At 50.5% G+C, this 70,862-nt stretch overlaps 2 protein-coding genes and 1 pseudogene across 2 annotated transcripts; 1 reads left to right on the top strand and 2 right to left on the bottom strand.

Moving 5' to 3' along the window:
• The first annotated feature begins 22,566 nt into the window (after window positions 1–22,566).
• LOC129124918 (uncharacterized) lies at window positions 22,567–24,709 on the top strand. The gene is given in 6 exon segments (XM_077184803.1): window positions 22,567–22,662; window positions 22,878–22,956; window positions 23,143–23,715; window positions 23,718–23,792; window positions 23,795–24,048; window positions 24,050–24,709. Coding segments are annotated over 5 exon segments (1,284 nt in total). The 5' UTR covers window positions 22,567–22,662; window positions 22,878–22,934; the 3' UTR covers window positions 24,410–24,709.
• A 3,705-nt stretch (window positions 24,710–28,414) lies between these two features.
• Window positions 28,415–51,004, bottom strand: LOC129124907 (synaptonemal complex protein 1-like; annotated as a pseudogene).
• Window positions 51,005–59,257: 8,253 nt separating this feature from the next.
• On the bottom strand, window positions 59,258–61,754 carry LOC129125073 (serine/threonine-protein kinase pim-1-like; the record flags this gene model as incomplete). Its single annotated transcript, XM_054640320.1, has 5 exons — window positions 59,258–59,364; window positions 59,613–59,789; window positions 60,433–60,799; window positions 61,003–61,053; window positions 61,170–61,754. Coding segments are annotated over 5 exons (1,287 nt in total), but the record flags the coding sequence as incomplete, so codon positions are not given.
• Window positions 61,755–70,862: the final 9,108 nt, after the last annotated feature.

Genomic DNA, 70,862 nt, shown 5'->3' with positions numbered 1-70,862 from the left:
GATAAAGGGCCGACTCTTAGCAGGGGTTAATCCAAGGTTTTATTCCAGGTGTCCCAAAGGAGCCCCTACACCTCAGGGGCCTCCTGCCCAGAGCCCGGGAGATGTGCCAAGGTTACATTTAAAGGGAGGTGGAAACCCAAAGTAGAGAACATTTGACTAACCAAGAAGTGACCCTAAGGGATGGGTACTGGGGAATGGACATTTAGGACAGCATATGGGGCAAGGCTTGGGGGGCTGACCCCTGGCCTCTGGCTGATCACTCGACATCCTGGACCGAAGCTTCTAGAGGGAGGGGATGGGATGCTGAGTGATTGACAGAGAGCCAGGGTGGGGATTTGGGGATGATCTCAGCAAGGGCAAAGGATTACACAGGGAAAGGGAGGGGGGTACCATCTGGGATGAACCATTTGGGAAGAATATGGGGATACAAACCAAAAACTATCGCAAAGTATTACAAAGTATAAAAACACACTACAACACACCACCCAGATCTGGTGCCTGCTGCACAAGTGCCCAGATCCGGAAATTTCCCAGTGCTGGCACAGCCCAAGTCCAGCAATTTGCTGGCACAGGAAACCAAAATCCGGCAATTTCCTGATGCCAATACAGGCGCCCAGACCTGGTGTTTGCTTCCACTGCCAGTGCTCACATCTGGATATTTCCCCGTTCTGGCAGAGCCAAGTCCAGCAGTTTTCTGGAAAGAAAGCCAAAATCTGGCAATTCCCTGCTACCGTCATTGGCAATGCCAAGATCCGGTGTTTGCTGGCACCACCAGTGCCCAGATGCAGGAATTTCCCAGTGCCGGCACAGCCCGAGTCGAGTAATTTTCTGGTAAAGAAAGCCAAAACCTTGCAAATACCTGGTGCTGGCCCCACCCAGATCTGGTGTTTGCTGGCACTGCCAGTGCTCAGATCCAGCAGTTTCCCAGTGGCAGCACAGCCCAAGTCCAGCAGTTTGCTGGCACAGAAAGACAAAACCCAGCAATTTTCTGGTGTCAGCACCGGCACCAGCCAGATCTGCGGTGAGCTGGCACCGCCAGTGCCCAGCTCTGGCAATTTCCCTGTGCCAGCACAGCCCAAATGCAGCAATTGTCTGGCAAAGAAAGCCAAAACCCGGCACCTCCCAGGTCTGGTGTGTTGGGGTTGGTTTAAAAGAAGAGGGAGACCTTGGCTTAAGGCCGTGGGAAAACCCTCTTTAGTTGGGGTCAGCAGGAGCTCCCGCCCATAATCCTCTTGTTCAGTTATGCAGATTGTTACTAGAAAGTTCTGAGTTCTCTTTGCTACCATTGGTTACATTTTACTGCAAAAATTGTAATATTCATAATCCTTCCTTCCTCTTGGATCCTTCCCTCAGATCCCACCTTAACCCCTCCCCATATATAAATGTATAAATATCCCTGCTAGACCCTGGGCCCAGGCTTTTTTCTGCTTTGCTCTCTGTACTGTGCACGCCGTCCTGTTTGTTGTGTTTGCCTTCATTAAAGTTCTGTTTCCAGACAAGCAGATGAAAGCAGTCTCTGTCTGTAAAGTGGCCAGAGCTGGTTCTCAGGGAAACCACTGGCCAATGGTCCGGACGAGGACCAGAAGGTTTCACTGGTGTTTGCTGGCACCGCCAGTGCCCAGATCTGGAAATTTCCCTATTCTGACACAGCCCAAGTGCAGCAATTTGCTGGCACAGAAATCCAAAACCCGGCCACTTTCTGCTACTGGCTCTGGCACCGCCCACATTTTGTGTTTGCTGCGCCAGTACCCAGATTTGGAAATTTCCCGGTGCCAGCAGAGCCCAAATCCGGCAGATTTCTGTCGCTGCCAACGACACCACCCAGATCTGGTGTTTGCTGGCAGCGCCAGCGCCCAGATCCGAAAACTTCCTGGTGCCAGCACAGCCCAAGTGCAGTGATTTGCTGGCACAGAAAGCCAAAAGTTGGAAATTTCCAGGTTCTGGCTCCAGCACCATCCAGATCTGGTGTTTGCTGGGACTGACAGTGCCCAGATTTGGAAATTTCCCAGTGCCTTCACAGCCCAGGTCCAGCAATTTGGTTTTAGCTAGCTTAGGCAGAGAAGTTCCTGGGACTGGGACTTTCCTTTTTCTTGGAACTGTTTAAACCTGCTCGGGACTGAAAACCCAGAAAAACACCAGAAGCTCACACCTGTGGCCCACTGAGGTCTGGGACGCTGCACTCCAGCACCAGAGGGACTTAGAAGAGACCGAGTGAGCCAACTACAACCCACAAAAAGGACTTTCTGAATTTGCCATCTCTTCAGCACTTCAGTCAGAGGTTTTATTTAGTATTATTCATTTTTCATGCTTGGGAATACTTTACTTGATAAATAAACTGGGGTTTTATTACTTTTCCCAAGGGAACTCTTTTTCTGAACTAGTAGGGGGAGAGGCCACTGGAACTTGATTTCCAGAGGGACCCCTTTTGGAGGTTTCCTCCCAAAATTTGCCCTAAACCAGCACAAACAGTCACAATGGAAACTTCACCAGTGGCACAACACCCCAGCCCACCAGGAAAAGAAAGGACACGTAAAGTTCTCCAAACATTTGTCCTGCTTTGCTGCAAAAGTCCTGCTGCAGACACTGTGCAGTGTGGAAAGCCAAGAGAAGCTGCAGCTGGTGGCAAATCTTGGGACAGAAGCTTGACCTTGTTCTCCAGGAGAGATTCTTGGCAAGAGCAGACAGGAGAAGATTCCTGGAAAACAGCAACAGCTTTCCAGAAGTGAAATGTAAATGAAAGAAACAATCCAAGATGTTTTCCTCTATTTATTTCTATGCTCCCCTTTTCCATGTTGCACTACTTCTCCATCCCAGTAATTCCAGATGCACTGCACCTCTAAGATCAGTGGCTTAGTGATTTTTAGACACTCTAAAATACCATGAGGCACACAGAGTTTTGCTTCCCCTGGTTTTACTGGAAGGCAACACTGGAGATGTAAGTGCAGTGCTGGGCTCAGGTAGGAATCCTAGCCCAAGGGAAGGTGTCCCGCCAGTGTTTGCCCCTCAGCCAGGCCAATGCAGAGCAGCAAGCGAGGGGATTGCTGTGCCAGTGTGCAGGAGTCAGGGCTCTGCACCTGGGCTCAAGGCTGCAAAGTTCCCGTGTTTGGACAGACTCAGGGGCTGTGCCCGGGGCGCGCGGGGCTCGAACGTGGGGCTCGTGGGGCGAGCGGGGAACGGACACGGGGACGAACGGCCCCGGTGCTTCAGTTGCAGCGGCGGCAGCGGCGGCAGCAGCAGCGGCGGCAACAGCGGCAGAAGCAGCAAAGCAGACACTCGATAAGGATCTTTCTCTCTTTCTTTCTCTGTCTCTCTTTCTTGGTCTTTTTCTCTTTCTGTCTCTGTGTCTCCCTTTCCCGCCGTCGGGCACCCTTCTCCCGGGGTCCCTTGCCCGGCGTCCCTCTCCTCTCCCCGCCTCCCTCTCGTGTCCCCGCCTCCCTCTCCCCCTGCCGGGCCGGGCCATGCCCCCGGCCCGCCCCCGGCCCCGGGCGGGGCTGCCCCGTGCCCGGCCCCGCCCGTCCCGCCGCGGTCTCGCCTCCGCCCGGCTCTGGCCCTACTGGCGGTGGCGCTGCTGGGCGGGCATCAGTGCCGTGTGCGGGGGCGGCATCGCCGCCCTTCGCCTCCGCCTGGCCCGAGCCCGGCCCCGGCCCCGAGGCAGGCTCCAGCCCCGAGCCCGGCCCCGGCCCCGGCTCCTCCCGGGGCCCGCGGAGGACACAGGCGGCGCGGCCGCTGCCGACGCCTCCGCTGCGGCTTCCCCGGCCCGAGCTCCGCCGCTCGGCAGCGCGGCCGCCGGCCCCGAGCCTCCCATGCCGCGTTCCGAGGCGCGAAGGCCTGGGCATGGCCGGCCCGGGGCGGCTGAGGGGCGCTCGGGGGCCCTTGCTGGCCCCGGGCCGAGCGCTGACAGCCGCGTCCCGCCCGCAGGGACGGCGCCCGAGGCCCTGCAGGAGCGCTACCGCCTGGGTTCGCTGCTGGGGCGCGGAGGATTCGGCAGCGTCTTCGCGGCCACGCGGCTCTCGGACGGCGCCCCGGTGAGCGGCGGGGCCGGCGGCGGGCGCAGGACGAGGGGGCGGAGGAGAACGAGGAGGAGGATGGGGCTGGGCAGGGCGGGCGGCGAGCTGAGCCCGCTGCTGTCCTTGGCTTGCAGGTGGCCATCAAGAGGGTGCCACGGAACCGCGTCCGGCACTGGGGCGAGCTGGTGAGTGAGCGGGGCCAGCGGCAGCAGCCGGGGCTGCCGGGCGGGGATGAGCCGAGGCCCGGCACGGTGGAAGCCGCCAGGACGCCTCGAGGGGGAGCGGGCGTGGGCGCAGCGCAGGGCGCAGAGCATCCCGGGCTGGCTCAGGGCTTCCCCAGGCCTGGCACGGCATCGGCCCCACTGAGGGCATCATGCTCCTCCCGCAGCCCGACGGCAGCAGGGCCCCGCTGGAGATCGTGCTGCTTGCCAAGGTGTCCACTGGCTTCCCTGGTGTGGTGCAGCTCCTGGAGTGGTTCGAGCTGCCCAACCACATCGTGATGGTGATGGAGCGGCCAGAGCGGTGTCAGGACCTGCATCGTGTCATTCGGGCACGGCGGTTCGTGCCCGAGGAGGTGGCGCGGGAGCTGTTCCGCCAGGTGCTGGAGGCCGTGTGGCACTGCACCAGCTGCGGGGTCCTGCACCGCGACATCAAGCCAGAGAACATCGTGCTTGACCTGGCCACCGGGCAGGCCAAACTGATTGACTTTGGCTGTGGCACCTACCTGCGAGAGACAGCCTACACCCACTTTGCAGGTGAGCCCACGTAAGGGTGTACTCCTGGTCCCGGGATCTCATGGCCCAACATCTCCCAGCCCAAGCTGGCTGTGGCAGCGGGGATTCTCCCTTTTGCTGCCAGTCAGGGGACTGAGTCTTCAGCTGAGTTGCTTTAGAGCGGGGCTGGGTGGGGAGCCATCTTCCAGCCCTGCTGGCAGCCTTTGCCAGCCACTCTGCCCAGGACTGGGGCTGGGCTGGGGCAGCCAGCCCGACCAAAACCCCCGTGGGTGGGGGTAGCAGAGAGCGGGGAGGAACCTGTGCCCCAGCCAGTTTGGTGTGCAGGGGAGAGGAAGGGCTTGCACTGCTCAACTCGCCCTGTTTGCCTTTGCTTCCTAATATTTTTGGGGCAATGCAGACAGGGAGAATAAGGGCATGTTTTCCCCAGCACAGAGAGGGCTTTTCCTTTGCATGTCATGGTCAGGCTTAGCCAGGGCTTCCTCTGCCCTCTTCTGACACCAGTGGCTTCTTTTCCAAGCCCAAGTTTGTGCACAAGTCCCAGGTGCTGGCGAGAGGGCAGTGGTCACCCTGTGTGCCACTGATGCAGCCCCCGCAGGCCCAGGGATGCTGGGGCCAGGCTCTGGGAGCAGCAGCATCCCCCTGCTGAACTCCATCTGTATTCCATAGGAACACCGTCCTACAGCCCCCCAGAATGGACCCACTTTGGCTGGTACCATGGCGAGGCAGCAACGATCTGGTCCCTGGGCATCCTGCTGCACCAGATGGTCTGCGGGGAGCACCCTTTCAGGAGGGGCCGGAACCTCAGCTGGGGCCAGCTCCCGCTGCCACAAGGGCTCTCTCAAGGTGGATCCTCTTCTCTGGGCACGGGGGGAATCCCAGTGCTGGGAGCCAGCAGCGGGCTCGTGAGCATCCCGCTCTGGCAGCTGCTGAGGAGGTGGCACATGTCCTGCTCTCCTCCAAAACAGGGAATGGATGGGAAAGTTTAGGCCCAGCCCTGAGTGCATCCAGAATGGCCTGGGCATGGCAATAGTGGGGCAAAGCCAACAGGAGCCTTCTCTGGCTGACCGGCAGTTTCTGCTTTCTCTGCCCAGAGTGCAAAGATCTGATCAGGTGGTGTTTATCCGTGAACTCCTTGGAAAGACCCACATTAGAAGACCTGTTCTGTGATCCTTGGGTGCAGGATATTCCTCGGCCCTAGAAGAAGGGAGAGAGCCACAGGCACACTTTGATGCAGGGCCCTGGTAAGTTGCAGCTCCACACATGCCTTGGCAATCAGAAGCAAAGGAACCCAGACCTTTTTGTGCTGCCTGTGTCACTGCACAGGGTCATGGGATGGGCACACGCAGCCCTTGTGCTGCAGCTGAGCTGCTCTGCCCAGCACTGGTGGCCGCCATCCAAGCTGGTTTTGCTTGTGCTGGTTCCCTGACAGCTGGGGCCCTGGGCAGAGCCCTGAGAGCCTGGTCTCCCCCCAGGGAAGGAGAAGGAGCCCTGGAGAAGCTGTACCGGGTGGGGATGCTGCTGCTGCTGCTGCTGCTGCTGCTGCTGCTGCTGCTGGAGACAGCCAGGAAGGCACCAAGGATGAGAAGCTCTTCCTCAGCCTGGCCACTGGAGGCTGAAGGTGATGGACTTTGATTCTGGCACCTTCTTCAAAGCCAGATTCCACAGGGAATTTGCAGGTGAGTCCCCACCCGGGGAAATGCTGCCAGATTTGGGCATGGCCCAGCCTGGCTGGGAAGCAAAGGTTCCCCCTCTGCTGGGGCAGATGCAACTCATTCTTCAGTTGCTGCCCAGCTGCTTTTGGCAGGGCTGGGGCATGGGCTGGGCTGGGTACAAATAGGAGTGGGCTCCTGGCCCTGCCAACAGCCCCCAGCAGCCACCGTGGCCTGGGCTGGGGCTGGGGCTGGGGCAGCCAGCCCGACACAAGCAAAGCCCCATGGTGGGAGCAGAGGTGGGACTCCAGAAGCTGTGCAGGGGCTGCTTTGCTGTGCAGGCAAGGAAGGGCTGGGCTGCTGCACTGCCCTTGTTTGCTTTGGGATCACCGTGATTTTTGGGACAGTGCAGGGGGGAAGTGAGAAAGTGTGGTCTTCCCTCACCCATGGCTGGGTTTTTCCCTACCATGTAGGAGTTGGGCCTTCCTCAAGGCCCTGCCAGAGATAAGATTTTTTCCTGTTTTTCTTGTTTTCCCTTTTTGTCTCTAATCTCTTTTCAAGAATGTGTTGTTTGTTTTTCCAGAGGAAGCGTTCCAGGTGGTCCAGTGTGGATGGGGAAGTGCTTGGGAGCAGCTGTGGCGTGGATGGGTGGTGGCCTTGGAGAAGGCTGAGGACATGGTTTGGGAGCAGCTTTTCTTGCAGCTGTGGCTGGCGTGAGGTGGGTCCCTGTGTGCTTGGCAGGGTGGGATCAGAGCTTTTGGGAGATGGCAGCGAGCACAGGAGCATCCTGCTCTGGGCAGCTGCTGAGGGCTGGATGTGCCGTGGCTGGCTGCAGGCTGGGCACATGTCCTGCCCTCCTGCTCTGCTGCCAAAGGCAGCAGGGATGGGCAGCTCTGGGCACAGCTCTGGGCACAGCCAGCATGGCCTGGGCACCGCAGGCCTTGGCACAAGGGCACAGGAGCCCTCAGCTGACGGGCACTTTCAGCTTTCTCTCCTTGCAGCCGGGCTCTGCGGCTGCTGAGGCTGCTCTGGGCTCTGCCAGGGCTCTGCTGGGCTCAGCCCTGGGCCCAGCTGGGCTGGCTCTGCCCTCACATTGCTCTGACAGCTTTGCATCAGACGAGCCCCTTGCGAGCACAGCGCCTGAGCTTTCTGCTTTGGCAGCTGAGTGAGACTCTGCTGCAGGCCCAGAGATTGCAGCTGGGGACACACATCCAATTGGCAAGAACCCAAACCCTCCACAGTCCCAGCTGAATGCCTGGATCTGCACAGGGTGTTTGTCTGTCCCATTCTTCCTTCTTGATTGCCTGGAATTGTGCAATTGCACTTTCTTTCTCCTCTAGAAGTGCCTGAGTGGGCCAAAGCTGGCGAGTGGGCCGTGTTCCTGAGGCAGTGCAGTCTGGAGCTGATGGATGGAGAATGGCCCTTCTGCACTGCCAAACCAGAACAAAAAGCCCTAAGTGGCACTTTGTGTCTCTAAGAAATCCCTGACAGTTTCAAAGGGAATGTGCAGCTCCTTGCCAGGCTGAGAAGGAAGGGCATCTTCTAAAGGATTTGGGCTTTGACAGAGTTTCCATTCCCAGTCCTGCTTGGAGCGGGAAGGGCACAAAGCAATTTCCTCTTGCTTTGACCACAATTTCAAATGGCAATGTTGGAAACAAAGCCCAGAATCTTTTCAAAGGCTGCTGAGGTCAGTAAGATCCACGCCATCAGCACATTTACAATGTAAATAACTGAGTTCCCCTTTAAAAAAGATCATTTACCTCTTAATGCAAAGTTTCAGAAGTTTTTCACTAACACTTGGGTTTTGTTTTCATCTTTCACATTTTATATAGTTTTTTTTCTTTTGCCTTTTTTTCCTTTATATAGAAAACATGTCCTACAAAAGGAGTGTCCTTTGCTCCTGGTTCCTGTGTGGAGCAGCTCCCTTCCTGCTGGCTGAGCTGCTCAGGCAGAGCCCGGCAGCTCCTGGCCCTGCAGGGCTGAGGCTTTTCCCCGTTGCTGGGCACAGACTGATGGAGCAGCACTGCTGAACACGGGCACACACAGAGGGCCCAGCAGCAGCTGCCTTTGGCCACCTGAGGCTCCAAGGCCCAACCTCTGAGCAGCCAGGGCTGGAAGAGACTGGCAGCATCTGATCCCTGACTCTGGGCCAGGGCTGCACAAATGACCCCGCAGCAGCAGCAGCAGCAGCAGCAGCAGCAGCAGCAGATGGAGCTGACTTTCAGCACAGCCCCTGGCCCTGTTCCCTCCCGTGTGCAGCGGTGTCACAGCAGCCTGAGGCACCTGGGAGCCCCCAGTGCCAGCAGGGACTTGAGATGGCAGCCCTGGGCTCCTGGAGGCTGTGCAAGGAACGGAGCTGGGCACTCCCTGTCCATGGGGAGCTTGCAGATGGAAAAGGCTGCTGTGCCCAGGCAGCTCCAAGGGCACAGAAAGGAGGCTCTGGAGCACTGGATCTGTGCCAGTGCCACAGTCCTGGGCAGCAGCCAGCCAGCCCTGGGGGAACAGAGGGCACAGCAAGAGGGACAGAAGCAGGCAAGGGCAGAGACTGGGAAGAGCCCGGCCCGCGAGCAGGAACAGCTGCTCCTTTGCACTCTTGGAGAAAGCTCTTGGCTGCTTCAAAGCGCTGAAAGGCGTGAAGGGCAGAGAGGAGGCCACAGCAAACAATGCTCCTGTTTGCACAGCCTCCCCTCTGCGTGTCCCAGAAGGAATTGGATGGACTGGATTCGTCTCTCCGAGTGGTCTCGTTCAGCATGAGCAGCTCAGCACCAGGAGCTGAAGGAGCTGAAGCCTCAGGCCACAGGAGCTGGGCAAGAGGGAACTTCTGGAGCAAAGTAATGCTGCTAAAATAGCCCCAGCTGAATGCAGCGGATATCATCATGGAATCACAGAATCCTTTCTGTTGGAAAAGCCCTCTGAGCTCACCCAGTGCAGCCGCTCAGCCAGCAGTGCCAAGCCCAGCACTAAAGCACGTCCCTGAAGTGCCAAGGCCTGGACAGCAGCCCTGAGTGAGGCCTGGACAGCAGGCCCTGAGCCCAAGGTGGCCTCTGGAGGAACCTTCCAAGCAAAGGTTATCTTTGTATCTGCTCCCTGATGAGATATGCATGGTCATTAGCACTGTGATAGATGTAGCCACTCCTTAGTGAAACATGGATGGACCTTTGTGTATTTAGAAGCCAGAGAAGGCCATGAAATCTGACATCTGGCCTTGTGTGGGGCTGAAGGATCAAAGTCAGCTGCCTTGGCTCCTCCTTGAGGCCTGGCCAGGCTTTGGGAGGGAGCCAAGAGGAGGATGAAAGCAGATGTTGGCACACTAGCAGTGCTGTCAGTTTGTTCATGCAGCACTGTCAGAGCTGGGCCCTCTCTCAGCGGGCTTGGAGCCTCAGCTGGGGCTGGAGGCACCTGCAGGAATTGCCAGTGCCCAGGAGTGGCTCTGCAGCCCTTGGCTGTGACAGCTTCCCCAGCTGCTGTGTGCATCTGGGGGATGGCAAAGGCTGAGGGGAAATGCTGCTGCATCTTTCCTAATCACTGCAGGCAATCTTTGGTGGGGATGATTGGGTGCATTGCTGAGCTGCTCCTTTTGTGATTCTTTGCTGCTCTGAACTGCAGGAAATGACACTGATTCCTTCAGCTGGAGTCTGTGTCTTTGGTGCTGACTTTGGCCACTGGTCAAACCAAACTGGCCCAGTCTGGCCAGATCCCAACCAAATGTCACTTGTTCAATGTCAATGTGAGGCATCAGTGCCATCAGAAATTCCCAGATGGGAAGCCCTTCCCTGGAGTTCCCTGGCTCTGCAGTGGGCTGAGGTGGGAGCCCCGTGGGAGCAGTGGGGCAGTCGGGTAAAAGAAGCTGCAGCCCTGGATGTCTTCAAATGCATCCAAAAACTGCACATGGAAAAGGAAAAGGACTTGTGGGTTTGGGCAGACAAAGATGAATTTGTTAAGAGTCCATTGGAAAACAGCACCTTCAGAAGGAACAACTATTGTTGGAATGCTTCCACATGGAGCAAGAGCAGAAGGTTTTAATCTTGAGCTCAGCTGCATTTGTGCCAGTGAAATATCAATATGATAACTAACTATAGGTATTTATTGTATAATAAGACCTCAATATATATATATATTTGTACATTTATATATATATATATATACATTTTATATATATGTCTGTATCTATCTGTCTATATGTATATCAATATGTATATCTACATATGAAATAATAATAATGTGAAATAGTGCTGACAATACTAATTTGGTAGCTTTGGCTGCTCAGGGATGTAACTCTAAATACCCTACAGAACAGGATTGGCCAGGACCCTCATGTCAGTGGTCAACTATGTGAGATTGTATACAATGTAAAAAGGAGGAAGGGAGGAAATTGGCTATTTTCCCAGGGTTTGCTGATACTGTGATGCAGAGGGCTTTGTCTGTTGCTGTGAAAAATACAGGGATGAAGCCTGCAGGGTTTTTCATGTCCCAGACTATGCACAAGCTGCAGGATTGGTTGAACGGGTGAAGGGGTTGTTAAAAGAGCAGTTGAAAAAATGAGGAGATGGGAACCTTTGCCCATGGAGAACCCATCTCCCTGATGTGCTCCATGCCCTGAACAATGGCCCACGGGGGAAATGGAAACCCCCTGGCTGTGCACGGCTGCCCCCAATTTGCAAATCCAACCATGGGCAGTGAGACTTGGACTGCCTGGGAAATTGTTCTGGCTGTGATGGCCCCTGGCAGGGCCAGCCCAGAGGCTGCAGGGCTGGGCCTTCATGCATTGGAATTCATGAGGAGAAATTCAAAGCAAATGAGAGCTCTCAATACTGAAACAGGAATTCAGATTCCTCCAGGACACCTTGCTTTGGTAACTGCTCCCTTGGAGCTTGGCCTTGCAAAGTGTTCATGTCATGGCAGGAGGAATTGATGCAGAATATCCAGGAGAAATTACAGTAATTCTGTTAAACAATAGTGACCAGGATTGGATTATTCAACCCCATGACAGGGTAGCACAATTATTGATATTGCAATTTTGAGAACGATTGTGAAAAAAGGAGCTCCAGCTCCAATCACCACCGTTTGTGGAGATAAAGGGTTTGGATGCAGCAGTCCTAATAATGGAGCCAGAGTGTGGGTCTGGAGGCCAAATGGCCCTCCCGAGGCAGCTGAAGGAGCAGCTCCTGGGAAAGACAACTCTGAGTCCTGAAAGCTGGGCAGGAGCAATGGGAATGTGTCCCTGCAGCCAAGGATTGTGTGTGAGAACAAGTAGATCTGACAGGATATTGTTTTACACATGCTGCCAGACCAAATCTCCCTGTTTGCCCCAAGGGCCCCTTTGGCAAATGCTCTGATCCACGGGGCTCCATGGGAAGGCTGCTGTGACACTGAGGGACTTGCACAGGAATTGCATCCAGGAGCCTGGGTGCCCCTCAAGCACTGGGACCCGGCCCCTTCCAGCCAGAGGGGAAAGGGCCCTCCCAAGCCTTGTTAGCCCCAGACAACATGGTAAAGCTGAACAGTAAAGGGCCTGGGGGCATTATTCTGGAATTCAAAAGGTGCCAGCTCCATGGACAACAGAATTCTTGTTCCTAACTCCAAGGAGATTTAGAAAAAAGAATGAAGAACGGTGTCACTAAAGTACTACTGATGTCTGTAAGGTGTACCTTGATAGTCAGCCAGAATCTTTGTCTGCCACAAACACCTCTAGTGTTTGACCAAGGGGTTAGTCATCAAAATGTAATGATGAGTACTGATGGATTGCTGAGCTTCTTTTGTAATTCTTTGCTAATGATGATGTGCTTTGCTGAGCTTATCCTTTTGTAATGCTTTGCAGCTGTGCATGATATAAATGCCACAATTGCTTCAGTTGGTGTCTGTGTCTTTGGTAGTGACCCTGCCCACTGGTGAAACAGGGCCCCCTCTTGCCTAAGTGTTAGCTGGGAAGGCAAAAAGCCTCCCTCCAAAATTCCCCCCTTGCTCCTTGTTCCCCCCCTTCATAGCCTGAGCATGATGTGCTCTGGTCTGGGCTGTGCCCGGGGTCAGCTGGGGTCACCTGTCCTGGCTGTGTCCCCTGCCAAGCTCCCCCGCAGCCCCAGCCCCTCCCCAGCGTGGCTGGACGAGGGGCAGGACAGGCCTTGGCTGTGCTGCAGCTCAGCAAGAACAAAACCATCTCTGCGTGCTCAGCGCTGTGCTCAGCACCCGGCCCAGCAGTGTCTCAGTGCCAGGGGCTGTGCCCTCAGTGCCTGCCAGGGCTTTCCATGGCAACTGCCAGGCCAGGTGCCCCAGGTGTCCCCCCCAGTGCCGCTTGCCATGGAAACAGTGCCCAGCCCTGCCCCTTTCTGTCTGGCTGACCTGGCCTTTGGCCCTGGCAGTGCCCTTGGCTGCTGGTTCCTGGTGCCCGAGCGGCCAGCGCGGCACAGGGCAGGTGGCCATGGCACAGCCCCCAGCAAGGGATCCCCTCTGGCTCTGGGCACTGACACCAGCCCTGAGCAAGGGGCCCAGGCCAGCTTTCCATGCCCACCAACCATCACAACGGCTCCGGGCATTGCTTGCCATGGCACCAAACCAAGGAACGGGTCCCCGTGGCCGTTGCCATGGCACCTGCTGGCACCAACCAGTGTCACTGCAATTGTACCTGGAACAGCCCTGGCACCGCTTTGTCCTCAGGGTGTCCATGGCAGCCCAGGGCAGCAGCAGCTCTGCAGGCAAGGGGCCATGGAACCTGGCTGCAGAAATGGCTCCTGGGGCTGCTTTCCAAGGAAACCTGAACTGATGGCGGTTGCCATGGCACCCAAACCCAGCACTGGGGTCCCTGCAGTGTCCATGGCAACAGCCCCTTGCAATGGCCCACTGCCTGTTGGGATGATGATCCACCCTCACAGCTGGCCCAGGGCAGCTCTGGAGTGCTCTTGGTGCCACCTTGGGCTTGGCACACACTTGAGGAGGATGTCTGTTTGCAATGGGGAAACTCAGGAGTTTTAGATGGCTTCAAAACTCAGAGAAGGAAAATCCCTCTTTGCCTGAGTGCAGCCACTTCTCCAAGCAAAGCAGCTCCCAGCTGAGTGAGGAGAGACACCATGGGCTTGGGGAATGTGGAGCAAGGTTGTCCACACTGGCTCAGAGCTCAAGGCACAGCTTCTCTGAGCAGGCCAGACCTCCTTAGGACAGTCCCTGCATCAATAGCAGTCACTGAATGCTGCAATCACTTCTTGTGTATTGGGAACAGCAATAAAAGACACCCTTTAAAATAGGAATACATATTTCCTGGAAGCTCTTTGAACTATTTCTCCATAACTGTCAAAGGAAACCCTCCTAATGAACGGCACAGGAGCAGAGGGAAATCAAGGCAGAGCCATGGTTTGTCAGGACTTGCCTGATCCTCATGAGCCTCACTGTGCATTTGGAGCTGAGCCCTTGAACCTCAGGGCCTGGGAGGAGATTGCACAAACCTTGCCTGGAGTCAGAGTCAGAGGAAACACCCAAAGTGTCTCCAGCAATTCATGGCTCCCACTGAGGTCCTGTCCAACACAGGCTCCTCATGGACTCCTTGGAGGAGAGAATTGGTGGCCAGGATGGCACAAAAACCTCTCAGACACTCAGTGTGGAAAGGAAAATCCAAAGTACCTTCAACACCTTGAGTGTCTCAGAGCATGAATGAGCCCCACTGAGTGTCAGTACAAAGCTCTCCAGGGACTCATTAAGGCAGATAATTGGGGCCATGATTGCACAAAGCTCTCCCAGGGTCTGGATCCAAAGGGAAACACCAAGTACCTTAAAAGAACTGAAGTACCTTGAAGCATTCATGAGCCCCACTGAGTGGTGTTACTGACAGAGCCTCTGCAGGGACTAATTACAGCAGGTAATTGGAGGCCATGATTGCACAAAGCTCTCAGAGACTGCAAGGCCAAAGCCAAACCCCAAGTCCTTTGAAAAAGCTGCAGCCCCTGCAGGGAGCATTCAGGAGCCGCCAGGGCCATTGCTGAGCAAGGCTCCCCAGGGACTCCTTGCAGCAGATCCTTGAGGCCCCTGGGATGTGGGCTAGGGGGGGATGCAGAGGGCAGCACAAGGGGCTGGCAGTGCCCAGCCTGGCTGGGGCTGGGCCAGGAGGCCCCAGGGCCTCAGCACAAGGTGTCTCCTCCCAGCCCTTGCTGGCACAGACCCTGCTGTGCCCCAGGGCACCAAGCCTTGGCTTCTCTTTGTCCCCAGCTGCCACCAGTGCCTCCAGTTCTCTGCTCTGCCTGGGGCCTGGGGACACTTTCTCTGTCGTGTCCCTCAGTGGGAGCCACTACAAGTCCCAGAAATTTGGAGTTGGATTGTGACTTGGAGTTCTGCAGAGGCTTCTTCAGCTCCCTCTCAGGGACTGATGTTCAGGGCCTGAGCACAAAGGCCCAGAGGCTCCTAAAGTCCTTGTGCTGTGTCTGTGCTGCTGAGCTGGGCCGGGCTCCTGGCCCAGAGGCAGCTCCTGGCAAGGGCAGCAGAGCTGCAGAGAGACAGCTCTGGGCAGGAGCAGCTCCTGTGCACAGCCCAGCAGGGCTGGGGCACTGCCTGCAGCCAGCCCGGGCACAGCACAGAGGCACAGAGAGCTTCAAGCAGGCAGGGCTGGGAAGGGGCTGGGAAGTGCCTGGGGCACAATCACTGCCAGCCCTTGGCACAGCAACCTCTGGCTGCAGGACAATGCAGCTGCAGCTCCTGCACTGATCTCCTAAAGCTGCAACATCCCAATGCCTGCAGACTCTGCGAGTGCATCTCTGAGCATTTCTGCTGCAGGGGAGCTGAAATGCTCATGAAGCTCTCACATGCTGATCACTCACAGAATATTTCCAAGACAAGGATTTTGATTGAAATTAGGCAATTTCCTAAGACTTTGTCTTCAGATTCCTACTACTGGAGAGTGGCAGGGAGGGGGGATAATTATTAAAGGATGATTATGAATTATTAGTTATGAATTTTGGCAAGTGGTGCCTAAGACCACCAAACTGTTCCTTTTAGTGACCAGCAGGTTCACAGGAGATCCCTAATGTGCCTTCAGCCACTGTGCCCATGGACAGCAGCAGCAGCAGCAGCTTTGCTGGAGCCATCAGGCTCAGTCTGAGCTGTCCTTTCTCCAAGCTGCAAAGAGAAGCTGCCCCCAGGCAGTGCCCTGCAAACAGGCAGGGTTCTGTGGGGCCAAGGAGAGTGCACAGAGCTTTGGGCTCTGTGAGTGCTGGCACAGAGAGATCAGGCACAGGGAAACCCCTGCAGGAGGAAAATCTCCAGGAAGCAGAGAGAGGATCAGGGAAGGAGAGAAAACAGAACCCAGCAATGCTGTGGCAGGGAGAGTTGAGAGATGTGCACAGGATCCCCTGCAGTGCAGCCCCTCCCTCTGAACAAGCCCCCTCCCTCCTGTGCCCCAGCCAAGCCTCTGCCCTCAGGCCCGGGGCTCCAAGGTGTGCAGCCCCTCCTGTGCAGGCAGAGCTGCAGCAGAGCCGTGGGGCAGCTCTGCAGCCCCGGGCCCAGTTCCCTCTGCAGAGCACAGGGCTGGGAGCAGCTGCCCGGCCCTGGGGGCTCTGGAGGGGCACAGCTGGCTCAGGGTGACGCTGTCCCCAGGGCCCGGCTCTGGGCAATGCTGTCAGGGCAGCCAGGGAAGGAGCTGCATCTCCCTTCAGCCAATGCCAGCAGAAGGACACTTGCAAGTCCCTCTGACATTTCAGTCCAGGCTGGGAGCTTCACCCCCGCATGCAAACCTGTCCTAGAGCATCTCTGAGTGATAACACCCATGGGCAAAGGCAGAGGTGTTGTGACCCTGAAAATGCTGCTGGGTTGGTGGAATGAGCAACGTGAGTCCTTGGCTACAAAGGTGGAGCTGGGCTCTGCTGGATCCATCTGCTCTCACAGTACCTGGGGGTTTGTAAGAGAAACGTGGGAGTGTGAACATCCTCCAGCTGAGAAAAGTGAAAGCCCAGAGGAACTGCAAACAGAATGAAGTGACAGATCATCTGCCCCCAGTCTCCACTCATTATCTTGCCTCAGGGAAATCACTCTGTTCTACCAGAGGGCAGCAGAAATGCTCAGGGTTTCTGATATCCAAGAGTACCAGGAAGTCCATGGAAGGAGCTAAAAAAGAAAACATCAGAACTCTGAAACACAAGAGCATGTCCGTGTGTGTTACAAAGGAGGGTGTGTGGGAAGTGGCTTTGATTTTGGTTACAGGTATCTCCTCTAACCCTTCACTGTCCTTTTCTCCATGAACAGGTGCCCATGTGCAGCCCCAGCAAATGTCCAACAGCAGCTGCATCAGCCACTTCCTCCTGCTGGCATTGGCAGAGCCGGGGCAGCTGCAGCTCCTGCACTTCTGCCTCTTGCTGGGCATCTCCCTGGCTGCCCTCCTGGGCAACGGCCTCATCATCAGCGCCGTAGCCTGCGGCCACCACCTGCACACGCCCATGTTCTTCTTGCTGCTCAACCTGGCCCTCACTGACCTGGGCTCCATCTGCACCACTGTGCCCAGAGCCATGCACAATTCCCTCTGGGACACCAGCACCATCTCCTACACTGGATGTGCTGCACAGGTCTTTTTCTTTTTGTTCTTTATCACAGCAGAGCTTTCATTCCTGACCCTCACGTGCTCCAACTGCTACATGTCCATCTGCAAAGCCCTGCACCATGGGACCCTGCTGGGCAGCAGAGCTTGTGCCCACATGGCAGCAGCTGCCTGGGCCAGGGGCTTTCTCACTGCTCTGCTGTACATGGCCAATACATTTTCCCTGCCCCTGTGCCATGGCAATGCCCTGGGCCAGATCCTCAAACTTCCAACCCCAGGGACCTTGGGCTTCTTGCTGTTGGTGCCTGTTTATCATTTGGCTGTTCTGTGTTCATTGTTGTTTTCTCCTATGTGCAGACCTTCAGGCCATGCTGAGCATCCCCTCAGAGCAGGGACTGCACAAAGCCTTTTCCACCTGCCTCCCTCCCCTGGCTGTACCTCTGTTTATCAGTACTGCAGTGTTTGCCTGTTGTTGCAGGCTCCCAGCCAGGTCATAATTAGCATTGTCTCCATGATTGCAGAAGGCTGATCCATGGCTTTATTCTACTATATTATATCATATCCTACTGTACTTATTAAGGAACTCCTCCCCTTACAGACAGTGCGATACAGCTTTGCCCTAATTGCTCAATCCCTGCAAACACCATGCAGTGGCCAGGCAGAGCTGTCAGCAAAGGAAGGGCCCAGCCAGGTGGGGCAGCCGGGGGATGCCCACAGCCTGCAGGGACAGAGGCGCAGGGCAGGGACACCGTGGGACAGCCTGGGCTGCACAGGGCACAGGGATGGGCAGCAGCTGCAAGACAGCCCTGCCAGAGCCAGCTTGGGCAGCACTTTGGCCATGGCTGCTGGGCCTGGGGCCAGGAGGGGACAAGTGACCCTTGCAGGCCTGGGGCCTCATGGCCTCCTTGTCCCTGCTCAGCAGCCTGGCAGGGGCCGCCCCACGCTCCTGCCCCTGGCATTGCACATCCCCACATGCCAGTGCCCATCCCGGGAAGAGCCCTGAGCAAGGAGGGAGGGACAGGATCTGCCTGGCCAGGCCCTGGGGCTCAGGCCTTGGCCCTTTGCATTCCTCAAACACATCCAGGTGTGCTCAGCACCAGAGACACCTTTGCCTTGCTTGTGCCCACCTGGCATCACTGCCTGCAGTGTTCTGCTCTAGCTGGAACCTGGGGACACTTTCTCAGCTGTGTCCCTGACAGGGATCTCTTCAAAGTACAAGAAACTTCAGTTTTTCAATAGAACTGAGTTTGTGAGTGTTTTGTGACATCACTGAGGGGATGGTGACATCACAGAACTGGCTGTGACATCACATAACTGGCTGTGACATCACAGAGCATATTATGAGGCCATAGAGCAGAGTCTGCCATCACAGAGGGTGGCTGTGTGTCATGAGAGGGTGGGTTGTGACATCACCTGGTGGCTGTGTGACATCATAGAGCAGGTTGTGACGTCACAAAACAGATTGTGACATGACAGGGTGACTTTGGGATATCAGTCTTCTGTGATTTCACAGCACTGCTGTATGACATCACAAGGTGACATAGAGTTGGCTCTGTGACATCACAGGGGCAGCGTGACATCACAGGGAAAGTGTGACATCACAGGGGCAATAATAGTGACAATAGCAAAAAGAATTAATAATGGTAATAAAAACCCTGCCATGCTTATACTTGGTTTGCATGGCCAGGTTTTGGTAAGGGGAGCTCGAGGAGCACCTTCTGTGAGAGGCTGCTGGAAGCAGCTGCTCCTCTGTGTCCCACAGAGTCAATTCCAGCCAGCTCCAGGATGCACCGGCCGCTGGCCAAGGCTGGGCCAGTTGGAAATGGTGGTAACACCTTTGGGGCAAGAGATTTAGGAAAATGGGTGATGGTGTAGGTGTAACTGTGAGCAGGGAAGAGCAGGGTGAGAACACGTGAGAGGAACAACTCTGCACACCCCAGGGCAGGGCAGGAGGAGGGGCAGGAGCTGCTCCAGGGGCTGGAGCTGATTGCCCTGAGATTCCCTGGGCAGCCCCTGGGGAGGCAGCTGGGCCCCTGCAGCCCATGGAGGGCCCGGAGAGCAGAGATGCACCTGCAGCGCCTGGAGGAGCCCGTGCTGGAGCAGGGGGTGCCTGAGCAGGGGCTGGGACCCCATGAGAAACCTGTGCTGGAGCAGGGACCCAGCAGGGACCTGCAAAGCCGTGGAGAGAGGAGCCCACGCTGGAGCAGGGTCCTGGCAGGACTTGTGAGCCCATGGGAGAGTGAGGCAGCTGCAGCAGTTTGTGAAGAGCTGCTGTCCGTGAGATGAACTCACCCTGCAGAAGTTCATGGAGAAGTGTCTCAGGAGGGACCCCTGGCACGGCAGGGGAACGACTCCTCTCCCCGAGCAGCAGAGAAACAACGGGTGATGAACGGAGCAGAGCCCCCAGTGCCTGTCTGCCTGCACCACTGGGGGAGGAGCAGAGCTGGGAAGGAGGGAGGAACAGGCAGAAGGTGTTTGTGAAGCTTTATTTTACTTCTCACTATCCTGCCCTGATCTGGATAGAAAGAAATTCAATTAATACCTGTAATTTCAAAAATGTTTTGCCTATGATGGCATTTGCTGAATGATCTGTCCCAGTCCTTAACTCAAGCCATGAAGCCTTCATTCTGTTTTTTCTCCTGTCCATCTCTGGAGGGGAGTGAGAGAGCAGCTTTGGTGGGTGCCTGGCATCCAGGCAGGGCCAAATGGCTACATGTTTCTCGTTTCTTTTTACTCTTTTTCCTTTCCTTTCCTTTCCTTTCCTTTCCTTTCCTTTCCTTTCCTTTCCTTTCCTTTCCTTTCCTTTCCTTTCCTTTCCTTTCCTTTCCTTTCCTTTTTCCTTTCCCTCTCTCATTCTTTCTTTCCTGTTCTTTTGTTCTTTCCAGAGGTCACAGTGCAGAGGTTGAGTGGGGCTTTGATGGAGGGAGTGGGGGTGGCGGGGAGTAGCGGGGACAGGAGGCACAGGGCTGTGGCACAGGCACCCGAGGGGCCCGGGCAGCTGGCAGGGGGCAAGGCCTGTCCCCCTGGGCCAGCAGCAGCCCCGTGCCCTGCCCAAGGCGCTGCCAGCAGGGGCTGGGCCCCAGAGGCAGGGGCAGAGCCCAGCCCCGGGGGCGGCGTTTGTGCCCCGAGCCCCGTCCAGCCCAGCCTGCCCCGAGTGCGCAGTGAGCGCTGGCACGGCTGCCCTGGACAGCGTGGCCTGCTGGGGACACTGAGAGCTGCCCCGCTGTGACCCTGCCCTGGTCACTGCACAGGCACCAACCCAACCCCAGCCAGCAGCACCCCTGGGCATGGCCCAGGCACTGGAGAGCATCACAGCCAGCCCTGCTGCTGCTGGGGATGTCCCAGGCACCAGAGCCCATCCCAGCCCTGCTGCTGGGGATGTCCCAGGCACCAGAGCCCATCCCAGCCCTGCTGCTGCTGGGGATGTCCCAGGCACCAGAGCCCATCCCAGCCCTGCTGCTGCTGGGGATGTCCCAGGCACCAGAGCCCATCCCAGCCCCGCTGCTGCTGGGGATGTCCCAGGCACCAGACCCCATCCCAGCCCTGCTGCTGCTGGGGATGTCCCAGGCACCAGAGCCCATCCCAGCCCCGCTGCTGCTGGGGATGTCCCAGGCACCAGAGCCCATCCCAGCCCCGCTGCTGCTGGGGATGTCCCAGGCACCAGAGCCCATCCCAGCCCTGTTCCTGGGATGTCACAGCCCCTACAAGCGTACCAGGTGTGGGAAGAGCTTCTCCCAGAGGTCAGCCTTGACCCAACACCAACGCAGCCAGCACTGAGGGAAGCCCTGCCAGTGCCCCCAGTGTGGGAAGAGCTCCGTGCGCTGCTCCAGCTCCATCCCCACGGGAGGATCCGCACTGGATGATCCCCAGTGACCCCGGTGGGCAGAGCCCCAGTGATCCGTGGTGCTGGTGATCCCTGTTGGGAAGACACCTGGCTGGGGGCTCCACATCCTCCTGGCTCCTCATGGCCTGGGTCTTCTTTTCACATTTCTTCATTCTTTCCAAACACTCAAAACCTGGGTAAAAATAAAGATGTTGAACTAAGATGGGGCTTGAGAAGTGGGGGGCTGTTCCAGAGGTGTGGGGGATGCTGGGTCCGAGGGAGCTGAGAGTTCCTGGGAAGGACTTGGGGCTTGCTCAGGGCTTTGGGGACACGAGGCCAAGCGGCTCCGGGTGCTTTGGAAGATGCTGGTGGAGATTCTGGGGCTGCTGATCAAGGACCTCCTGGCCTAGAACTGTCCGTGTGTCCCCTTGTCCCGCTTCCTGGTGTCCCCTGTAGCGGATACCCCCCTCCCTGCTGTCACTCCCCTTTCCTCCACCCATTCCCGTGTCACCCCACTCCCAGTCCCGTCCTGCTCCATTCCCAGTATGGACCCCATTCCCTGTCCCCATTCCCCATTCCCCGTCCCTGTCCCCGTCCCCATTCCCCATTCCCTGTCCCCATCCCCCATTCCCTGTCCCTGTCCCCATTCCCATTCCTCATTCCCGGTCCCCATTCCCATTCCCCGTCCCCATTCCTATTCCCCATTCCGCACTCCCGGTCCCCACTCCCATTCCCCATTCCCCATCTCCCATCCCCATTCCCCACCCCCCATCTCCCATCCCCATTCCCTGTCCCCATTCCGTATTCCCTGTCCCCATCCCCCATTCCTTGTCCCCATCCCCCATTCCCGATTCCCTGTCCCCATCCCCAGTCCCTGTCCCTGTCCCCGTTCCCATTCCTCATTGCCATTCCCTGTCCCCATTCCCGGTCCCCATTCCCATTCCCATTCCCATTCCCTGTCCCCATTCCATTCCCCATTCCCTGTCCCCATTCCCCATTCCCGGTCCCCATTCCCCATCTCCCATCCCCATTCCCATTCCCTGTCCCCATTCCCCGTCCCCATTCCCTATTCCCTGTCCCCATCCCCCATCCCCATTCCCTGTCCCCATACCCCATTCCCTGTCCCCATTCCCATTCCTATTCCCCATTCCCGGTCCCCATTCCCATTCCCCATTCCCCATCTCCCATCCCCGGTCCCCATTCCCATTCCCATTCCCTGTCCCCATCCTCATTCCCTGTCCCCCATTCCCATTCCCTGTCCCATTCCCATTCCCTGTCCCCATCCCCCATTCCCCGTCCCCATTCCCCATTCCCCGTCCCCATTCCCCATTCCCCATTCCCATTCCCTGTCCCCACTCCCCATTCCCTGTCCCCATTCCCGGTTCCCTCTCCCCGGACGCCGCCGCCATCGCTCCGGCTCCCCTCGGCCCTCACGTGACCGTGCAAATCCCGCCCTGCTCCCGCCCACCAATCCCAGCGCCCGATCGCTCCCTGATTTGCATAACCACGCCCTCAGCTTAGGCCCCGCCCCCGCCGGCTGCAGCCGCGTCCGGGCGCTGTTTGCTCCCAGTTCCCTCCCAGTGCTCCCAGTAAGAGCGGGACCGGCAGGGAGAGCGCTCCCAGTTCCCACCCGCTGCTCTCACCATCGTTCCCAGTGCTCCCAGTATCGCTCCCAGTGCCGGGCGTGGCGGGGCCGCTTTGGAACCCCCCAGGGCAGAGCGCAGCTGCTTTTGGGTGCCGGCACTGCCCGGGCCGGGCTGGGAGCGGAGGAGGAGCGGGAGGGAGAGGAGGGACAGAGGAGGAGGAAAAGGAAAGGGAAAGAGAGAGAGAGGAGCGGGAAGAAGAGGAAGAGGAGCAGCGGGAGGAGGAGCCGCAGCACCAACCCCACGCGGTTCCCCCGCTCGGGCCGCGGCTGCCCCGGTTCCGCCCCCTCCGGAAGCCGCAGGTGGGCGGGGAGGGGGAGTCGCCCCAAATCCATGGCGGAGAGGGGCGATCCCGGTGCAGAGGGACCCCCGGCAGCCTGGAGGGGTGGGGGAGGCTGGGGATGAGCGGGGTCCGGGCCCCCCGAGGCTGAAAGGGGCGCTGACTTCTCCAGCTGCACTTGGGCACCGGGACCATCAAACCCGACACGCTCAGCCCTTGTTTTGCCCCCCAAACCAGGATTTCCCATTCCCAAACCTTGGCCAGGTGGAGGAGGAGGCTGCAAGGAGGAAGAAGATGCCCCAGGACACCCAGGCAGGTGAGGAGGAAGTCAGTGCCCCTTTCCCCCTCTGTCCTGCTCCATCTCCCAGCCCAGCACGGCCCCCGGCTGCACGACAGCCCCACTGCTGATGCTGTCCAGCCAGGGATGCACTGGGGGGATCTCCTTCCCCTTCCCTGTGGCACGGAGGCAAATCCCATCCTCTCCTTGTCCTTCCTCCCCCAGGGAAGGAGCTGAGCATGGAGAGCAGGGAGGACAAATCCCCACAGCAGAACCTGGTGGCTGAGGCCGTTTGGAGTGGCTCCAGGGCACAGGAATCCAACGGGGAGGAAAAGTCCCCGAGATCCCACACAAGGAGGGGCTGCAAACGCAGATCACGGGGATCCGAGGAGGAAAGACCAACCTTGGGCTGGGAAGGTGACCACAGGTCAGAGTTGGGGGTCCCTGAGCAGCTTCAGGATGGGGAGAAGCCCCACAAGTGCTCGGAATGTGGGAAGAGCTTCAGGTGGAGATCGTCCCTGATCAACCATTGGAGAATCCACACAGAGGAAGGGCCCTATGAGTGTGGGCAGTGTGGGAAGAGCTTCAGGTGGAGCTCCCACCTGAACTCCCACATGGGAATCCACACCAGGGAGAGGCCCTATGAGTGTGGGCAGTGTGGGAAGAGCTTCAGGTGGAGCTCCCGCCTGAACTCCCACATGGGAATCCACACCAGGGAGAGGCCCTATGAGTGTGGGCAGTGTGGGAAGAGCTTCAGCCACAACTCCAACCTGATCCACCACCAGCGCGTACACACCGGGAGAGGCCCTACGGATGTCCTGAGTGTGGGAAGAGCTTCAGAGCCAGATCCAGCCTGATTTTCCACCAGAGGAGCCACACGGGGAACGGCCCTACGAGTGTGATGAATGCAGCAAGAGGTTTCAGATCAGCTCCAATCTCCTCCATCACCAGCGCACTCACACAGAGGAGAGGCCCTTCCGATGCCCCGACTGCGGGAAGGGCTTCAGGGACAAGTGCAGCCTCCTCAGGCACCAGCTCATCCACTCCGGGGAGAGGCCCTACGAGTGTCCCAGGTGTGGGAAGAGCTTCAAGACCAGCTATGAAGTGACTGCCCACCAGAGGAGCCACACGGGGGGAACGGCCCTACGAGCGTGGGGAGTGTGGGAAGAGCTTCAGGACGAGCGCCCACCTGAGTGCCCACCAGCGCATCCACAGCGGGGAGAGGCCCTATGAGTGTGCCTGCTGTGGGAAGAGCTTCTCCCAGAGGTCAGCCTTGACCCAACACCAACGCATCCAGCTGTTGTGTTGTCTGTATAAGTTGGACTGTTCTGTTCCCCCTATCATGCAGTGGTTCTGCCCTGGTTCTCCCTTTCCTCCTTTATGCTGCCAGTTACCCAACTCCTCCCCAGTTGCCTTGGAGATTAATGTACCCTTTCTCAAATCCCTCCCCGGTGCCCTGTCCGTCACTCGGCGCTCCCACCCTTCTCTCTAGAACTCTCTAGAAACTTTCAGCTGGAGCGTCGAGTGATTGGCTCAGGGGCCGGGGCCCCACCCTCAAGTTATCCCCATTGGGGTTTTCCCTAAGTCAATCTTTTGTATCCCACTCCCCTCTGAAACCCTATTCGTCCAAGGACTGACTCCTCCCCTGTGTCCCTCCCTCCTTATAAGCTGTTGCAACTTCCCCCTTGCTCTCTTTGGTTGTCGGTTTCCCCTGGGACCCAATAAACCTGGATTCACCACAGCTGGAGAGTGCTCTCTCATTTCTGCTGACTGTAGCCATAAGCCAAGCCACGTCCTGCCACAAGGTAACACTGCTGTCACGGCACAGAGCGTTTGCCTTAGGTGCTGTCCTGAACCACGGAGATCGGGATAGTGCCCCCCTACTGCTAGCGGTGCTGGACAGCCGGCCGGGACGTCCGAGAAGGACAATCAATCAATCTTTCTCCAGCTGGACCGCTTCATCCAGCACTGAGGGAAGCTGTGGGAGTGCTCCCAGGGCGGGAAGAGCTTTGTGTGCTGCTCCAGCTCCACAGCTCCATCCCTTATTGGAGGATCAGCACTGGATGATCCCCAGTGACCCCGTTGGGCAGAGCCCTGGTGATCCGTGGTGCTGCTGATTTGTGTTAGGAAGACACCTGGCTGGCTCCTGGCTCCCCGTGAGCACCTGGACACACCCACAGACCAACATCAGAAATCCATTGTGGAGAGCTGTCGCCCTGACTTTTGAAGATTTTTCTAAGCCTTCTGATGTTTACATTCTTGTAGCAAACTTTTTCACATACTTCCTGTAAATAACTTATTGTTTTGCATTCTTTTATGGAGGAGAAGAAATTTGATGGACTGTTGGTTTGTCCAGTGTCATTGGAGAGGTGGCACTGTCACCCTCCAATCCACTGTCACTTTTGGAAAACTATAAATGTTGGAATCTGGAAATAAACTTCCCTTTTTTCCCCTTGAGAACAGTGGTGTGTGTGCTCGTGTTGTTTCATGTCCTATAGTGACATGGAGCAGGTTTGTCGACTTCTGACCCCAGAAAAATCTCACTTCTTGCGTCTTCCTGGTGGCATCAAGTAACACTGGATGGCCTTGGAGGTCTTCTCCAATACCAATCCATCATTTTAATTCTCTCTGCCCCACAGGCATCTTCTACAACCAAATCGGGTCAGACTGGGGCAAAACCCATGATTTTGGAGACAGTGGGAATGGAAACCCCTCCAAAAAAGGTTCTTCCCACCCACCCAAGCACATGGATGCTCTTCTGGCAGGGACCCATAAATCCTTTTGGTTTTGCCTTCAAACACAAAGGTTTCTGTTCATACCTTTGAAAGCCCTGAAATTGGGGTAAAAATCAAGACATTGAACTAAGGCTTGGATGGGCACACGTGGGGACACAGCCCTGGGTGGGGACCTGAGTTGGAAGTGGCCATGGACAGGGACATGGGGGGACACAGCCATGGAGGGTGACATGGGAGGACATGATCATGTATGGGGACATGAACAGGGACAGCATCAAGGCCACCACCTGTGCCACCACAGTGCCACCAGCACCTTCATCTCTGCCATGGCGCTGCCTGATGCAGTTCCTGCCACCACGTCCCCCCTGCCACCATTGTGGTGTCCCAGCTGAATGTCACCACCCACCAGGGCAGGATGGGAACTTGTTCAGCTGGTGACAAGTGGCCCAGGAGAGAGTGACAGCCACCAGGGTGTCCCAGGGCCACCGCGCTCAGGGGACCCCAACCGCCCCTGGGGACAGGGCAAGGGTCAGTGTCACCCACAGGGGCCATGTGGGCCCATGCTGGGTGTCACTGGAGGCGTCCTGGTGGCAGCGTCCCCACAGGTGTGGTGACATTGTCCCCTGGTGTGTGTCCTGGTGGCATCGTGTCCCTTACATGTTGATGACCCAAGTTACATCATCCTTGTTCTCCTCCCCAGTTCTAGAACATTCCCCACTCCCGCTTTCCTATTGGTTCCCGTTGCCTGCAGCTCCTCCCCTGAATCCCAGTTGGTTGTTGCCCTTTTGTCCCGCCTTTGCACCACCCTTGTTCCCTCTGCCCATTGGCCCTCAGGCCCAAAGTGCGCTGGTGTTTGCAGGGTTCCCAGGACGAGGGAAGAGACGAGAATCTTGACTCCATGTTTCAGAAGGCTGATTTATTATTGATGATATATATTATCTTAAAAGAAAATGATATATTAAAACTATACTAAAAGAATTGAAGAGAGGATTTCATTAGAAGGCAAGCAGGGAATAGAAAAGAATGATTACAAAAGCTCATGACTCTCAGAGAGTCCGGGCCAGCTGACTGTGATTTGCCATTAATTAGAAACAACCAACATGGACCAATCAAAGATGCACCTGTTGCATTCCACAGCAGCAGGTAATTCTTGTTTTTCTTTTCCTGTGAGGCTTCTCAGCTTCTCAGTTTCAGAAAATATCATGGCGACACCAAAGCTCCACCTCCCTTGTCCCATATAAAAGCCTGGACCCTGCTTTGTTCTTGGTTCTTGGTGCCTGGACCCCTCGGGTGTGTTGGCCCATAAAGCACCCCTGGAACTCCAAGCAGGGATCCCCTCCCGCCTGTTTTCCCCCCGAGCTGCAATCGCCATCGGCCTGGTGCTCGCTGAGCCATCCCTTTCCTAGAGGAGACGCCCTGGGGAAGGCAGTGCCTGGTGCTGGGGATGGGCACTGGGGACTGCTTTGGGCTGGGGAGACTGAACTTCCTTCCAGGGGCTTCTCTGGGGCAGGGCTTGGATTTGGCCTGGAAACAGAGGGAAGGTTCCAGGAGGGTTTTGTTCCTGCCCAGAGCCGAGGCCTTTCCTGTTCCTCATCCTGCCCTGGCAGCGAGGGCTTGGGGAGCACCAGAAAGGGGCAGAGACGCAGCTGGGACAGTGACCTGACTTGACCCCAGGGCATTCCCAGACCATGTGGAAGAAGAATCAGTCTGGAAAGAGGGGGAAGAAGCAGAAAGGGGGGGATGCTGGCAGTGATGGCATTTGTGTCCCCAGGTCACCATTGCCTGGGCTGGAGCCCTGCTCACCTGGGCACGGATGAACACCCACCTGCCCGTGGGAAGCAGGGAATGAATTCCTGGTTTTGCTTCCTTGCACAGCTTTTCCTTCCCCCATGGACCTGTCTGAGTCTGAGCCCAGGAGTTTGGGCTCTTTGTCTCTCTCACTGCCTGGATTCTCCCCCATGGGGTGCTCCAAGGAACTGGGCCTGAGGCCAGAGAAGGAGACAGGAGAGATGGAGCTGTGCACTGTGGCCATGGCAGCAAGCAGGGCACCCTCAGCCCATAAATAAAATCAGGCACAGAAACGGGCAGATGGGATTTTACACCCTTCCCTGCTGCTTGCATTTCCTGCAAGCTTTCTGCAGTGTTGCTGGCAATATTTTTGTACTTTTTCAGGTGATTTACACAGCACCTCACAGGACACACTCACGGGATCAGGAGAATTCTGTGATATCCCATGGATTCATGTCCCTAGGAAATACCAAGGCTCTAGTTGATTAGTTACTGTTTGAGTCCAGAAGTGGGCAGTACAAACTTCCATTTTTCACTTTCAAGTGCTCATGGGGAAAGCACAGCAGATTCTTCCAGATCTCTGCACAATATTTGTTAGCTACATACAATAACAAATCTCATTTACATCGCTGCTCAACAGCTCAACATAAGGAACCCAAACTACTGGCCTATCCCTAAGACTACACAAAAAGAAGAAAACAAATCTATTTTGCTTCGCACTTCACCTGCATTTGGGATTTTTGATTTTGCATTATATTTTAACATGTACTTGTAGTTTTCTTGTTATGTCTAGGCTCTGAAGTAGGGTTTGTCGCTGTTGTGAAACCAAGATTAATCAAGGATTAATACAGAAATAGATGTTCTAATCTATCCTTGGACTTCTGCTGGTCCCTAGGAAGGCTGGTGGGTGATTTCTGTCTGTGTTCAAATACTTAAAGCAATAACAAATAGTCCCATACTTGATATTTCAGATAAACAATTTAATGGCATCTGAACATTGTTTTCACGATCTTATAACGTGCATCTTTTACTCCTTGTGAAGCTGAAATCTTTTTAAATACAAGCAATTCTACTGCAATTTTAGAAGTTTCAGAACCATTTTAACATACTGAAAACAAAACAGTCTAAAAAGACAGGTCTAACAGCCATTAAAATGCAGGAAAAAGCAAGAGGACTTCAGGTAAAAGAACATACATTGAACAGCAACATTTCTTCCACTATGATTTATGTGTTAAGAAAAATGGAGTAAATTTAAAAGAAGTTCTTTAAAACCAGACTTTCTAATGCCAGAAACAGCTTTGAAACAACTTTCTATGCAGTTCTATTTATTTCAAAATTTAAAATTGGCCAATTTTTGTCCCAACATTTTGAAGCACAAGGGAGGAAAGGTGGAAAAGGCTCTGCAGGGGTTGCAGTTATAGATCTATAAAGTTCATATCTGTAAAGGAATGAACACAGTATTGAACACACTGAGTATGACAGAAAAATGCAACAAAGCACTAACTCTGAGAGAAAAACAACCCTGCAAGCAATGCCAGGGCACTGGGTATTTCTGCATTTTAAGCAAAGAACTTTACAACATCTTTAATTTTCCTTTTCCTGTCCATTTTGGAGAGCGCAGCCCAGCCCGCCTCGCGCATTCTCCTCATGGTTTTGAGTTTCAGAGCAGAGCCTGGAGATTTCACACTGGATGGAGCTGGGGTCCAGGAAGGAAAATAAAGCCATCCTTTAGTTTCTGTAAACAATCTGATTAACTGCTTGCTTTAATCTTAGGAAAGGCTAACATACCTTTTTTGGTGTTGTGGAATGTAATTGTGAAGCTTGTGGAAAATCTTTGTACAAATTTTTAAACATTTCTTCTTCCGAGACTATGCTCTAATAAATGAAAAAGTTACTTACTCACACTATATTAAAAACTACTTTTTCTTTCCCCCTAAGGATATTAAACTATGAAAAATAAAAAAATTAGGATGTCATTATAAGGCAAAACAGTTCAATAAAAAGAATGTTAATTATGTACATACAATTCCAGAAAGAACCAATCAATTAAAAATATACCCATAAATATTGGCTTGAATGTGGAAGCCCAAACTGTTTATTTTCATTCTCAGAGCCAGCAGTGAGCACAAAGAAGTGCTCAGCACAGGATTTGCTCTCTGACTCTTCCCAGGAGGTCAGTGTGCTCAGAGCTGTCTGACTGAGTGTCCAGCTGCACAAGCACTTTCTGCTTTTTCCTGCTGCTCTGCTCTGAAGGCAGGTTTGTGCTTCTTCCACTGTGCATCTTATCCATTGGAGGAGTCTTGATAGCATATGTCTGGGAAAGAAAACGTTTCTATTTTTAGATTTTATTTTATGGGGCAAGAATGGAATCTAAAGCCAAACTCAGGAGCCAGTTTACAGTCTGAGTGTCCAAGAATTCACCTGAGAGAAATGGTGGAACTCTTCTCTTTCCATCCAAACACGAAGCAGTGACCCAAACAAAGTGGGGTGGGGTGGAAATAGCATTTTTATATTATTTTTGTTGCCAAATGAGGAGAATGAAGGGGAAGCTATGGAAGAGCTGAGTTTCATGGCACATTGTATTTCAGTTCTTCATGCTTATCTGCAGAAATTCAGGTTATTCTGAACTGTAGCCACTACATGTGGACCATATCAAACATCAAAGAAAATGGGAACAAACAAAACTGCAGGGAAAGGCTTTCAGAGAAAGATTGATAGCTATATCAAGACTGGTGTTACTTAAAATAGTATTTTCACTAGAAGTTAAACTGAGAAGCATTGAATGGTCCAGTGCAGTCCTTTTTCAGACAGATAACATCAAAGTGGTGCTGGATTCCATTGCTCCAATATGAAACCCACAAGTGAACTCCTGACAGGGAAGAAGGGTAAGTTCTGCAGTCAGGACTACTTTGATACTTTGACCATTTTTACAGCTAGATCAGCTTTGTTCTCTTCCATAGAGGAAAAGTGCCTTTACAAATGGACACTTTTAAGACTGAGTAAAACAATTCCAGAGACATAAAAAAATCAACAACTGAGCAAGAAAAATTACACAGTGGGAGCCCTTCCAGAAACTGCTGTCTAATATCTCCATGGAATGGTAGGACCCTTTAAAATCCCTTCCTATCCCAGGGAAAAAAAAAATCACCTGCAGAGAAGTAAGAAATACAGGCAGAAAAATGCAACAAGAAAAATTCACTGTTAGGAGCTACAAAACTTCAGTGTTGGACTGCCCAAGGGGCTTCCTGCACTGAAGGAGATATTTTTTATTTTTATCTTTTTAATTTTAGGAATATAATTTGGAGACTTTCTATTTTTACATGAGTAGATTCACTGTATAGATCTAAACAAGGTTTGGGAGTCCCAGGAACATAAATTTTTATTTTCTTTAAAAAGTTTGAAGTCCAAAGCATTCCAATGTCTTTTGTTGAATGCAAATAAATTATCATGGCACTTCAATTGATTCTACACATATAAACACTACCAAATTCTAAAAGCAATTAAAAAGTTGAAGTTACCTTGTGTTTCTTTTCACTTTCAGGAATCATACTGTGAGAGTGCTCTTTTACAAGATTCTCCTACAAAAGAGTTATGTGACAGCAAGGAAATATTTCTTTGAATTCAGTTGTTAAAAATCTTCTTGGTGTAATTACAGAGCACAGTCTATAATCACAGACTGTTACAAAGCTCACACAAAAATATGACCAGGTTTAGCACAACCCCAGCATTCAAAAGTCACTGAAAAAACCCCTACAGTTTAGGGAACTTTTTTGCTTTAGCTAGTTAAAGTTAACTAAAATAAAGGAGAGTTTTGTTTTGTTGTTTGTTAATTTATATATAATCTATAATCACAGAGTGTTACAAAGTTCACACAAATATATGACCAGATCTAGCACAACCCCAGCATTCAAAAGTCCCTGTTTTTCTGTTCAGTTTCATTTCTTATCCAACTCCTCCCACAGCACAAGCCCAGGCCACACCTCTCACCCCCACTGCTCAGTGAATAAAAAACTCCACCTTCTCTTCAATTTCTGCTTTCAGTTGTTCCTTAAGGGAGGCCAGTTCACTTTTCAAGCATGACAGCTCATTTTCCTACAAACCATTAAATAAAGGACAGGGTTAACTATGCACAGCCCAGAAAAAAGAAAACAGTCCCAAGTGAGACAGTAATTAACAGGGACACTCATTAGGTACACAAGAGAATTCTATTTGCTTTTCAGCCCTATACTTGAAGCTTTGCTTTAGCTTGTTTAAAAAGACTGAAGCACTATAAGAAACAGGAACTTGATCAGAAATGTTCAAGGTAAGACCTTAAAACACTTGGGAGAACAGGGCTGAGAGGGCACAATCGAAATATTTAAAACAAAAGTTTCCTATTCCAAGTGGGAAGTCAGAACATGACACACTATCTGCAAGAGCAGACACAAACACACTGCTACTCCAATTCATTTCTAGAAACATTTGGAGTTTTTAGTGCCCAGAATAAGATCTGCTGCAGCAGCTTGGGTGGGACTGCTACTGGTAAAAATTAAAACCACACTGGAAAAGTTCCCAGAGAACTGTCTCTGGTGGGAAAGACCCCAGAGCACAGCAGGAAAAAGAAACTCTCTAAGCAAACTGAAAAAAGATTTTTAGAAGTCACAAACTGACTGAAGATCACATCTTTTGTCTCTCTGTGCTGTCGCTGGGCAAGAGGCAGGGATTGGGAAAAAAGGTGTTTTAAAGGTTTATTTTAATTCTCATTACCCATTTTTAATTCTATTAATAATAAATTTTGATGCTATTTAAGTTTGAATCTGCTTTACCCTCAAAGTGTTTTTCTCCTAATCCTTATCTCAACTTGAATTTTTCTTTCCCCTCCTCTGCTCAACTACAGCAGAGAAAAATGAGTGAATGTTTTTGTTGTGTGTGCCTGGCCCTTAGCCAGTATAAAACCACTCCACAAGGACATCAGCCCCTTCACTGAATTACTGCACATTGGAAAGTACTCCTTACCAGTGCTCTTGCTGATGAGAACTGCTTTTGCTGTTTCATTTTATAGACTTTTAACTCTGCATCTTTTTCTTCAACCATTTTATCATATTCATTCTGGGTTAAAAAAACCAAACCAACAACAAACTCAAAACATGTGACTAAATGTTACAATTATAGAGTTATCCAGTCTTAAAACATCATTTCTTTCAAATCAGGCTCTTAAGATTCAGAAAGAAAAGATTCATTGATGCTTCTGCAGAAACTGTAAACCAGAAAATGCTCAATTCAAGTATTATTTTGTGGACTGGCAGAGAGTGCTTGATTTCTGTGCAGCAATATGTGCTCAGCACTAAGAGCCAGCTGTGCCATCTTTATTAATGTATCTGCTAAAGATATTGCAAAATAGAGGAACAGAAAGGAAAACTAAAATGTGTCAGGCTAAACTGCTGACAGTCACTAAGGCATCTCAGAGAAAGAGCCAAACTGATACTGAAAAAGATTGCACTCAGATGGTATCAAAGGAAGCCTGAACTGAAAAAAATCTAAAAATCCCAGAAGTTTCGATGAATGGAATTTATCTGCCCATAGGAATCTTTTGAAAATCTTCAAATGAATTTGATTTTAGATGATGCAAAGTCCAGCATGTGTTCAGCTTCCTTTTCCCAGATTCAGGCCTGTTTCTGCTTTGGAAAGGTCATGAACGTGGTATCACAAGTTATAAACATGCTGTTAACATGGTATCACACACTGCAAACCACAGCAAGCAGGAAAATCTCTTCCCTTGTGCTTTTCCATCAGTGCCATCATCTCAGTTATCTTGTGCTGACATCTGACATCAGTTTCTCTCTGTATCATTGCTGTTTCATCACAAAGCAACCTCATCTTTTCTACCTGTCAGTAATAAATTGCATTTCATTCATCAACATAACCATATATTTCTTTTAAATCCTAATTTCTTCTTTCCCCTGTGGGTGCAAAGTTTGCAGTCCCACTTGGGCTTTATTTGCTTTTCAGATCCCTTTCAAATCCCTCATCTTTTCTGCAGATTGTTAAAATGGGCAAGATCAAAGGTACAGCCATGGCAGGCAAGTTCACTTCAAACCAAAAGGCCATTTCAAGCACTCTGCCCTAACATTTCTTAGCATTGCCATCAAAAAAAAAGTGTGGGCAGAAAAAATACTAATATGGGAGAAGCTATAATCTAATTTAACTATGCTGACTTTATACCAAGGGTGGAATTTCTTTGAACTATATCTTGAAAGCAAGAAGTTTTAATGGAGTTCTTATTTTCAAAGACATATTCAAATACGTCAGCCTAAGCACCTCATGTACTAAAGCTTTGCTCACAGGCATACACAAATTCCATTCATGTCTGAAATGGAAGAGCAAGGACTCTGGCCAATAAAGCTTCATAAAAACATTTTAAATTAAAAAAAATTAAATTGCAGTAAAAATTAACACCTCTCACCTCTTCACGAAGTTTATTTTCATTTCCTTTTCTTGTTTCTATGTCTTTTTGATAGATGTCAACTGCTTCCTTATGTTGCTTGTTCATATTTTCCATCTCTAACTGCAATTTATTCACCTTTTGAGAATGCAGAATTGCTGCTGTTATTTGTTTAGGAATTACTGTGTTAATGATTTTTTCTTACCTCTTGTTTTTGAGCACAAACACACTGTTACTGTTCAGGTATATGATTAAAGTGTTCCCTATTTAAAAGTTCAGCTTTTTTTAATAAAGAGTTGAACTTTGGCCTGAAGTGAGTTGGAAAATACTCAAAGAAAGAATGGCAACAGCCCAGTGGGGAAGACTGCCCTAAGCAGTCACCCCAAATGCTGTGAATGCCTCAGAAAAAAACAAATACAGATGGAGATTTGATTCCCTCTCTTGTAAATCTGTATCAGATTTTACCAGCTTTTATGGTACATTTTTCTCCCAGCTGTGCATCTTGATTACAGTTTTTCCTTTTAAGGTTATCATATGAATATCCTCAAAAAAGTCCACTTTTCTTCAAGTGCAGTACCCAAAGCTGGACACAATATTCCCATCAGAGGGATTGCCACTGCAGAACACATTTAAAGAACAGCCTTAAAAAAGTAATATATATATATATACATATATGTATATGTCTTTTAAATGCTTTTCTGTTACAATGAGGTTGCTGAACCCTGTTCAGTCCACTATCAACAAAAGAAAAAAAAAAGGAACAGATTAGAAACATCATTAATTGCAACATGAATCCATCTCTTAAATGTCCAACAGTCAGTGCCCAATGATTAAAAATGGAAGCATCTTCTAAAAACTGTGAGCTCATTCCTGCAAAGTCTGTATCCCAGATCCCAAAGCAGCTCAGAACGTATTGAACAAGTATTATCATTACTTACAGTGGCACTTAAAAACACTCACCTCATCTTCTACAGGATGTTATTTAAACCTACCTTCCCTTCATAAGTATTGCTTTTCTTGCTTTCTGCAGTAAGTTTCTTTTTCAGCACCTTATTCTGGTGAAATAAAACAAAACAAGCACTGTACCTTAATAAGTAAATGGAATTATGTAATGGTTTAACTGCATCAAGAAATTCCAGCTCTCATCAGGCAAATAACTCTCTGTTGTGCAGCTCAGGTTCCAGAACAATTCTTCAAACAAATGAATGTTCAACTAATTTCTGTGATAATTACTGTTTCTTCATGACCTTAAGAAAGGCTCCTCCTGAGCAAGAGCAGGGAATAACAAATGAGGTGCAGAATGGGAATTACAACTAAGATGCTGCTGACAGAAGGTGTGAAGATGTCATGACAAAAAATACAAGTTCTTTATATTTACAGTGAAGTTACTACAGTTTGTGCCAGTGCAGAATTATTTTCTACTAGTGGTAACTGAGATACTTATTACAAGTACAAAAATAACACTATGCAGTGTTATGAAAAATGAAGTTTATTAAAGATATTATTTTTGTAATTGCTCTTTTCAAATTAAGGCGCATTTAACAAATCAAGTGATTCCTGAGATGACTCCCTAATTTGCTCAGGGTTAGGATAAGAAAGGAGAATTTTTAAATTACATAGGTGGATCTAAAGATATCACAGCAGACACAAACCTGCTGAAAAGGCAACCCAAAATATAATGTGTTTATGTATTTGTGAAATGAAAATCTCTCCCCACCTCCTGCTGCAACTCTTCAATGCATTTGGTTTTATTTTCCACCTGCTTCTTTAAATTGTCCATCTGAAAGAGAGATTTCAGACATTCATTAGTAAGTTCTACAAATGACTCCCTATGTGAGCAATTCCTGTAAATGTTCTCAAACCTGCACTTGCACCAGTCTGGTTTGTTCCAATGGGACTGCAACACCAGCTGACATGTTAGAATAATCAGAGTTTTAGCCATAAAGTACCACAAGATGTTAATCAATAGCAGTGAACCAGTTCCTTAGTGGTTATGGAATTAAGAAAGAAGAAGAAAAATACCCCAATATCTTCACAATTTAAAAATACACTTGTAGGAAGTTCCCTACATCCATGAAAAAATTAATTGTCCCAATTATTTTCTAGAATTTTGGTTTTCCTTTCTTGAAATTTCATTTTCAGTACTCTTTACCTGAAATGACAATTGTAAATCTTTGACTGTTACAATGAAATTCTGAAATTTGCTAAAAGCCCCAGGTTGCTTTGAACCAATAGAAAGAAAGTAAAAATGTTTGAATCTATTTAAGCTAAACCTCACACTACATATAAAAAGCTAATCCAGAGCCCATCCCTCACTGTGTGGGTATATGAATAATCAGAAAAGCAGGTTCTCTGTTTGCCTGAAAAGAACCAAATCTTTAATATGAAACTTGCAGCAAAGAGTGAACATCCCAGTGACTGTGCTTGTCTTTTGAAATACCAGGGCTCAGCATGGGCACACACAATGGCACAGCTGGCAGCAGCTGAGAGAGAAGAAACCTCTGGCAGAGATCACATCCCCCAGGCAGAGCTTTGCAGAAAAATCCCAACACAGATTTTACATTTAATGCTGTCCTACAGGTTCTGTAAGATATTTGCATGACACATGGCATACATTTTCTTCTCTTTCATCCAGTGTACTTCTCATCTCTTCACCTGTCTTTGCCATTTTCTCCTTCCAAGACTCCAGTTCATTTCTAAGTGCCAAAGTAACAAGCATTAGTAAATATTTCCTTCTTGCCTTTAACTTATTTTCAGTACTTCTAAGAAACCCTTCTTTTATTTTCTAAAAAGAGCTGCTAATGTTGATGGGAACTTCATAAGCTGCTCAATGAAAATGTTCTTAAAATGCAGCAACATGCCCAGTAAGTCAATGTGTGAACTGTCCATACTTTTTTTAAGTAGGAAAAGTGTAGAGAGCTTTTTGGATAATTGGTTAGCTGAGAAAGGACATTCCGATGTGATACCGATGGATAAGGGTAAGAGAAACAAGCTGGGAACTGAGCAACCGGTGCCTAATTACTGACGAAGGTCACAGTGACCTTCTCTAAAACGGGAAGACGGGGGAGAAAATTGCTTGCCAGAAAATGTAGCTATCCCAAGGTAGAGAAATTAGAAGAATGTACACATAGAAGCAAAATAATTGTTAAGAGATAGAAGTAGGTGTGTTTGATCTAAGTGTGCTTTAACCAATAATGAGCTCGGCTTTTGCAATATGTATAAGCTTCATTAACACTAATATAAATATGTGTGGAGTTTCAATAAACTTTGGGATTTGCTATTCATCGCATATGGTGTGTCGCATCTCTCCCGCCGCTACGACAGAAAAGATGTTCCAGCTAAGCCAAGGAAAATACATCCTCACCTGGACTATTGCAATGCAGCTGTGAAACATGGGAGCTGCCTGTCTATTGAACTGGTGATACAGAGAGTAACTCTTACCCAGTTTTGCCTTGTCACATTTAATCCATAACCTTCACCTTCCACTTTCATTGCCTTCTCACCTGAGGTGTCTAATGCACAACAAGACAGCTCCTACTATGTAACACAAAATGATGGCAAACACTGTTCCTGCAGCAATTGGTATTTCTGATCTGAGAAAATTTCTACTTGGCCAACAGCAATTCTGAATAGTTTCTGTTTAGCTATATAATCTAGAAAAAACATGAATCAAAAAAATCCCAGAAAGCAGCATTTGAACACAACTAACTATTTGAGTCTACTTCCTTTCACAATATCAGTAATTAATATTTGTTTTTACTTGCCTTAGCTGGCTATTTGCCTCTTCTAGATTTTCAACTAACTGCTTTGTATTTTCTTCTTTTTTCTTACTATCCTAAATAAAGACCCATGTGTCAGCAAAGAAATAAAATTCAAAGTGACTTCTTAAAAATTTCAAAGACATCCAAAGCACACTGACCTGCCTTGCTCACAAGTGTAAATACACTTCCTTTCCAACTCAAACACAAAAAACAGCTCAGGTACTCTACAGACCCAAGTCATGTTGCAGCTCATCATCTAATTTGTAAAACTGAGTAATTTGTCAAATTGAGTATTGTCCTTTCATGAAACCTGGAAGTTTACAACTTGCCTCTTGTTGTTCTTGCAGTTTCTTGACTTCTGCAGCCACAGCATTTTTCTCTTGTGCTGTTTGTTCTTTCTCTAGTGAAAGCTTACTGAGATACACTGTTAGTTGTTCATTCCTTAACCTAATTTCAAACAAATGGCCAAGAGGAATAAGAAGATGCCTTTTGAAATCTCCTTTTAAATTAAACATACCCATTATCAAGTCTTATTCCATGCTGAAAGAAGTCCAGGCCTTTATCTACAAATATAAGCTTTGCAGCAGAGTCAGAGAGATGTCAAAAGGTGACAGAAGAAGGAAAGAAAATCAGAGTCAACTTTTATATAAATCTCATGGTTAGTGAAGATGATGTAGTTCAAAGCAAGATTAACCATGAATTCAGAAACTTTCTCTTCTTGTTAAATAAGTCAAAGAGATATGGAACAACTACATATGCCATAGATGACATACAAATAGAGAAAGTGGAATTTAGAAATGTAAGTCTAGAATTAGTGGCATATATGTAGTTCAAAAGTTTGATTAGAAAACAATCATAGTTCATTTCACTGTGGATTAAAGCAACTCCACCAAAACGAATTAAATATTATATTTTCAAAATGGTCATACGCCTCTTGTTCAAGATCTGTTTTCAGAGTCACAAGCTGCTTTAAATAATCTTGTTCCTTCTCAGCTGTACTTGTCAGCTGTGCTTTCAAATCCTGGAATTCTTTCTGCAAAATGAAAAGGAAGAGTTTTGAGTATCCATGTGCAAACTCCAACTGCTGGAGGTTATCAGACATGAACTAAGAGCACAAGGCTTTCAGAAGAACCCAACAACATCCATGTCATGGATTATCCAGATTGGATCTTTCCAATCTCTGCTGGGATCTGGAAGTGCTGTGAGATAGTGAACTGTGACACCAGTGCTGTTCATGTCTGTCCCCTGCTGTGAGTTTAATTACCTGGGCTGCAAAATTAGGGTGGGACACTGCTCTGGGTGCTGTTTCTTATGCATAAACTTGTGTCCAAGTCATTATGTGTAACTTCACTATTTCTAAAAACATGTTACTATTGCCCTACTTCAGACCTCTCTCATCTGGAGAGCATTTTCATTGCTCTCTCCACATTTTTCTCTCTCTGCATATTTTCTACAGTAGCCTCAAGACTCTTCTTCAGTCAAAGTCCTCCAATTTGCCCATTTTAGAAAATGAGTGAAACTCAGTTCAGAACACTCAATGCACAGATTAGAACAACAAGCAAACACAGTGAAATGCACACCTGATTTCCCACTATCTTAACTTGAGTTGATATGGATTCTTGTTAGGCTTGTAAATCTAAAATCATAATGAAAAGAAACCTCTGTTCAGAGTGTATTTCATATAGCTGAGACTCCTGTGACAGAAAATGGGCCTGTGTCACAGTACAGCAGGGTTCACAGAGGCCAGAGCTAATTACCTTCCTGTAAGGAAGAACAAATGGGAAAACTTTATATCCACAGGGAGTGGCATTTGAATGGGCATGAACAAAGAAGGAAATAACCAAAAACCTTGAGAAGGAAAACCAAAAACATGGGAGACAAGAAAAACCAAAAGCACAGGAGACAAGAAAAACAGTGGCAATAAAAAAGTTCTCCAAAGAAAACACTGAAATGTGTGAGAAAGTTTAGTAGAAATGTTAAGGTAGACTAGATGGTGTTTATTTATGACATTTAAGATACTTACAAAGCAAGAGGAATTTCATATGAAGAGCAAATGCCATGAGATTAATAAAATGAATATTTACCAGAGTTTCTGACAGCTCTTCAAGTTGCACTTCTTTATCACATTTTACTTTAGTCATCTCTTCTACAGCACATGGAATGTAAAATTAATGGAAATGATTTTTCATATTTAGCAGGCAGTATAAAACATTTACCCTTTTGCAATACCCAGTTCTCAAAACTTGTTGGATTAAGTTAAGAAGCTGAAAAGCTAATTTATGACTTAATCTAAATGTAGACTTGAAAAATGATTCAGACATTAGCAAATCTCTATCTGAAGAGAAACTAAATATTTATCTTAAGTAAAGTTTAGAGCCTATTATTTCCCACAATTATAACTTCAAATAACCATGGACTGTTAGACTAGAGTATTCTGCAAGTATTGATGCACCTGCATTGTTCCAGAAAAAAATCTGAACTGCTGAAGGTACCACATGGATCTGCTGAGAAAGGAAACCAGTTGTTACTGACTTCCAAATGGTTTCTCTGTGCACATTGACAGTGCTGGTATTTTTTGCAAGTTCTCAGCAGCCAGGCAGAGCTCTTACTCTGGGGACTAAGGAGCACATCCCTAGAAAGCACAGGATATCAAATTGATGATATTTAAAGACAACCCCTGCCAGCATCATTCCACTTCCAGCACGGGGAGGGTCCCAGAAACCTCAATGGGAGGGTTTTATCTCTGCTACAGAAGTCACTCCTGGCACCTGCAGTGCTGCTGCTCTTAGCTGGAAACCAAAATTACCTCCAGAAGAATTCATGCAGGAATGGTCTCACTATTGGAGCTCTGCACAGCACTGCCCTTTGGCTGCTGCCAGTACCAATGACCCCCAAAGAAAAGGGATCAGCTGAGTCAAAATAAATTCAGGCATTCCTGATAGGTACAGGTACTGTAAAATCATTTCTCCACCTACTAGAGACAGTCCATTTCCAGACAACAGCAGAAAACATTTTTATTACTGCCTGGCTCATTTTCTGCCTTTCTACAAGCCTTACCCAGTTCAGCAGATTTCTTTTGGAGCTCCAAGGTAAGCAGCTTTGAATCATCTTCATATTTCTTTAATCTAAGAAAATGGTAAATTAAAAACCCCAAATGTAGGGTACAAAGCACTCACTGCATTTGAAACTTCAAGGACAATAAGACAAAGTCTTAGCACAAGCACTTTAAGAACATTTACCTTTCAACAGGCAGATGATGAATCTGCCTGCAGCACATATCAAATTACACTTTTACAACCTCAGAACAGTAGACATAAAAGTAAACAAATATATACCTACAGAAATCTCTATTTCTTAAAGACAGACTTATGAAAGTTGGAGGGGGCAAAAATTTACTTTTTATAGACCAGTATCAACTATCACCAACAAAAAAATTTACATTCAATTCTCTGCATTTAGACCACTGTGTGGAAAAAACCTCCAAATTTCAGCTTCATTTCCAATTGTTCTTGATTTTGTCATAGACTGCAACCTGTAAGATCACTCTTGGAATTGAAACTCATTAATTTACCTATTTTGCTCTTCTTGCAGCAAGCTTTTCAAATTGGCAACAGAAGTCTCCAACTCCTCTGTCAGGGCTGCAAGCAAAGCCTTCATTTTTTTACATTCTTCCTCCTGCTCTTCCTTTTCTCCAGTAACCTGAATTAACGTTTTCACTCTAGTCTGGAGCTCAGTTTCCAAGTACTTTTGAGTAACCTTCAAGACATGATATCATTTCTAAACATGTTTTGCACAAACAGCTACAGCTGTTTCATGTCTAAAGTATCCATAATTATTTATGCAAATACTCCTCCAGTCTATTTCTACTGTAAAACTACAAGCAAGGGGTACCTCTGCCTTTTGCAATGACATTTTAGCCTCTTCCAGCTCTGCCCTCAAATGTTCTTTACTGACCTGGGATGCCTTTAACATTTCTTCATGATGTACTAAACAAAAAAAGATGTTAATATTTTTAAAAATAGGATATTTACTAAAAAGTACTGCTAAAAATGGAAAATTACATACATTTAAAGAATTTAACAAAGACCAATGGTACTGACATCATATACTATAAAATAATAGATAAAATTTGAATATAGATGGCTTAAACATATTGAAAATCAAGTTCTGAAAAGTAAGTTTCCTCAGTGACATCTGCCTGACTGTAAATTTGCAAAACTGAAGCAACATATTTTCCCCTTGCAATCTTCCAAAGCTCTCACTGCTTGACTCACCCTAAAAACGACCCTGCCAGTCCTGCTCCCACATGAGCAGCTCCTGTTCCAAACAAAAATAAGGCCTTCAAGGCCCCAAAATTCTGCTGCCAACCAGCAACAGAATAAAACTATCATGACCCTGTTTCCTATGCTTCTATAAACAATTACATCTCATAAATAAACAATCATAAACAATTACATTTAAATTCTATAAACAATTACATTTGAACACAGCAGGCAGAACTCTTACATTTTGCTTCCATTAAGTCAGCAATCTTATTTTGTGACGTCTGCAGCTGAGCCTTGATGTCTTTTATGACAACATCTTTTTCATCTCTCTCTATGGTGAGAGCTGAAATCTAGAAAAATGCAAGAAATATCATCATGAAGTCTGGAAAAGGGACAGATGTTAATTTTCATTTGTACTCCAGGTATGATAAGCAGACATTTTGCTGTCATTCAAGTTAGATTAAATAGATAGATACACAGACAGACAGATAGAAAATATTTGGCTAGATATAATCTTAGCCAAATATTGATCAAGTCACATTACTCTAAAGAAAAAAGTTCTCCAATTCAAAATCAAACCATAAATTCCAGTAGACTAAAGGTACTGAAAGATCACTAAACTTAGCAGAATTTGACTTAAATGCAGCTTCAGGTGTTATTTTGTCTTTTTTACTAATACCCAGAAACACTTCTTGGCTCTTGCATTGCCCCTTTAGTCACAAATAAAGCTCTACATATGAGATGGTAAAATGAGCAAACCTGCTTTTCCTTTTGACTGACTTCCAGTTTGCATTCTTTTTCAAACTTGTCCACTTTTTCTGCTTCTTCTTTTACTTTTGAGATACAGTAACATCCACAGTTAACATTCTAGCTGAAATATACTCCAAGTTCAATACAACTTCCACTTTAAGATTGCTTGGAATTGTACAGCTGTACCATTTGTTTCCCAAGAGTAATTGTTGAGGCAATGTTTGATTTTATAATCAAAATACAAACAGAAAAGAGCATGTGAAAATGAAATAGGAACACACCAGGCTATACATACAGAGAGAGAGCATTTAGCTAAAGTTTCTGTAGCTATACACTAGTGCATTATCATCTAAATAAACCAACTATGTGAAGTAAGTATTGATCTCTAGACTGTACTTCACAGACAAAACTTCAATGTTGAGTGACAGTTTGAAAAATAAAGTTCCCAATTTGGCCCAGTGGAACAGCAACAGAAGGGGCCAGGCAGTGAACAAAGGCTGCATGAATAAAAGAAGGGTCCCAGTGTCTCAGGGTGACCTGCTCACCATTCCAGCCCTTCACATCTGTCTGCCCTGGCCCTGCATGTGGAACACAAGCTATGAAGTACAAAATTGAGCCAGCTGCATAAACACAATAAACAGAATTCTCACATTTGAAACTCATTTCCAATCTGTCGTTCTCTGCTTGCACACGAAGCTCTTCAAATGCCGCTGTCATTCTCTAAAAACAAAATTTAATATCCGAAGTTCAATACTGGAAACCCTGGAACTTCTCCAGGGGCTGCTGCCCACCTCAGCCATTCTGAGGAACCAGCAGGTGGGTGAAACAGAGCCCAGAAAGAAGCCAGAAGTTGTGGCAGTGACCCAGCACTAAGCACCCATCCCACAGATCACAGGGATCCACATCCCACACACTGCTGCACTTTCTCCATTGAATGTGTTTTATGGAACACAAAAATCATTCTTGAAAAGGGATTGAAAGCCCAACTTCCTGCATCACACACGACATGATACCCACACATGATGGATACAAACAGTATCCCAACATAAACATGGAACTCAGCTCAGCTCACATAACTCACATTCCTTTCATCAAGCCTGGTCACTTACTTCTATGTTGCTATGAAGTTCCTCATACAATTGTATTGTTTCTGCCTTTTCCTGTTCATCTATCAAAGCAAGAACATATGAGAAAGTTTTTCTTTTGAACAAGAATGCCAGCTGTCCAAGTCATTATACTTAATCAGCATAATGAATTAAAAAAGGAATTACCAGCTCCATTCTTATTAAATAAGTCCTTATGAAACATGGTGCCAAAAGTTACAGAATTTAGGGAAAATGTGCATTTCATTGAAACATTAAGCAAGCTCAGCTTTTAAATTTCCTTCCTAAGATATTTTTTTCTGTGAAAAGTCTAATTCTGGATCAGTTGATGTGACCATATTAATTATTATAGTATTAATGCTGTTGAATAATAATGTATCAACACTGTTAGTATTTCTAAACTGTAATCTTGGGTTTAGCACTGAATTTCTTCCTATCAGCAGATACCTATAACCACAGAGCTGTCATTAGAAAATTGCAACACTCCATGTCCATATTTTCCTTCTTTCACTTTTGTAATTGATACTATTTTTTTCCTAAGAAAACAATTAAAAAGAGAACAGTAAAAGAAACAGCTATCAAAAAAGAACAGTACATCTATATACAAGTGTTTGTAGAATTAAGGCTAAAAAGATATAGACACTTCTTAAGTATCCAGGATCAAGTTAGTAAAATTCTAATGATTAGAATAACAATTCTAAATTGCATATACAGTAGAACTTCCAATCAAGAACATATTTTAAAACCTCAAGAATTTAAACTTCATTAAGTTATGCAACTGTCTTGGTTTGTTCAGTTTCATGAGAAGAATTCCAGTTACTCATTATACCTTGGGGTTAAGACCTTTTCTCCCCATAAATGTGTGATGGCTGAAAACAGGAAATGTCAGCTCTGGAAATTTGTTAGAGAGTGCTGGGAATTTAGAGTAGATTCTACTGCCTAAAAACAGGCATGAAGTGTCACTTCTTATGTCTTAATATATTCCCAGTGTGTGGGTGGCCCTGCAAACCTTCAATGGGCTGAGCAGCCTTGAGGAGCCCTGCCCTGCTCTGGAGCGGCTGCCAGGGCCAGTCAGGGCTGTGGGCACGGCCTCAACCCTGGGTCACTGTTTAGGCACCCAAAGAGCTCCCAGGCTGGCACCTTTCAGCAAACAATTTCACTGGCTTCAAAAGCCCTCTGCATTCAGCATTACAAACCAAAAGTCTGTTAGACCTGGGGCTTCACTTCCAATTTTGTGAGCCACTTAAAATTCACTTTTCACTCTGAGAGCCACATCCAGTCGATCCCAACTGGAGAACTTCTCTGAACAGCACGAGAAATTTCTTCTTCTTTCTTCTGTTTGTGAATTTAGAGCAAGCTAGAAGTACATTTACTCTGATCAATAAAAGCTAAAAAAGCATTTACGTTTGCTGGTCTTCTCTGTGAAGCAAGTGCAGGTTTCCTTAAGCACATTACACAGATGCCTCGAAGCAGCAGCTCTAAAGGAGGGAAAAAATATCCTGTTTGCACAGGAGTGCACAGTACTTTGTGTGCCTAAGGACTAACAATGGAAATGACCTTCAAAATTTAACAGCTACATAAAACTGCCCACATGGAAACTGATTATTTCCACCACAAGAATATATACTTGGTTCTATTACTTACTCTTTCAAGAGATCTTTATTTTCACATATCTCATCTTCCAGTTTCAAATGGAGTTTTTCATTTTCAAACTAATTTCATAGGGAACAAATGCAAAAAGACACTGTTATTGAAAAATAGATTAGAAATGCACTTTGACTTCTCAAATCCCTCATGAAAATGTAATTTGGGGCATCAGTAGACAGAAGTCTGTTTTATCTGGTATTACATGCTGAGTCATCTTTTGCATGAAAGATGCAATCATTAATGAACAATAATTTACCAGCAAATGAGACACTTACAGGTATATTCTTCAGACAAACACTCACACGGGACAGGTGCCTGCAACTTCTCAAAATAATCATTTTCTCAAGGCACAAACCAAACTGCAACAGTCTTTAAGATTTAATTGTATCAATAATAGTGTCATACTGAATCAGGAAGCGCTTAACTTTGTTTATTGAATGTATACTATACAATACTGGCCTGCAGTTCTTGAATGGCTTTATTCTGTGCTTCAATAGTCTTTTTATTTTCCTGGAGCTTTCTTTCTTTCTGGTTTAATTCAGTTTCCACAGTCAGTTTCCACTGCTTGATCTTCTCAGCCTCTTTGTAGAGTTTTGAGAACAATTCATTCATTGTTTCTGTATTCTATTGAAACAGGTTCCACAATTTAATCTCAAATACTATCTAATTAATAGTACATAATATCTAATTCCTACTGTTGTAGATAATGTATTGATCTCTTAGAAACATCACAAGAGTAATATTTTTCTACAGATGGTGATATAAGTTGATATATGATCAGGAGCCCAAGTTTATGCACAGGATGCACAAATCTTTGTGCATCCTCTATGTATGTATCAAAAGGCTTTACAGAGCACACAGGAGAAACAAATACAATGAAATATCCCAAACCCCCTTCAGACATCACCACATAGATGGGCTTAAAGACATGGATAACTGCAGTCCACCAAAATCAATAAAGTTTTGCCAGAATTATCAGTGAAGCCAAAATTCCTTCTAGCAGGTTCTTCACACCATTTCTGTCCTCTCCTTCTGACAGACACTGCTGAGTTAAGTAAAAGCAGTTTCAGAGACTTTGCCCAAGAGTACCTGTGATCTTGCCATGAACACACACAGAATCACAGAGTCACAGAATAATGAGGTTGGAAGAGACCTCTCAGATCATCGAGTCCAACCTCTGCCCCAACACCTGGGCTATAGCACCAAGTGCCATGTCCAGTCTTTTTATAAACACATCCAGAGATGGTGATTCTACCACCTCCCTGGGAAGAGCATTCCAGTGCTTCATTATTCTTTCGGTGAAAAATTTCCTCCAAATATCCAACCTATCCCTCCCCTGCTGTAGCCTGAGACTGTGTCCTCTGGTTCTGTCAGTGCTGCCCGGTGGAAGAGACCGACCCCACCTGGCTACAACCTCCCTTCAGGCAGTTGGAGAGAGCAATAAGGTCACCCCTAAGCCTCCTCTTCTCCAGGCTAAACAAGCCCAGCTCCTTCCAACGTTCCTCACAGGGCTTGTGCTCCAAACCCCTCAGCAGCCTTGTTGCCCTCCTCTGGATGTGCTCAAGCACCTCAACATCCTTCCTAAACGGAGGGCCCAGAACTGGACCCAGCACTCAAGGTGCAGCCTCACCAGTGCCCAGCACAGGGGCAGAATGACCTCCCTGCTCCTGCTGCCCACACCATTCCTGATGCAGGCCAGGAGCCATTGGCCTTCTTGGCCACCAGGGCACATTGCTGGCTCATATTCAACCGGCTGTCAGCAGCACCCCCAGGGCCCTTTCTGCCTCAACACTGTCCAGCCACCCTGTCCCCAGCTTGGAACGTTGTGGGGGATTTTTGTGGCCAAAATGTGGAACTCAGCACTTGGACTTATTGAACTTCATGCTGCTGCACTCTGCCCATCCATCCAACTGATCTAAGTCTCTCTGCAGAGCCAGCCTTCCTTCCTTCCTTCCTTCCTTCCTTCCTTCCTTCCTTCCTTCCTTCCTTCCTTCCTTCCTTCCTTCCTTCCTTCCTTCCTTCCTTCCTTCCTTCCTTCCTTCCTTCCTTCCTTCCTTCCTTCCTTCCTTCCTTCCTTCCTTCCTTCCTTCCTTCCTTCCTTCCTTCCTTCCTTCCTTCCTTCCTTCCTTCCTTCCTTCCTTCCAACAGATCATCACAAGCTCCCAGCTTAGTGTCCTCTGCAAATTTACTAATGAAGGACTCGATGCCCTCATCCCCGTCGTCTATAAAAACATTGAACAGAACTGGTCCCAGTACAGAGCCCTGAGGGACAGCACTGGTGCCTGGCTGCCAGCTGCATGCAGCACCATTCACCATCACTCTCTGGCCCGGCCATGCAGCCAGTTCTGAGCCCAGCACAGAGTGCTCCTGTCCAAGCCATGGGCTGCAGCTTCTCCAGGAGTGTGCTGGGGGAGACAGTGCCAAAGGCCCTGCTGGAGTCCAGATACACAACATCCACAGCCTTTCCTGCATGCACCAGGCGGGTCACCTGGTCACAGAAGGAGACCAGGTTGGTCAGACATGCCCTACCCTTCGTAGAGCCACGCTGGCTGGGTCTGATAGCCTGGCCATCCTGTGAGTGCTGTGGGATAGCACTCAGTATGAACTGCTCCATTATCTCACCTGCTGGCACTGAGGCCAGGCTAACTGGCCTGTGATTACCAGCATCCTCCTTCCTACCTTTTTTGTAAATGGGTGTCACACTGGCCAGTGTCCAATCATCTGCAACCTCAGCAGTGAGCCACAACTCTTAATAAATGATGGAGAGAGGCTTGGCAAGCTCATCTGCCAGCTCCCTCCTCACCCTGGCATGGATCCCATCTGGACCCAGGGATTTACAAATATCCAAGTGTCCCAGCAGTTCTCTGCTCACACACAGAGCAGGAAGGAAAACCACCACCCTTGTGCCCTTAGAACACCTTGAAAGTGTCCTACAAGCAGTGCTGGGCCAGTGGTCGAGGCAGGGAGAGCAACACACGAGCCCAAAGGGCCCTTTGGTTCACTTACAACACCCCCAAACACCATCCTTGTTTTGGCTGCATCACAGTTTTGTTCCAGTCCTGATGGTACTTTAATAGCTTAGCATTAAAAAAGTCTAAAAAGTTGTCAGGGATATGAAAATCAGCAGGGAGAGTGCAAGAAATGGGTTTTATTTTGTGGTAGCAAAGAGTGTTTTGTAGCTGCAAAGTACAGAAGCTATTGCAAAAAAAAATGAGCTGGACTGAGTTGTGCTAAAGCAGAGATCTGCTGGTAAAGACACTGTCAAAAGAATCCAGTGCTTGAGGAAACCACTGAATTCATTGTTTTACAGATAAAACAAAGCCAGACAAGGCAATGGGGATAATCTACTTCAGATTTCCAAAGAATACTCTGACTTCAACCCTTCTGCCCCTCAACAGAATATTCAGAACCAGTTCCACAAGGATACTTAAGTGTTTAAATCTTACTCTAATTAAAGCTCATGGACTTCACAGGCACTTCAAACAAAGAAAGAACAACAGCAATATTGCAGTCACCTTAATTTTTAAAGATTTGTTTCCAGGCATGTTCACTAAATCACAAATATCTCCTCTAAGTGATTCAGCTTTAAACAGGAGACAGAAAACATTATTCCCTTTTGACTACTTCCTTTAGCCCTGAAATATCTACTGAATAATGCTTTAGGCACTGTTTGGGAACAAATTCAAAAGACCCCAAGGAATTAGATGTGCAGAGTTGATACTTAGCTGACCTCTTCATCTACTTCAGAGCAAAGTTTCACTTGCTGTGAAATTGTATCTGAAACATGAAGAGATTTTGATCAATGTCTTTCTAAAAACTGTAACAGTGAAACTGTATTTAACAGTTACAGATATGAAACTGTGAGACTACTCATGAAAATTAAACCTTGACAAGATATAAAAATCTAAAGAAGGTGCATGGCAAATATTCCAATCGTACCTGGATCAGTGATTTCACCACGGTTCAACACATCAAATGGCAGCTTAAAGTCATCATCTGAGCATCTGTTCAAACCCTGCACAAATTTAAACATTAGTTCCTTATGGGTAGATTTGTAAAGAAAGAATTATAAAATACATAAAAAATCCCTACAGATGATGTGAAAATAGAATTGGTCATTAATAAAACAGCTGCCTACAAATTTCAAAGCCCAAGGTATTGGTAATGGCTTTGGAACTCACTTCTTCCTGCCCAGTGGTTGATCAAACTGTTGGTGTCCTGCAGTTTGATTTATAGACTGTGGCCAAAGGGGAGCTTTCAATGCAGGGAACTCAGCAGCTCCTGCCTGGCTGTGCCCTGGTGCATGGCAAAGGACTCAAGGAGACAAATTACTTTTTTGAAGACCAGTAGTTGATATTTCTTTCTTGCTTTGCTTCCAAGGGCACTTCTAAACTATATCTGATTATGTTTCAGCATGAAAATACCCTTTTACAAGGTTTTTAAGTCACAGAGGTTCATCCTGTAAACAGCTAACTCATCTGCTGTCAGAATGTCCCATTTGAATCTCAACATATTTCATAAGGAGCTTCAACATGAAAAAATAAGTTGTTGAATTCCCATAACTCAGTGTGGGGACAGAACATTTTCCCTGCACACCTGATCTGGTGAGACCAAGACACCAACACCAGTGCGAGCATCTGAGTGGGGCCTGTGGGAATCCATCAAATCAGAGGGGTTTGGGAAAGCTGCAAAAGGCAGCCTCAGAGACAGCAGAACTGTGATTAGAGCCAAGCAGTAGCCATGAGATAGGTCAGCAGAAAAATTATTTAAAAAGTAGAAAAGTAAGGGCAAATAGAACAATGGTCTGTGTATTAACACTTGTCTAGAATAACTCCCTAAGTTACAGAAAAGTTTATCTAGCGAGATATTAGGAAGTTCTAAGCTTAATAATGGAGCTCTGTGCATTGTGTTTTAAGGCTTACAAGCAGCAGGTATTGTATTCAAAAAAGGCAAGCATTGTTTGAACCAAAGGTACCTGTGCTTACAGTGGTTGGATAGAACTACTGTCAATATGCTTTTGCTTTGTGTGATTGGTCAAAAAACTTTGAAAGTAAGTTGTAACATTAAGTTCTTTGTCTGCTGCCTGGGATGTGAGCTGCTGACATCTTCCCATTGTCATCACCATGTAATGAGACTGATGCTGGAAAAGAAAACAGCTCAAGGCAGTTCCTCAGCAGTCCCGTCCCGTTTGTGATTTGTACACAGAGCCCGGCCGGCGATAGAGCCCTGCTCGCTCTCTGGGCTCAATTACCCACATCAAGCGCGGACTTACAGCACAGAGCAGATGCTCGAGAAGATGATTCCCTTCAGTTTTGATGGAAAACAACAACAGAAGTCTTTGAAATTCAAACCGAAGATGTCTGTGCATATGCCAGAAACGAGTAGGCAGGAGCCGTCTCGGCCCATGCAGGGGCAGGTGTGTGTGTGCTCCAGCCCGGGGCTGTGCCGGGCACTCCCCGGGCCCAGCACTGTCCCCCCCGCGGCCGAGCGCTCACCTGGGATCTGCCCGCAGACACCTGCCCAGCGCTCAGGCGCGGCGGCATGAACAATTTAAAGCGGTTTTCCTTCTCCATGGCTCCGATAAAAGGGCGGGCGGAGCGGCCCCAGCTGCCGGCGGCCGCTGAGGGCGGGCGCGAAGGGCGGGAAGCGGCAGCGGCCCCTCAGCGCGGGGGCGGGGGCGCCGCCTAGCGGAGCTCGCGGGGCACGGCCCGGGCACGGCCCGGCCGGACAGAGCGGCGGCCGCGGGGCCATCGGCGGGGCCATCGGCGGGGCCATCGGCGGGGCCATCGGCGGGGCCATCGGCGGGGCCATCGGCGGGGCCATCGGCACCATCGGGGCTATCGGCGGGGCTTGCTCGTCGCCCGTGGACGCCAGAGAGGTCTCGGGGCAGCCCGGGGGCCCGGGCGGGTTGGCGATGTCGCCGTGGTCGCCGGCCGGGGGCAGCACAGCGGGACTTTGGCCGTCGCGGGGAAGGCGGGAGAGGTCTGAGGGGAAGGGGGGGTCCCGCCTGTACGGGGAATAACTGGGGGAGCTCAGTCCTCCTATGTGAAAAATGCGTATTTTATGATTGGCTTTTCGCAAATATTCAAATGAATATTATATGTGTTATGTCAGAAAGTTATGCTGTATTAATTTTCTTAAGTAGTGTGTTAAATCTAGTTTTGGGGTATTACGTAATGTCAAAATAGAAACTATGCTATGTGAGATACTTTTTTTTAAAAAGAAAGGACTTGCAGCGAGATAGCAGCCACAGGACACCTAAATCTTTCAGAGAAAGAGAATTTATTGCTTTCCTATCAGAGGAAACGAACTTCTTCCTGCCTGCTCAGCCCTGAAGACGCCGTCAGGATTCAGAGGAAGAAGTTGACACTGAACAGACTCCTTGGTTTGAATGGAATTTATGCATCATGTATGAGGTGTATGAATATGCAACAGGTTATTGTTTTTAAGGGTGAATCCTCTCTTAAAGTGTGTCTTTTTTCAGGCTTATTTTGCCCAGAAAAAGGTACCCAGATGTCCGTAACTCTTTGTTTGTATTGTCTCATATTGTCCTAATCCAAATTATCCAAGTTATTATTACTCTAATTATATTGCTCATTTTCTAACCATTTTATTACTATGAAACTTTTAAAGATTTAAAAAACAAGTGATTGGCGTTTTTCACATCCTGTGACCCCGCGGTGTTGTAAATGGCTCCCCCAGAAACACCAGTACATGGGATATTGTGTGTTGGGCACTGTGTGAAAAACACCAATCACTTGTTTTTAAAAGTTTAAAATTTCAATAGTAAGTAAATTGTTATAAAAACAGTAATATAATTAAAGTAATAAAAATTTGGACAATTAGGATTTAGGAGAATACGTGACAATAAGAACAAAGAGTTATGGATGTCCAAGTACCTTTTTCTGGGCAAAAGCATTGTGATGGTTGGTGGGCATGGAAAGCTGGCCTGGGCCCCTTGCTCAGGGCTGGTGTCAGTGCCCAGAGCCAGAGGGGATCCCTTGCTGGGGGCTGTGCCATGGCCACCTGCCCTGTGCCGCGCTGGCCGCTCGGGCACCAGGAACCAGCAGCCAAGGGCACTGCCAGGGCCAAAGGCCAGGTCAGCCAGACAGAAAGGGGCAGGGCTGGGCACTGTTTCCATGGCAAGCGGCACTGGGGGGGACACCTGGGGCACCTGGCCTGGCAGTTGCCATGGAAAGCCCTGGCAGGCACTGAGGGCACAGCCCCTGGCACTGAGACACTGCTGGGCCGGGTGCTGAGCACAGCGCTGAGCACGCAGAGATGGTTTTGTTCTTGCTGAGCTGCAGCACAGCCAAGGCCTGTCCTGCCCCTCGTCCAGCCACGCTGGGGAGGGGCTGGGGCTGCGGGGGAGCTGGGCAGGGGACACAGCCAGGACAGGTGACCCCGGCTGACCCCGGGCACAGCCCAGACCAGAGCACATCATGCTCAGGCATGAAGGGGGGGAACAAGGAGCAAGGGGGCAATTTTGGAGGGAGGCTTTTTGCCTTCCCAGGGAACACTTAGGCAAGAGGGGGCCCTGTTTCACCAGTGGGTAGGGTCACTACCAAAGACACAGACACCAACTGAAGGAATTGTGGCATTTATAACATGCACAGCTGCAAAGCATTACAAAAGGATAAGCTCAGCAAAGCACATCATCATTAGCAAAGAATTACAAAAGGATAAGCTCAGCAATCCATCAGAACTCATCATTACATTTTGATGACTAACCCCTTGGTCAAACACTAGAGGTGTTTGTGGCAGACAAAGATTCTGGCTGACTATCAAGGTACACCTTACAGACATCAGTAGTACTTTAGTGACACGGTTCTTCATTCTTTTTTCTAAATCTCCTTGGAGTTAGGAACAAGAATTCTGTTGTCCATGGAGCTGGCACCTTTTTAATTCCAGAATAATGCCCCCAGGCCCTTTGCTGTTCAGCTTTACCATGTTGTCTGGGGCTAACAAGGCTTGGGGGGCCCTTTCCCCTCTGGCTGGAAGGGGCCGGGTCCCAGTCCCTGAGGGGCTCCCAGGCTCCTGGATGCAATTCCTGTGCAAGTCCCTCAGTGTCACAGCAGCCTTCCCATGGAGCCCCGTGGATCAGAGCATTTGCCAAAGGGGCCCTTGGGGCAAACAGGGAGATTTGGTCTGGCAGCATGTGTAAAACAATATCCTGTCACATCTACTTGTTCTCACACACAATCCTTGGCTGCAGGGACACATTCCCATTGCTCCTGCCCAGCTTTCAGGACTCAGAGTTGTCTTTCCCAGGAGCTGCTCTTTCAGCTGCCTCGGGAGGGCCATTTGGCCTCCGGACCCACACTCTGGCTCCATTATTAGGACTGCTGCATCCAAACCCTTTATCTCCACAAATGGTGGTGATTGCAGCTGGAGCTCCTTTTTTCACAATCGTTCCTAAAATTGCAATATCAATAATTGTGCTACCCTGTCATGGGGTTGAATAATCCAATCCTGGTCACTATTGTTTCACAGAATTACTGTAATTTCTCCTGGATATTCTGCATCAATTCCTCCTGCCATGACAGGAACACTTTGCAAGGCCAAGCTCCAAGGGAGCAGTTACCAAGGCAAGGTGTCCTGGAGGAATCTGAATTCCTGTTTCAGTACTGATAGCTCTCATTTGCTTTGAATTTCTCCTCATTAATTCCAATGCATGAAGGCCCAGCCCTGCAGCCTCTGGGCTGGCCCTGCCAGGGGCCATCACAGCCAGAACAATTTCCCAGGCAGTCCAAGTCTCACTGCCCATGGTTGGATTTGCAAATTGGGGGCAGCCGTGCACAGCCAGGGGGTTTCCATTTCCCCCGTGGGCCATTGTTCAGGGCATGGAGCACATCAGGGAGATGGGTTCTCCATGGGCAAAGGTTCCCATCTCCTCATTTTTTCAACTGCTCTTTTAACAACCCCTTCACCCGTTCAACCAATCCTGCAGCTTGTGCATAGTCTGGGACATGAAAAACCCTGCAGGCTTCATCCCTGTATTTTTCACAGCAACAGACAAAGCCCTCTGCATCACAGTATCAGCAAACCCTGGGAAAATAGCCAATTTCATCCCTTTCTCCTTTTTACATTGTATACAATCTCACAAAGTTGACCACTGACATGAGGGTCCTGGCCAATCCTCTTCTGTAGGGTATTTAGTGTTACATCCCTGAGCAGCCAAAGCTACCAAATTAGTATTGTCAGCACTATTTCACATTACTATTATTTCATATGTAGATATACATATTGATATACATATAGACAGATAGATAGGGACATATATATATAATATATATATATATAAATATACAAATACATATATACATATATTAAGGTCTTATTATACAATAAATACATACAGTTATTTAGTATATTGATATTTCACTGGCACAAATGCAGCTGAGCTCAAGATTAAAACCTTCTGCTCTTGCTCCATGTGGGAGCACTCCAACAATAATTGTTCCTTCTGAAGCTGCTGTTTCCAATGGACTCTTAACAAATTCATCTTTGTCTGCCCAAACCCACAAGTTCTTTTCCTTTTCCATGTGCAGTTTTTGGATGCATTTGAAGACATCCAGGGCTGCAGCTTCTTTTACCCGACTGCCCCACTGCTCCCACGGGGCTCCCACCTCAGCCCACTCCAGAGCCAGGGAACTCCAGGGAAGGGCTTCCCATCTGGGAATTTCTGATGGCACTGATGCCTCACATTGACATTGAACAAGTGACATTTGGTTGGGATCTGGCCAGACTGGGCCAGTTTGGTTTGACCAGTGGCCAAAGTCAGCACCAAAGACACAGACTCCAGCTGAAGGAATCAGTGTCATTTCCTGCAGTTCAGAGCAGCAAAGAATCACAAAAGGAGCAGCTCAGCAATGCACCCAATCATCCCCACCAAAGATTGCCTGCAGTGGTTAAGAAAGATGCAGCAGCATTTCCCCTCAGCCTTTGCCATCCCCCAGATGCACACAGCAGCTGGGGAAGCTGTCACAGCCAAGGGCTGCAGAGCCACTCCTGGGCACTGGCAATTCCTGCAGGTGCCTCCAGCCCCAGCTGAGGCTCCAAGCCCGCTGGGAGAGGGCCCAGCTCTGACAGTGCTGCATGAACAAACTGACAGCACTGCTAGTGTGCCAACATCTGCTTTCATCCTCCTCTTGGCTCCCTCCCAAAGCCTGGCCAGGCCTCAAGGAGGAGCCAAGGCAGCTGACTTTGATCCTTCAGCCCCACACAAGGCCAGATGTCAGATTTCATGGCCTTCTCTGGCTTCTAAATACACAAAGGTCCATCCATGTTTCACTAAGGAGTGGCTACATCTATCACAGTGCTAATGACCATGCAGATCTCAGCAGGGAGCAGATACAAAGATAACCTTTGCTTGGAAGGTTCATCCAGAGGCCACCTTGGGCTCAGGGCCTGCTGTCCAGGCCTCACTCAGGGCTGCTGTCCAGGCCTTGGCACTTCAGGGACGTGCTTTAGTGCTGGGCTTGGCACTGCTGGCTGAGCGGCTGCACTGGGTGAGCTCAGAGGGCTTTTCCAACAGAAAGGATTCTGTGATTCCATGATGATATCCGCTGCATTCAGCTGGGGCTATTTCAGCAGCATTACTTTGCTCCAGAAGTTCCCTCTTGCCCAGCTCCTGTGGCCTGAGGCTTCAGCTCCTTCAGCTCCTGGTGCTGAGCTGCTCATGCTGAACGAGACCACTCGGAGAGACGAATCCAGTCCATCCAATTCCTTCTGGGACACGCAGAGGGGAGGCTGTGCAAACAGGAGCATTGTTTGCTGTGGCCTCCTCTCTGCCCTTCACGCCTTTCAGCACTTTGAAGCAGCCAAGAGCTTTCTCCAAGAGTGCAATGGAGCAGCTGTTCCTGCTCGCGGGCCTGGCTCTTCCCAGTCTCTGCCCTTGCCTGCTTCTGTCCCTCTTGCTGTGCCCTCTGTTCCCCCAGGGCTGGCTGGCTGCTGCCCAGGACTGTGGCACTGGCACAGATCCAGTGCTCCAGAGCCTCCTTTCTGTGCCCCTGGAGCTGCCTGGGCACAGCAGCCTTTTCCATCTGCAAGCTCCCCATGGACAGGGAGTGCCCAGCTCCGTTCCTTGCACAGCCTCCAGGAGCCCAGGGCTGCCATCTCAAGTCCCTGCTGGCACTGGGGGCTCCCAGGTGCCTCAGGCTGCTCTGACACCGCTGCACATGGGAGGGAACAGGGCCAGGGGCTGTGCTGAAAGTCAGCTCCATCTGCTGCTGCTGCTGCTGCTGCTGCTGCTGCTGCTGCTGCTGCTGCTGTGGGGTCATTTGTGCAGCCCTGGCCCAGAGTCAGGGATCAGATGCTGCCAGTCTCTTCCAGCCCTGGCTGCTCAGAGGTTGGGCCTTGGAGCCTCAGGTGGCCAAAGGCAGCTGCTGCTGGGCCCTCTGTGTGTGCCCGTGTTCAGCAGTGCTGCTCCATCAGTCTGTGCCCAGCAACGGGGAAAAGCCTCAGCCCTGCAGGGCCAGGAGCTGCCGGGCTCTGCCTGAGCAGCTCAGCCAGCAGCAAGGGAGCTGCTCCACACAGGAACCAGGAGCAAAGGACATTCCTTCTGTAGGACATGTTTTCTATTTAAAGGAAAAAAAGGCAAAAGAAAAAAAACTATATAAAATGTGAAAGATGAAAACAAAACCCAAGTGTTAGTGAAAAACTTCTGAAACTTTGCATTAAGAGGTAAATGATCTTTTTTAAAGGGGAACTCAGTTATTTACATTGTAAATGTACTGATGGCATGGATCCATCTTCCTGACCCCAGCAGCCCTTTAAAAGATTTTGGGCTTTGTTTCCAACATTGCCATTTGAAATTGTGCTCAAAGCAAGAGGAAATTGCTTTGTGCCCTTCCCGCTCCAAGCAGGACTGGGAATGGAAACTCTGTCAAAGCCCAAATCCTTTAGAAGATGCCCTTCCTTCTCAGCCTGGCAAGGAGCTGCACATTCCCTTTGAAACTGTCAGGGATTTCTCAGAGACACAAAGTGCCACTTAGGGCTTTTTGCTCTGGTTTGGCAGTGCAGAAGGGCAATTCTCCATCCATCAGCTCCAGACTGCACTGCCTCAGGAACACGGCCCACTCGCCAGCTTTGGCCCACTCAGGCACTTCTAGAGGAGAAAGAAAGTGCAATTGCACAATTCCAGCCAATCAAGAAGGAAGAATGGGACAGACAAACACCCTGTGCAGATCCAGGCGTTCAGCTGGGACTGTGGAGAGTTTGGGTTCTTGCCAATTGGATGTGTGTCCCCAGCTGCAATCTCTGGGCCTGCAGCAGAGTCTCACTCAGCTGCCAAAGCAGAAAGCTCAGGCGCTGTGCTGGCAAGGGGCTCGTCTGATGCAAAGCTGTCAGAGCAATGTGAGGGCAGAGCCAGCCCAGCTGGGCCCAGGGCTGAGCCCAGCAGAGCCCTGGCAGAGCCCAGAGCAGCCTCAGCAGCCGCAGAGCCCGGCTGCAAGGAGAGAAAGCAGAAAGTGCCCCTCAGCTGAGGGCTCCTGTGCCCTTGTGCCAAGGCCTGCGGTGCCCAGGCCATGCTGGCTGTGCCCAGAGCTGTGCCCAGAGCTGCCCATCCCTGCTGCCTTTGGCAGCAGAGCAGGAGGGCAGGACATGTGCCCAGCCTGCAGCCAGCCACGGCACATCCAGCCCTCAGCAGCTGCCCAGAGCAGGATGCTCCTGTGCTCGCTGCCATCTCCCAAAAGCTCTGATCCCACCCTGCCAAGCACACAGGGACCCACCTCACGCCAGCCACGGCTGCAAAAAAAGCTGCTCCCAAACCACGTCCTCAGCCTTCTCCAAGGCCACCGCCCATCCACGCCACAGCTGCTCCCAAGCACTTCCCCATCCACACTGGACCACCTGGAACGCTTCCTCTGGAAAAACAAACAACACATTCTTGAAAAGAGATTAGAGACAAAAAGGGAAAACAAGAAAAACGGGAAAAAATCTTATCTCTGTCAGGGCCTTGAGGAAGGCCCAACTCCTACATGGTAGGGAAAAACCCAGCCATGGCTGAGGGAAGCCCACACTTTCTCACTTCCACCCTGCACTGCCCCCCAAAATCACGGTCATCCCAAAGCAAACAAGGGCAGTGCAGCAGCCCAGCCCTTCCTTGCCAGCAGAGCAAAGCAGCCCCTGCAAAGCTTCTGGAGTCCCACCTCTGCTCCCAGCATGGGGCTTTGCTTGTGTCGGGCTGGCTGCCCCAGCCCCAGCCCCAGCCCAGGCCACGGTGGCTGCTGGGGGCTGTTGGCAGGGCCAGGAGCCCACTCCCATTTGTACCCAGCACAGCCCATGCCCCAGCCCTGCCAAAAGCAGCTGGGCAGCGACTGAAGAATGAGTTGCATCTGCCCCAGCACAGGGGGAACCTTTGCTTCCCAGCCAGGCTGGGCCATGCCCAAATCTGGCAGCATTTCCCCGGGTGGGGACTCACCTGCAAATTCCCTGTGGAGTTTGGCTTTGAAGAAGGTGCCAGAATCAAAGTCCATCACCATCAGCCTCCAGTGGCCAGGCTCAGGAAGAGCTTCTCATCCTTGGTGCCATCCTGGCTGTCTCCAGCCAGCATCCCCACCCGGTACAGCTTCTCCAGTGGCTCCTTCTCCTTCCCTGGGGGGAGACCAGGCTCTCAGGGCTCTGCCCAGGGCCCCAGCTGTCAGGGAACCAGCACAAGCAAAACCAGCTTGGATGGCGGCCACCAGTGCTGGGCAGAGCAGCTCAGCTGCAGCACAAGGGCTGCGTGTGCCCATCCCATGACCCTGTGCAGTGACACAGGCCGCACAAAAAGGTCTGGGTTCCTTTGCTTCTGATTGCCATGGCATGTGTGGAGCTGCAACTTACCAGGGCCCTGCATCAAAGTCTGCCTGCGGCTCTCTCCCTTCTTCTACGGCCGAGGAATATCCTGCACCCAAGGATCACAGAACAGGTCTTCTAATGTGGGTCTTTCCAAGGAGTTCACGGATAAACACCACCTGATCAGATCTTTGCACTCTGGGCAGAGAAAGCAGAAAGTGCCGGTCAGCCAGAGAAGGCTCCTGTCTGCTTTGCCCCACTATTGCCATGCCCAGGCCATTCTGGATGCGCTCAGGGCTAGGCCTAAACTTTCCCATCAATTCCCTGTTTTGGAGGAGAGCAGGACATGTGCCACCTCCTCAGCAGCTGCCAGAGCGGGATGCTCACGAGCCCGCTGCTGGCTCCCAGCACTGGGATTCCCCCCGTGCCCAGAGAAGAGGATCCACCTTGAGAGAGCCCTTGTGGCAGCGGGAGCTGGCCCCAGCTGAGGTTCCGGCCCCTCCTGAAAGGGTGCTCCCCGCAGACCATCTGGTGCAGCAGGATGCCCAGGGACCAGATCGTTGCTGCCTCGCCATGGTACCAGCCAAAGTGGGTCCATTCCGGGGGGCTGTAGGATGGTGTTCCTATGGAATACAGATGGAGTTCAGCAGGGGGATGCTGCTGCTCCCAGAGCCTGGCCCCAGCATCCCTGGGCCTGCGGGGGCTGCATCAGTGGCACACAGGGTGACCACTGCCCTCTCGCCAGCACCTGGGACTTGTGCACAAACTAAGGCTTGGAAAAGAAGCCACTGGTGTCAGAAGAGGGCAGGGGAAGCCCCAGCTAAGCCTGACCATGACATGCAAAGGAAAAGCCCTCTCTGTGCTGGGGAAAACATGCCCTTTTCCTCCCTGTCTGCATTGCCCCAAAAATATTAGGAAGCAAAGGCAAACAGGGCGAGTGGAGCAGTGCAAGCCCTTCCTCTCGCCTGCACAACAAACTGGCTGGGGCACAGGTCCCACCCCCCTCTCTGCTACCCCCACCCACAGGGGTTTGGTCGGGCTGGCTGCCCCAGCCCAGCCCCAGTCCTGGGCAGAGTGGCTGGCAAAGGCTGCCAGCAGGGCTGGAAGATGGCTCCCCACCCAGCCCCGCTCTAAAGCAACTCAGCTGAAGACTCAGTCCCCTGACTGGCAGCAAAAGGGAGAATCCCCGCTGCCACAGCCAGCTTGGGCTGGGAGATGTTGGCCATGAGATCCTGGGACCAGGAGTACACCCTTACGTGGGCTCACCTGCAAAGTGGGTGTAGGCTGTCTCTTGCAGGTAGGTGCCACAGCCAAAGTCAATCAGTTTGGCCTGCCCGGTGGCCAGGTCAAGCACGATGTTCTCTGGCTTGATGTCGCGGTGCAGGACCCCGCAGCTGGTGCAGTGCCACACGGCCTCCAGCACCTGGCGGAACAGCTCCCGCGCCACCTCCTCGGGCACGAACCGCCGTGACCGAATGACACGATGCAGGTCCTGACACCGCTCTGGCCGCTCCATCACCATCACGATGTGGTTGGGCAGCTCGAACCACTCCAGGAGCTGCACCACGCCGGGGAAGCCAGTGGACACCTTGGCCTGCAGCACGATCTCCAGCGGGGCCCTGCTGCCGTCGGGCTGCGGAAGGAGCACGATGCCCTCAGTGGGGCCGATGCCGTGCCAGGCCTGGGGAAGCCCTGAGCCAGCCCGGGATGCTCTGCGCCCTGCGCTGCGCCCACGCCCGCTCCCCCTCGAGGCGTCCTGGCGGCTTCCACCGTGCCGGGCCTCGGCTCATCCCCGCCCGGCAGCCCCGGCTGCTGCCGCTGGCCCCGCTCACTCACCAGCTCGCCCCAGTGCCGGACGCGGTTCCGTGGCACCCTCTTGATGGCCACCTGCAAGCCAAGGACAGCAGCGGCCTCAGCTCGCCGCCCGCCCTGCCCAGCCCCATCCTCCTCCTCCTCCTCCTCCGCCCCCTCGTCCTGCGCCCGCCGCCGGCCCCGCCGCTCACCGGGGCGCCGTCCGAGAGCCGCGTGGCCGCGAAGACGCTGCCGAATCCTCCGCGCCCCAGCAGCGAACCCAGGCGGTAGCGCTCCTGCAGGGCCTCGGGCGCCGTCCCTGCGGGCGGGACGCGGCTGTCAGCGCTCGGCCCGGGGCCAGCAACGGCCCCCGAGCGCCCCACAGCCGCCCCGGGCCGGCCATGCCCAGGCCTTCGCTCCTCGGAACGCGGCACGGGAGGCTCGGGGCCGGCGGCCGCGCTGCCGAGCGGCGGAGCTCGGGCCGGGGAAGCCGCAGCGGAGGCGGCGGCAGCGGCCGCGCCGCCTGTGTCCTCCGCGGGCCCCGGGAGGAGCCGGGGCCAGGGCCGGGCTCGGGGCTGGAGCCTGCCTCGGGGCCGGGGCCGGGCTCGGGCCAGGCGGAGGCGAAGGGCGGCGATGCCGCCCCCGCACACGGCACTGATGCCCGCCCAGCAGCGCCACCGCCAGTACGGCCAGAGCCGGGCGGAGGCGAGACCGCGGCGGGACGGGCGGGGCCGGGCACGGGGCAGCCCCGCCCGGGGCCGGGGGCGGGCCGGGGGCATGGCCCGGCCCGGCAGGGGGAGAGGGAGGCGGGGACACGAGAGGGAGGCGGGGAGAGGAGAGGGACGCCGGGCAAGGGACCCCGGGAGAAGGGTGCCCGTCAGCGGGAAAGGGAGACACAGAGACAGAAGGAGAGAAAGACCAAGAAAGAGAGAACGAGAAAGAAAGAGAGAACGAGAAAGATCGTTATAGAGTTATCTGCTTATGCCGCTGCTGCCGCCGCTGCCGCCGCTGCAACTGAAGCACCGGGGCCGTTCGTCCCCGTGTCCGTTCCCCGCTCGCCCCACGAGCCCCACGTTCGAGCCCCGCGCGCCCCGGGCACAGCCCCTGAGTCCGTCCAAACACGGGAACTTTGCAGCCTTGAGCCCAGGTGCAGAGCCCTGACTCCTGCACACTGGCACAGCAATCCCCTCGCTTGCTGCTCTGCATTGGCCTGGCTGAGGGGCAAACACTGGCGGGACACCTTCCCTTGGGCTAGGATTCCTACCTGAGCCCAGCACTGCACTTACATCTCCAGTGTTGCCTTCCAGTAAAAACAGGGGAAGGAAAACTGTGTGGCTCATGGTATTTTAGAGTGTCTAAAAATCCCTAAGTCACCGATCTTAGAGGTGCAGTGCATCTGGAATTACTGGGATGGAGAAGTAGTGCAACATGGAAAAGGGGAGCATAGAAATAAATAGAGGAAAACATCTTGGATTGTTTCTTTCATTTACATTTCCCTTCTGGAAAGCTGTTTCAGTTTTCCAGGAATCTTCTCCTGTCTGCTCTTGCCAAGAATCTCTCCTGGAGAACAAGGTCAAGCTTCTGTCACAAGATTTGCCACCAGGAAATTATGCCACTGGTGAAATTTTCATTATGACTGTTTGTGCTGCGTTAGGGCAAATTTTGAGAGGAAACCTCCAAAAGGGGTCCCTCTAGAAAGCAAGTTCAAGTGGCCTCTCCCCCTGCTAGTTCAGGAAAAGACTTCCCTCGAGAAAAGCGAAAATAAACCCAGTTTATTTACCAAGTAAAGTATTCCCAAGCATGAAAAATGAATAATATTAAATAAAACCTCTGACAGTGCTGAAGAGATGGAAAATTCAGAAAGTCCTCTTTGTGGGTTGTAGTTGGCTCACTCGGTCTCTTCTAAGTCCCTCTGGTGCTGGAATGCAGCGTCCCAGACCTCGGTGGGCCACAGGTGTGACCTGCAGGTGTTTTTCTGGGTTTTCAGTCCAGAGCAGGTTTCAAGAGTTCCAAGAAAAAGGAAAGTCCCAGTCCCAGGAACTTCTCTGCCTAAGCTAGCTAAAACCAAATTGCTGGACCTGGGCTGTGAAGGCACCGGGAAATTTCCAAATCTGGGCACTGGTGGTCCCAGCAAACACCAGATCTGGATGGTGCTGGAGCCAGAACCTGGAAATTTCCAACTTTTGGCTTTCTGTGCCAGCAAATCACTGGACTTGGGCTGTGCTGGCACCAGGAAGTTTTCAGATCTGGCCGCTGGCGCTGCCAGCAAACACCAGATCTGGGTGGTGTCGTTGGCAGCGACAGAAATCTGCCGGATTTGGGCTCTGCTGGCACCGGGAAATTTCCAAATCTGGGTACTGGCGCAGCAAACACAAAATGTGGGCGGTGCCAGAGCCAGTAGCAGAAAGTGGCCGGGTTTTGGATTTCTGTGCCAGCAAATTGCTGCCCTTGGGCTGTGTCAGAATAGGGAAATTTCCAGCTCTGGGCACTGGCGGTGCCAGCAAACACCAGTGAAACCTTCTGGTCCTCGTCCGGACCATTGGCCAGTGGTTTCCCTGAGAACCAGCTCTGGCCACTTTACAGACAGAGACTGCTTTCATCTGCTTGTCTGGAAACAGAACTTTAATGAAGGCAAACACAACAAACAGGACGGCGTGCACAGTACACAGAGCAAAGCAGAAAAAAGCCTGGGTCCAGGGTCCTGCAGGGATATTTATCCATTTATATATGGGGAGGGGTTAAGGTGGGATCTGAGGGAAGGATCCAAGAAGAAGGAAGGATTATGAATATTACAATTTTTGCAGTAAAATGTAACCAACGGTAGCAAAGAGAACTCAGAACTTTCTAGTAACAATCTGCATAACTGAACAAGAGGATTATGGGCAGGAGCTCCTGCTGACCCCAACTAAAGAGGGTTTTCCCACGGCCTTAAGCTGAGGTCTCCCTCTTCTTTTAAACCAAGCCCAACACACCAGATCTGGGTGGTGCCGGGTTTTGGCTTTCTCTGCCAGAAAATTGCTGCATTTGGGCTGTGCTGGCACAGGGAAATTGCCAGATCTGGGCACTGGCGGTGCCAGTGCACACCAGATCTTGGTGGGGTATTTGCCACCACCAGGAAATTGCCAAATGTGACCTTTCTGTGCCAGCAAACTGCTGGAATTGTGCTGTGCAGGCATCTGAAAAATTCCGGATCGGGGCACTGGCGGTGTCAGCACACACGAGATCGGAGTAGTGTAGGCACCAGGTATTTGCCTGCTTTTGGCTTTCTTTGCCAGCAAATTGCTGCACTTGGGCTGTGGTGGCACAGGGAATAGTTCAGATCTGGGCATGGGTGGTGCCATCAAATACCAGGTCTGGGTGGTGACAGTCGTGGCACCAGGAAATTGCTGCGTTTTGTCTTCTTTTTCCAAAAAACTGCTGCACTTGGGCTGTGTTGGAACCGAGTATTTCCAGATTGGGGTATGGGCGGTGGCAGCAAACACCAGATCTTGGCATTGCCAGTGTCAGCAGTGGGAAATTGCCAGATTTTGGCTTTCTTTACCAGAAAATTGCTGGACTTGGCTCTGCTGGAACAAGGGAATTTCCAGATCTGGGCGCTGGAGGTGGCAGCAAACACCAGATCTGGACAGTGCCAGACCCAGTAATGTTGGAAATGAATTTGTAGAGAATTTTTAAGGTTTGATAGAAGGTTTCTATAGTATGTATGCAAGTGTCACAATCCATCCTTACGAACGGGTTTTGTGATGGTTTGTGGGTTGATCTCAGAGTGCAAAAAACACCGACACGGTACAGGGGGCTGCAGTGATAATCAAAACAAATGTACCTTTATTGAATAACCACAACAAAATGCATTGGGGAGGAATTGTGGAAAAGGGAAAAAGAGGGAGGAAGAGAAAGGAAGGTATAAAGCTACCAAACGTAGAAATGGCAAAGTCCTTTGATGTCCAGCCAATGGCGTTCACCAGGTCACGTCTGGGGAGATCTCAGGGTTGCAGTTCATCCGAACTCTTATTATACTCGTTTTGTTGATGGGGGAAGGGGTAAAACTTGAAACCGAATCAAAGGTAGTCTATTGTATTTTTGGGGAAAAAATGGTATTTAGAGAAGGGTACACACAGTCCATGTTCTCTGCAGTGGGTGAGAGCCATTGTCTTCTTGGTCCCCTGCTCGCACCTGCAACATCCATCTTGCTTTGGTTAGCTTGCCTCCCCCACACACCTCCCCCAGGTTAGGGGTCTCAGTGCCAGTCCTTGGAAAGAGTGTGGGGGGGCCTTTTCACATAGGGATTTCATGTCTCGGTCTTTGATGGAGAGGCCTTGTACATCTCAGTCTGTCTGTCATGGCGGTTGTAAGACAAGTGAGGGGTCTTCTGTGGGGGACCACCCAAAACTCAGGAGAAGTCCAGCCAGGCCGAGAGGTGGGACAACTTCCAAGGCTATTGTTGCAAAAAGGCAAGGGGCCCCCTTCTTCCTTTCATTGGGTTCAGTGTAGCATACAGCAAACACACCTGTGAACAATAGCTTAGCAATGCCAGCAGCTGTGCTCAGGTCTCGGGGCCCTTGGCATGTAACTTTCTCCACCAGGGCCAGAAACTTCAGACAAGGGGCTTTTCTTCAGTGGTCCCCAATGACGATCGTGAGGCAGATGAGAGAAACTTCGGACAGAGTCTCACACCTACATTACATGGACGACGTACTAATCTGTGCTTCCACCAAGTCTTACTCAGACGCAGCAGTTTCCAAGACTGTCACAGCTGTCGAAAGCGCGGGGTTTCAGATAGCTCAGGAAAAAATCCAGCTATGGAGCCCATGGAAGTACCTCGGGGTTTTAATCACAGGAAGGACCATCGTGCCTCAACCTCTGTCCATCAACGAGCACCCCCAGACATTAAGAGACACGCAACAGCTGTGCGGCGTCATCACGTGGATCCGACCTCTCCTGGGCCTCACCACAGAAGAACTGGCACCGCTCTTCGACCTTCTACGAGGAGACGGCGACCTGGCTTCCCCACGCTCGCTAACGCCAGAAGCCTGGGAGGCTTTGGAGAGAGTCGCCAGCGCCATCAAACACCGCCAGGCACATCGGACAGACCGGTCCCTTCCCCTCAGCCTCGGTATTTTTGGTAAGTGCCCAAACTTCCATGCGCTGCTCTTTCAGTGGGATGACACTTCAAAAACCCCACTCATCATCATCATGGAGTGGCTTTTTCTGCCGCACCAACCACATCAAACAGTTACCACCCCACCAGAACTTGTAGCCAAACTTATTATTAAAGGCCGACATCGCCTCCGGACCCTCGCAGCTTGCGATCCGGCGTGCATTTACCTCCCTTATACTTTGGAACAATTGGATTCTCTATTACAAACAAATGAACATCTACAAATTTCATTTGACAGATATCCCGGAAAAATTTCAAGTCATTATCCTAAACACAGACTTTTTAAAGATTCACTGCATTTGGCCCCAAAATCAGATAAAAGTAAAACTCCACTTAAAAACACTATCACGGAGTTCACTGACGGTTCAGGCAAATCTCACCAGTCAGTGTTCACCTGGAGGGACCCGGACACTCAGAAGTGGGAGTCTGATATCCAGGTTGTTGAAGGTTCCCCCCAGACTGCAGAATTTGCTGCAGCTGTGAGGGCGTTTCGAACATTCCAACAACCCTTCAATTCACTCACAGATTCTGCATATGTCACCGGGATAGCAGAGCGGGCAGAGCGTGCCCTGCTCAAGGAAGTCCAAAATAAAAAATTCTACAGCTTGCTCTCTGAATTAATTTGGTTCATCTCCCACAGAGAGCAACCTTATCACATCCTGCACGTCCGGTCGCACACAGAGCTGCCAAGATACATCACTGAGGGCAGCCGGAGAGCAGACTTGTTAGCAATGGCAGCAAGTGCCACCCACATTTCCCCTGCTGCACCACATGTCTTTCAACAGGCTCGTCTAAGCCATGCATTCTTCCCTCAGAATGCTCCAGCTTTAGTAGGTCAATTTAAGATTTCCAGAGACCAAGCCAAGGCAATTGTCTCCACCTGCCCCAATTGCCAATCCCTCGCCCTCCCTTCCATAGGGACAAAACAAAGAAAATTACAGTGACAACTAACTTGACCATTCATGTTTCTATCAGTGCTTGAACAGTCGATACCTGACTCACTGGAGAACCAGATGGCCACTCCCAGGACACCCCGAAATACCTTAACAGCTGCTGCCACCGTCACTGTGCTCCTGTGCATCCAAACAGCGGTTGGATGGGTTGTGCCACAACCAACAGAAAACCTATGGGTAACACTGGGGAAATCTCTCAAGCAGGATAACTTTTGCACGGCCATGGGAGGTGCAAAAGACCCGCTGTCTACATGTCTGGTGGGAATCCCCCTGTCACCAAATGAATATGCCTGTGCAGGTAAGAAGCCCACACTGGTAGACACCTGGGACGAGTGGATGAAGATCTTACCCCATGCACCACAGGAGCTCCAAGAACTAGACCTACCGGGCTCCTCAAAGCGACTTCTTGTGTCAACTTTTTCTAGGAGCCACCCCAACAAAATTGGCATGAGAAATCTGAACCACAGATGATAGTGAGAAAAGATATATCACCAAATGATAAGAGATACAATGATGTTGACTGGTGCAATTATACTGCCAAAACATTATCTAAGTCCTCTCCGTTTCCCAGAGTGCTTCCCAAGGGAGTGTTTCTCATCTGTGGTGACAGGGAGTGGGCAGGGATCCCCTTGAAGATCAAAGGGGGCCCCTGCAGCCTTGGCCAGCTTACTACCCTCACTCCAAACACTACCCAAATTAAGAATTGGAAACAAGAAACTCAATTGGTGCCCCAGAAAAGATCGTACTCCCAATTCAATCAAAATTGTGATGGCCAAATTTATAATTGGGGCAAGATGAAGAGGGTCGCTGTTTCCATCTTTCTACCATGGGTTGCAGCTGTGAAGGCCCTCGGTGAGCTTTCTCACCTGGAGTGCTGGCTTCGTAAGCAGACCAAGGCTACATCCGCTGCCTTATCAGACCTTCTGGCGGACGAGGAAACCACCAGACATGCCACCCTTCAGAACAGAGCGGCCATCGACTTCCTGCTGCTCTCCCGTGGCCATGGTTGTGAAGATTTCAAAGGACTTTGTTGTTTTAACCTGTCATGGAAAAGCACATCGATCCAGGCCACCATCAAACAAATGCAAGAGCAAATGAAGACTCTCCTTACTGAAAATAAAGCTGTGGACATGATGGACAAAACACTCATGCAGTGGAGTGCTCCTGTGTGGGTGCCCCCATTCTTAAAAGTTTATTGTGCGTCCTTCTCATAGTTGTTATCATTTCAGCAGCACTGATGTGTTTTCAGAAAAGAATTGACAAAACACTGAGAAATGTTTATTTAATAAATAAAAAAGGGGGAGATGTGGGACACAGGCATGGAGAAGACAAACCTGGGATGTCATTGGAGGACACCACTGTTGAAGTTAAGGTGAGAGACTGGTGCAATTCCCCATGGTTCTTTGCTTGTTAATGTGAATGTGCTGTTGTCAATCGACTGCTGCTCGTCCCACAGTTCCAGAATGTTCTGTACTCCCCGTTCCTCCATTGGCTTTCCCTGAGAGACCCCTCCCACTCTGCTCCCCCATTGGTGCGTCCCGTGTCACCCCACCTTAACTCCAGCCCTGACTCCCTTCCCCATTGGATAATTTGTACCCTGAGCCCTCCTGCCTTCCTCCAGTTATATACCCTGGCCCCAGCCCTGCTCCTGGCTCTTCGCCTCTGGTTCCCTTCAGCAGGGGTTGTGTTCCTGCTTGCTCCTGTTTCTCTCTTCCCCCTCACTTCACCCGGGCCCTTTGATTTTCCCTTAATAATTCCAGCTGGATCTGCTCTGCGAGGAGTCCTCTCGTCCCTCTGGTGAGGCTTTGATTGCACCATCCGGGCTCAGGCGTCTGCTGGGCTGGGGGAGTTGTCAAGGCAGCCCCAAGTGGAGCCGCTTTCGGTGCTGCAGGCGCCTGACAGCGCCTGCCTGGGGAAGCTGCTCTGGCCACCCGCAGCAACCAATTCCTTTTCCCAGGCAGCAGCTCCCAGCGTCCTCCTGCGAAGCTCAGAGAGAGAGGGAGCAGCTGCCCTCAGCCCTGTCCTTTACCGCATCCCAATTCTCATGTAATGTCCCCCCTGGGAGAGAAACTGCCAGAGAAGAGAAGTGCGACCAGATCCCCTCCTCCCCTGAGCTTGAACACTTCTTTTGTTTCTTAAGGACCCAGTCTTATCAGAGCAGTGGTATTGCACTGACAGCTGGGACACCAGCAGGAGATCACCCCACAGTGCCCAGTGTGCACCAGGCTCAGCAAGGTCTCCTTCCCCCCTGATTCCACCAGGCCTCTTCCCTTGGCTGTGGTTTTGCTGGATAGTGGGTCAGGACAGTGAGGATCTCCTTCATCCATTCATTCACTGTTTAGGGTCCTGCAGACACTTCCTCAATTTCTCTCCAAGGTGACCTCAGAAAACCAATGACATCACAGCTCTTGTCCATCTGGTCAAGAATCCCCCACGAGGACACTCTGGTCTCTCTTCCAAGGGCACAAAGCAGCAAAACCCCTGAGGAAAATCTTCCCCCTTGGGCCCTGCGGCTCCTTGGGTGAGTTCCAGAGCAAACAATCAAGGCAGTGGCCTGAAATGTTTTCCCAGCTGGGCCATAACACTTCTCTGATGGATGCACATTGTCCCTGGGGAAAGAGATGTGCAGAACCCTTCACTAATGCCCTGGAATGTCAAACAGGAATCACAGCCTTGGACAGCTCTCAGGAACCACTTCAGTGTGGATTTTCCTTCTGGGGAGCCCAAGATGTCTGAATGTGCTCCTGGTGCCTCAGGGCCTGGGTAAACAGGGCTTGTCAGAGAGGCTGGCAGGGCACCAACACCCCTCCTCCTCCTCTCAGGGCACCTCTGTTACCCCAGTTAGCTCCGAGTGGCTGCCTGGGGACAGGTGCCCACTTCCCCATGTGCCTGGGATGGGCACATCCTGCTCAGGGCCAGTGCTGGCCTGGGCCCAGAGCCAGGGCCATGACCCAGGTGCTCTGGGAGGGCTCGGTGGCTGCAGGTGTGACAGGATGAGGGGCAGGGCAGGGCATATTCCCCTTGGGACAGTGCTGTGGGCATGGAGCTTGGTGGGGTTTGGCATCTGCAGGGAAAGGGCTATCGGGTTGTGTGGATGTGGGAATTGTCACTCCTGAGGCATTCCCCAGGCCTCAGCCTTGTCTGCAGGTGCTCAGCATTGCCCAGTGCTCCCCAGTGTCTGCAGTGGCTGAGATGCCAATCAGCCACCTGATCCCATGTCCCTTGCTCCCCTTGTTCTCCCACATGTTGGGTTTGGGGCCGGGCTCAGCTCTGGGGTGTCCCCCAGGGAAAGCTCTGGGAGGGGAGGGGCAGCAGGAGATGGGGGATCTGGCACTGGGGGCTGTTGGAGGATGGATTGTGTTGGACTGGGGGCTGTCCCCACAGGGTCCCCAGGTGCCTTTGGCTCCCTGCCTGCCCCCCTTGGCCCCCCAGGTGCCTGGGCCCTTCCAGGGGCAGCTGCCCCGTGCAGGAAGCTGGAGGGATGCCGGGCAAGGGGGCTGGATCCGTGCCACAGGTGGGGTGGGGTGGACTCTGTGCCAGGGCTGGGCTTGTGGCCAGGGCTGGGGGCTGTGCCAAGCCGGGCTTTGGCCTGGGGGCTGGCAGGGAGGGTGCAGGGAGGAGTCCCGGCAGGGATAAAGGTGCTCCTCACCTGCTGCAGCCTCAGGCAGCGCTGCCCAGAGCCAGAGGAAGAAGAAGGTGGCTGTGCTCAGCGTGGCCCTGCTCTTCTCCATCCTGCTGTGCCCCCCGGCACAGGCCAAGGTGAGGCACCAGCCAAACGCTGTCCCCACATCCTG

Source organism: Agelaius phoeniceus, chromosome 11 (genome assembly GCF_051311805.1).
Source record: "Agelaius phoeniceus isolate bAgePho1 chromosome 11, bAgePho1.hap1, whole genome shotgun sequence".
NCBI classification, from domain to species: domain Eukaryota; kingdom Metazoa; phylum Chordata; class Aves; order Passeriformes; family Icteridae; genus Agelaius; species Agelaius phoeniceus.
The sequence above is the reverse complement of the archived record's forward strand: the minus strand, read 5'-3'. Positions and strand labels throughout refer to the sequence as shown.